The sequence below is a fragment of the Mytilus trossulus genome, chromosome 6, assembly GCF_036588685.1.
Source record: "Mytilus trossulus isolate FHL-02 chromosome 6, PNRI_Mtr1.1.1.hap1, whole genome shotgun sequence".
In the NCBI taxonomy this organism is placed as follows: Eukaryota; Metazoa; Mollusca; class Bivalvia; order Mytilida; family Mytilidae; genus Mytilus; species Mytilus trossulus.
The window spans coordinates 22,220,872-22,288,681 of NC_086378.1; the positions used below are offsets into that span (position 1 = coordinate 22,220,872).

At 32.6% G+C, this 67,810-nt stretch overlaps 1 protein-coding gene across 3 annotated transcripts; it reads right to left on the reverse strand.

The window, feature by feature from the left end:
• Positions 1 to 9,826: 9,826 nt before the first annotated feature.
• LOC134720928 (multidrug resistance-associated protein 1-like) lies at positions 9,827 to 56,993 on the reverse strand. 3 transcript variants are annotated; one of them, XM_063583501.1, is made up of 33 exons: positions 56,820 to 56,993; positions 53,548 to 53,724; positions 52,259 to 52,393; positions 50,825 to 50,953; positions 48,789 to 48,914; positions 47,979 to 48,040; positions 47,600 to 47,740; positions 45,263 to 45,289; positions 43,530 to 43,772; positions 42,060 to 42,252; positions 41,498 to 41,684; positions 40,736 to 40,869; positions 40,083 to 40,220; positions 38,027 to 38,173; positions 35,968 to 36,052; positions 35,372 to 35,438; positions 34,418 to 34,544; positions 33,580 to 33,756; positions 32,886 to 33,053; positions 32,255 to 32,459; positions 31,794 to 31,890; positions 30,824 to 30,971; positions 30,216 to 30,396; positions 30,023 to 30,073; positions 28,766 to 29,076; positions 26,509 to 26,708; positions 24,125 to 24,248; positions 20,763 to 20,864; positions 20,080 to 20,226; positions 19,631 to 19,789; positions 18,629 to 18,795; positions 15,847 to 16,041; positions 9,827 to 10,009 (listed from the first exon to the last, which is right to left on the reverse strand). In XM_063583501.1, the coding sequence occupies exons 1-33, from the start codon at positions 56,859 to 56,861 to the stop codon at positions 9,895 to 9,897; spliced, it is 4,707 nt and encodes a 1,568-aa protein (XP_063439571.1). In that variant the 5' UTR covers positions 56,862 to 56,993; the 3' UTR covers positions 9,827 to 9,894. The 3 variants fall into 3 exon arrangements, with proteins under 3 accessions (XP_063439571.1, XP_063439573.1, XP_063439574.1); XM_063583503.1 differs by lacking the exon at positions 30,023 to 30,073 and having other exon boundaries at positions 30,165 to 30,396; XM_063583504.1 differs by lacking the exons at positions 30,023 to 30,073; positions 45,263 to 45,289 and having other exon boundaries at positions 30,165 to 30,396.
• Between the last annotated feature and the right edge of the window lie 10,817 nt (positions 56,994 to 67,810).

Consider the following 67,810-nt stretch of genomic DNA (forward strand, 5'->3'; position numbering starts at 1 on the left):
ACCCGTGTCATGCCAACAACTGTTTTTAGAATAAATGTTTTTAGTTCCGACGCAAAGACCTTATCAGTGACTCAATATTAACGCCAAAATATGCAATCTTTAATGACTTGACAACAGTATCGTAATTATATCCCTTCTTAATCAGTCTATTTAAAGGTTTTGTAAGTTTCTGAGGTGAATACTGACACCTTTGTGCTTTATAAAGAATATTTCCATAAAAAATTGGATGTGAAATACCTGAACGTATAAAAAGTCTGCATGTTGAGCTATATTTACGAATGATGTCTTTATACCGATGATAAAATTTAATAAAAGTTTTGACTAGTTTGTGATATCGAAAACCCTGGTGTAATAATTTTTCAGTAATACATAAATTTCTCTCGTTAAAATCTAAAACATTGTTACAAACACGAGCGAATCGTACAAGTTGAGATATATAAACACCGTAAGATGGTGACAAGGGAACGTCACCATCTAAAAACGGATAATTAACGATAGGAAATGAAAAATCATCCCTTTTATCATAATTTTTAGTATTCAGCTTTCCGTTAGTGATATAGATATCAAGATCGAGGAAAGGGCAGTGGTCATTATTAGTATTAGCTTTATTTAAAGTAAGTTCAGCAGGATAAATTTCATTAATATACATACTGAAGTCGTCATTATTGAGAGCCAAAATATCATCCAAATATCTAAAAGTATTATTAAATTTGTTTATCAGATGATGTTTTGATGGGTCTTTGCTTATTTTTGTCATCTCGTACATCATGTACATTGTAATTTATACATTTTGTGAATGTTTGGATTTTTGAAGCAACACATATTGAAATTATTTCACTTTATGTTAATTTCGTTATTGTTAGCCTCTATAGAAAATTATACACTAAATTGTTCGAAAAATAAAGTCTTTTTTACTGGCAAAGAACTTCATCTAATAATCATCTGTTTATACATCAAATCGAAATAATAACCTTTCTGTTTGTGGCCGTATCCTTTGATTTCAATTTAAAAAAAAACCTGAACTGAACTGAACCGTCGCATGTACATTGTGTTATATATATGGATTTTTTAGTATAAAATTGAGAATGGATATACACATGTATCCCTAATTTAAACTTCGATTTCAGGAATATATAACAGAAGAACAATAAAAAGATGTTTCATTTCCAAAAAATACATTTGTTGAAAAATCTATGAGACATACCGTTAAAAACCTTATATTGATATTGTAATTTAGCAAGATTTCTCTTTCAAAGGTTATATGATCTGATTGAATCAGGGCGCGACAAGCTAAATTTGACATTTAAATGACTATTCGATTGTTCGATCTTTATAAATAAACTTCGCATTAATTATTTAAATCATTCTCTGCATATAAATTTAGCAAAGTCGTCCTTGGTCTTTTTAATAACTGCACTTGTAAATTTTTGAGTCAACAAATGTTTTTAAAAACGTAAAAAAAAATAAAAAAATTGACAACATATCTTTCATATTGTGCATTTAAAAGTGACAGTAATTAATATTTATGTATATTTATCACTGCAAAAAATACGAACAAATAACCACAGAAATGGGCTGGTGTGCCACAATCGTGATGAGAAAAATCTGTATCCTATTCTTACGTGTTATAAACCAAAACAAACAATATAGGGCCTTCTCATCTTACCAGGGACGTATATATGTTATTTAGACTAGTTCAGTATACATGCATTCTTGATCTGACATATAAATAGTAAGATAGTCTAGATAATAAAAAGAAGACGCGAAATACATGTCAATGAGACAGAAACCCAACAACTAAAAAACGATTAGGTACTGTACAGCTATATAAAGTAATAATTTCTGGTGTAACTTTTGATCAGCTGACCATATAACAACGTTTGTAAATAGGGGTAACAAATCATTAGAAAACTAAATATTACTGGTAATAACTGGGCAATTTCAGGAATTAACTAAGTGCTTTGGGATTTACATGTAATTCCAAAATTTTAAGTAATTACGTGTAATTCCTGATTTCACCTATTTACTGTAACATATCCATCATATGTGCCTCTGTCTGTATTTAGTAATTATTTTCCTGTGTAAAAGTAACAAAAAAATGTTCTTGTGAACGGATTGTTGAAGTGTTTATGTATCAAACTTTAACTTATTCATATTGTTCTCTATTTCTGTTGAAATTTTTTCCGATGCTCTGATCATGTTTTTATTTAAATTATTCTATATTCTGTGCACTTTCGAATGCCTGACTTTTATAAGCTTTTACTCAAAAGATGTTGATAAGCACTAGGCACTCATAATTCAAAAATAAGAATAAACAATCGCAGTGTGGATGATCTTGAATTACAATGAATGATACTGTCCTCAAAAAGCAACCCCCTCCCGCCACATTTTTTTAACATATGATAATCAAACATTAAGCGTTTGATAGGAATATACGGACTATAAAATTAAGGTACAGATATAGAAGAGGGACCAAAGATACCAAAGGGACAGTCAAACTTGTAAATCTAAAACAAACTGACAACGCCATGGCTAAAAATGAAAAAGACAAACAGAATAAACAATAGTACACATGACACAACATAGAAAACTAAAGAATAAACAACACGAACCCCACCAAAAACTGGGGGTGATCTCAGGTGCTCCGGAAGGGTAAGCAGATCCTGCTCCACATGCGGCACCCGTCGTGTTGCTTATGTGATTACAAATCCGGTAAAAAGTCTAATTCGGTAGGTCAAATTCATGAAAGGGAAGGGGATTGTTGTTACGACGTAAGGAACATATCCGATATCATTTGTGAAACGGTTATTCCATAACGGTCAACCAACTCGTGATGGCGTCCGTAAAATTTACGAAGGGATGATTTCAACTTCACCATTTGGAACTCTTGGTTTAATAGCTTCCTTGTGAGCAGTAACCCTCTATCAAGAAAATCATGATAGGAAATGCAAGCACGGGAATATCGTATCAATTGGGAGATATATACCCCGTGTGCAGGTGCTGCTGGAATGTTGCTACTTAGAAATGGAAAGTTCACAATTGGAAAGCTGAAATCATCTCTTTTGTCGTAAAGTTTTATATAGGTGTATAGGTGATGATCAGATCCCTGTCAAGTAATGTGACACTAAAGTTCGGCTATAGTAAACAAGCCATGAAAGTTCAGATACCATACCAACTTTAGCCAAGGTTTATACCAATAATTGGAAAGAAAAAAAGCTCTCAACGATATAGCTACTATGTGTTGAGATGGCGCTGAGAACGAAACAATTGATCAAGGAATCATTCAGAAAAGAACATGCATCGTCATGAAAAAAACGGTAAATATCTAAGTTCAATATCTCGAGAAACTTGTCAGAGAGACATGGACATTCTGACAAAATGCTTGTCATATCACGAAAACGTCATGTTGATCGAGGTAACATGATAACAAGATCAAGGTTAGGTGTTTGCTCGTACATGGATATAAGATAAAGGTCAGGTATTGTCTTATTTCCTGATATTTGGATTTGACACTCACTCAAAAACTTTCAAAAGGAACATTGTCTTAGTCATGAAAATTGTGCATCATTTTTATTAATAGTAATTGTATCATAAAAATGAGGTCGTGGACAACATGAACTGCAGATCATTTTATTTATGAACCTTTCACATAAATGTAAATCTTTATACCTGAACTGAATTACAAATCGGATTTGCATATATGATTTGTACTGCCTTCAGATAGTTGTGTTGCAACACAGGATTAAACGCCAAATTATCAATAAGAAGACGATCAATCAGAAAAATGCTGTATTTCATACCAGACATATTATATATGGCTTTGTTCATACTGACAAAAAATTAAAATTTAATAAAAATGCATGTCCTACTCTTAGGTTAATTTCGTTTTTATTACAATAAGTACGCCATGCTCCTTCCCTAAGTTTTCCATCAAGGGATGTAAATTCTCTAAGTCACTATCCTGGGATCATTTTTAAATACAATGAGCTTGCCTTTTGATCTTTTGATCTTTTGGCATCAAAAATCAAAATGCATCTTCCCATCCTGTTGATCATCTATTGGTTGTATTCCAATCAAGTAATGTAAACGCAGTTACCACTCTAAAACCATGTAAAATATCTGGTTTAAGTAAGTTACCTTGACCTTTCACCCATTGACCCCAAATACTAATCGATTCGTCCTCATCCCTATATCTTCTATCAGAACAGAACAGAACAGAACATATTTTATTTCCAATTAAGGGCCCACAAGGGGCATACAGAGCATACATGAATATTAGGAAAAAGAATATTGATTTGCAACATTTGTACATAGATACCATCTGTATAAGTTATATTAAAATCAAGCAAGGGATACTTACACCTGGAAATTATTTGTGTCAAGGAATGAAGGACAAAAGGACAGAATTTTCCGAATTTTTTTTCAACATCCACAAAAAAGTCAAATAATAGATATATAAACACATATAAATAAGCCTGGTAAAATTCCTGCAGGTTCCTGATATAGTTGTGGCACCTGTAGTACTGCATATGACATTTCAATATCAAGAAATGTGATATTTAGTTGGGCTTTGACAAATGCAGCAGTTACTGGTTAAGTGGTCAATCTTAGACAAAGATAGTCCCTTATGATTAACCAAGTCACGAGGGCATCTTTTGAGCTTTCAAAAAGAAGACTTTAATTTTTAGTTCAGTGACTTCTGTCAAGGAACCAATCTTACTCCTTTAATCTGCCATTTAGGGGAAAATCTAGGAAATTTTCTGACAAGAGAGGAGATGGCACATGCTACACCAGTAAAATTATTGTATCAAGAAAAAGATATTGATAGGAAAGTGAATTTGCACATTGTTTGATATGACTCTTCTATTTACATGTATGTAATCTTAGTATCACAAAGAGTGAATGAGGATCCAGTTCATTCTTGGATGATACATGTATTCAAAGGAAACATACACCTAGTATTGCATTCAATTTCTCTTTAGTTATTGTTGATGTAAAATATTTTTGATTTCCAAGTGATTATAAATCATGAGTAAATTTGACAACTCTGTTTATTATATTGTATTTGATATTTTCATCTCATCTTGTCATGTGTGTTTGTGTTATGTTATATGACTTTGATGAACTTCTTTGTACCATTGTATCTTTATGGTGTTTAAGAAATAAAGAATCTTGAATCTTGAATCTTGATACCATTAGAACCATACATGAAAGAAACTTGATATTGTAAATTATCAGTAATTATTTCACACAGGATATAAAGGGATATAGGAAGGTAAAATGTACAGACTTCTCAAGTCTTGCAAGTGGAAGTTGTGCATTAATTATCTTTGTTTTGTCAATGTTATGTGATGACAATCCCACTAAACTTATCTTTTGCTGTATTTCTGTCAGGTAATCATTTCAGAGATGGTTTTTTAAACATTGTCATAAAGCTGCAGGTTTAGCTAGCTATTAAACCAGGTTCAACCCACCATTTTTGTACACCTGTTCAAGTGTCCTCCTATTTGAACTTTTCTAAAAACCATGGAATTTCTACTTGAAAATATTGAACTGAAATAAAAAGGAGACTCGGGAAAGATCAAAACACTTTAAAAAAAAATTCCACAGCAACACATACATGCTTAAATGATCTTAAATCATCTGTATAGGGCTTGAGTATCCCATATATTGATAAAATTTGACAACTTCTATAATTTTTCAGTTTTATTTATAAAAATAATACATTGTTATATTCAATGAAAACAAACACAAGAATAACAATTTTTCAAATATTAAATAGATTTTACAAAGTTTAAACAACATGAAATAATTCTCAAGCAACTTATGCAATGTGGTAAATATGATGTATATCAATTTGGTGTAATTTTCTTATTGAATATTTTTTTTCTAATTAATAACATTTTTGGCAAAATAAGTGAAATTCAAAACAACCAAAAATTATTTAAAAAATGCAAAAAGAAATACCCTGAAATTGTGATATGAATTATGTATTTACAAATTACTGGCATTGAAACACAACTATATAATATATTAAGACTATGGTACTAAGATTGTCTATATATATTAAGTACTCAACACAAGGATAAGCTGTATACAGAATTTACCGTATTTTAATATAAAAAAATAGGTGATGAGAACATAATTTATTCAAGATTTATCGTCTTAGAAAACAATTAACTTGTTTATAAGTTTCATTACCTAAATTTTTGTTATGAAAACCTAAACAGAAAAATTAAGTATTGTTCTTTCTGATAACCTATCATGTACAATTAAAGACATTTCTCATGTTGGAATTGAACAGTACAATTCAATTTAGATGTTTTTTTATAATGCATTAAATGAGAGAAAAAAACATGACTGAATTTAGGGATGCAGTATTTAACAGATAAACTACTTCCCTTTTGATGGAAACAATATCAAATTATTGACATGATTCTAATCTTTATTTTTTTTTACAACAGGCCATACAAGGATTAATCAAGTGAATCAGTAACCTTTTTTCATTCAGCATACTCATACAATATATCAGTATCCTTAACATGGAAAATCTAAAAAAATTACATTGAATGAATTAAAAAAAGTGTTCTATTTCATTTTTTATGTATCTGTAAAAATATAATGGTAACATCACAGCAAATATTTGTCAGAAAATCTTTACACTACCAATCAATCATAATATGTTCTTCTAGCAGAAAATATAAATAATAGAATATATAAAAATAAAGTTTGATAAAAATTCATTTAGCACTTCAGAAAAAACTAACACATAGTTGCACCAACACAAAACTTAACTTTGTAATAATATTTACACTCAACCTAACGTAAACAATAAAAATGCACTACCTTTTATTATGTAAAGCATTCATTCATGATAAGAGATGAGTTGGATAGAAATCGGCCTAATGCAAATGAGTATCTATACATTTGTTAACTTATTTTGTGTTAAAAATCTTGATGCAAAGTTTTTATGGGGTATTTAGTTAAATATATTATCAATCAAAATAAAATCACTATCAGACATATGCATCCTGTGGGCACTGATAAAAACTCCACAACATACAAAGGTGGTGTAAGATTACAGCTGGGGCATGTCTGCCCCACAGACGTCAGTCCATATTTGGTCAAGAGACTGACTGAAACCAACTGTTTGAAAATTGAGTCAATACAAGAACCCCACAAAATAGACCAAAATTCATCTTTTATTTCATATTTGAATGTTCAAGTCTTATAAATGTGCATGTATACGTGCACTTGCATAATGTCGATTTCTATCTGATGCAGCTCATATAGTAATAACCTAGAAATTTTTCATAACTCTGATAAATTTCTGCCTGTAATATTTCGTCAACCAAACACAGTCTTAAACAAATGTAATCATACCCGTAGCCAGGAGGGTTCAGAGGACCCCCCCCCCTTGAGTACAAATAAACACTGTTAAAGTCAATGTTCTGTACCAATTGTGACTGTTTAAGTCAACTTTGTGAGTGGAACACATCCCCCCCTGGAAATTCCTGGCTACGGGCCTGGTAATTACAGAACATTCTATCATATTCACATATTTTTCATCAGATCTGCAATCCTAAAATTACTACACAAATTTATCACTTCTATTACATAATCTCCGATTAAATTATATATATAAATTATAATCACAGTATATAATGCCTAAGAAATACAAACACTTATAACACACAACTCTCTAATACATAACATTTGTACAATGTAGTGTCATAAGAACAGAATACAAATCAATTTTGATACTTTTGATGCCAAATTGCAGTTATATGGAATTGTATTGTCAGTGTCTGTTTTTCCAACCATAGTTTGAATATTTTTGAATAAGTCTACCACTTATAAAATATATAGTTCCTACCAGGGGAATTCATCTTCAGTTTTCACTGATTTTGTTTTGAAGTTTTCAATAAATGTCATGATCTTAAAGAAAAGCACTGCATGTATGTATCTTTCTATTGCAAAAGAAGAAAATATTTCCCAGAAAGAGTTAGTGTTTACCAGATCATTTAAATTTTTGCCAATTAAATTTTTATATTGAATAAATACAATATCTGGTTTTCAACAAAGTTCATTTAAAGGAAATGTTTTATTTTTCCAAACCAATCATTCACTGAAAAATTTGGCTGTAAGTACACAAAAAAATAATAAATTCAAAATAAATTCAAAATTGACCACAATGTGTACATAACACATAAAGATCTGAAACCATGGCACTGGTGTAAACTTCATAATTTTATCATACAACACTAACTTGTATAATTCAAGCCCTTACTGTCTCCGATTCTCTCCATCTTTTGTAGTGATCTATAGGGAGCATAATATATTGACTGGATTATTCAGGTTAATACAACACTTAAATTTCAAGATACTTTATCTTGGTGATCTTAAATAATACATGAAAATTGATATTTATGCAGCAAATAACTGATATTTAAAATTTTATAAAACGGTCAAGTACAAGGTATAAAAAATAATTATGTCTATAAAAAATTTAATGGCACATTTTAGTTTTGTCATTGTCTATTAACACTGTTTTAAACAGCAAATATGGTTAAACAGTCAAACTTTGGTCTCAGTCATTTTGAATCTAGTGCGATGTAGAATGCACTGAAGTACTGACAAGGAGTACAAAAATCTTACTCATACTTGTAAAACAGAAGATGGGAGAGGTAAATGTCTGTCTATCTTTTCAAAGTTTAAAGGTCAATGTCTGTTTCTTACTTTTTTTCTTTTTTTTTACAAATTATGCAATTATTCATTCATCCAAAGGTTTTAAAATATTGAAGAAATTACTTCCAAAAGTACTTTTGCTGGTCTTTTTTTATTTCTGGGAACAAGTTTTCTATTCCATGCAATATAAGCATTGGTTTGTTTTTTACAAATTCAACAAGTATACAGTTTTATATGTCAATTCAGTGCCTTTACAACTTTCATTCAAATCACAGATTTGTTTTATTTGGAAGCACAGAGGCTGAGTTTGGTTTTAACAAGATTAAGAAAGACTATCAACAACACATATCTATATGAGAATCTACATATCACATAAGTCATCACTACAGTTATTCTACAAAATAACAAAACAGTACTTCTCAACATGATAAACAACAGCAAGGATGCAGTTGTTTTACAGGCACATGAATATCATGCAGACATGGATCTATTTTATTGAACCTTGTTATCAGAAGGTCTATAGTTTAGCCAATCAAAATCAGAAGGTCCATAGGTTACCCAATCAAAATCATGATTCTACTATTGGTAATAGTTTTTTCAGTACTAACTCTTTCAATTGTAGTTCTCAAAGAAAATTAGTTACTGTGAAAGTACTTTTATTCGTGGGGTACCAATTTTCGTGGTTTTCGTGGATGACGTTATCCACGAATTTAAGTGTCCAACGAAATAAAACAACCATTGTCTAAATCCGAGAATATTTTAATAGCAGTCACAGAACTCCAACCGCATGCAGGATTGACAATTGAAGATACGTTTAAAGCATTTGTATATGTTGCTGATTTCTATAAGTGACATGTTTATGGCCTAATTAACACCTTTGATGGTCTCTAATCTGTTGATCACTTTATCATGGGTTAATTAGTGTTATCATTACGATTGACATGTGTCAATGTTTACTTTGCAATTTTCTTAAATCCAGACTTTTTGTTACCTTCGTTTCTAAAGGCTTTAATTTTTCAATTATTTTTTTTTTAATAAGAAAACTAAAATCCACGAATTTAAAAACCCACGAACATGTAAATATTGCTCAAACCACGAAAATTGATACCCACGAATTAAAGTACTTTCACAGTATCACCACAATCCAAACATTCACAACAAATCCACTTTCTGGTATTAAAAAATGATACCGATTCCCTCAATGGTTTATGAGACAATATTAGCAGCTTTGGCCATTCCATAGAATACTGTAGTTTTGTCCTTTAATAGACTGTCTGGTGAGTCATATTCTTTTATTAACCCTTGGTCTAGTACCATTACTCTGAAAACAAATACATAGATAAATTTAATACAACCTATAAAAAGATAATTATAAAATCAGTAAACTAGATGGTGTTTATAATGTTGCAAAAGTATAGATTTTACAAACAAACAAAAAATAGCAGTATCAGTGGCAGATCCAGAAATTTACATAAGTGGGGGCCCACTGACTGACCTAAGAGGGGGCCCGCTCCAGTCACGCTTCAATGCTTTCCTATATAAGCAACAAACTTTTCCCAAAAAGGGGGGGCCCTGGGCCCCCTGGCCCCCCCTAAATCCGCCTTTGAGTATCATTTGTATGCAATATTTACTGAAATTAAAAGAATAAATCTTGCATTTTTGTCCATAAGGCAACAATACCAATAATAAAATATGAGCAAAAATATATGAATATACAACATTGAATAGTTTTTTCCTTCATGAAAGATAATAAAGGGTAAAAGGGGAAAGATTGAAAAATAGAATTTATTTAAGGGGGCTCCTGGGTATAAATATTTTTTTTTTTCTAATATAGGATTTCGCTATATTTTTTCATAAATGAACTTTATCATATACTTAAAAGAAAAATGAAATAAAAAAATGGGGTCACCGTCTATTTAAGCTTAAATCTGCCTCTGGAAGAAGCATACATTTTTGTTAATGTCCTTTTTTTCTGTTGAACTAATAGGAGAAAAAGAGAAAATACCAAATAAAAAAATAACCTAATATAAGAAATCGCTTAAATTTTACAATTATTTAGTTTATGTACAGCTTATTTGAAAACAATAATAAAAAATATAGGTCACCGATGAGTTAAAAAAGATATTTCAAATTTAAGGCCAAAAAATGGCATTTTTGCACCAAAGGGAGATAATTTGGAGCTTTTTCAATTTTTAAAGTCATCTGGGGCCAAACCAAATCATTTTTTGGGGTTGTTTTTTGTACCATATCATAAAGTAACAACTAATAGTGTAATAAATAAAAAAATAAGGTTTAATTTTTTGTTAAAATTTTTGTACCCACAAGCCACCTAAATATGTCAGTTTGAACCCTATCAATGAGTACAAAGTTTTAGCATAGCTAATACATTGCACAAATACTTTATATTTTAATAACCATTTTCACAACTGTAACTTTTTTTTTTTAATAATAAATTCCTATCAATCAATTCAAGATGTGCTATTGGTCTTGAAATCACACCATTTATTGGACTATTTCAAAAATATTTGAATAATTGATAGCTTATCACATGACATTTCCTTGTAAATCCTATTATATTCATTCAAAGCATTCATTATATATATCAATTAAAACGTAATTCTTTTATTTAGGAAATAAACACAACTATTATTCACTCTTTATAAAAATTACTTCACACAAATATGTTATATACTTACAAAGGGGCAGAAAAGGTTTGCTATCATACCATATATTAGACTATATTTTAAAAATATTTGTTGGATAAATTATCACATGCCATTTCCTTGTTGATCCAATATTTTTATTTTTCAACACATTTTATATTAATTAAAGCGTAATTCATTTACACAATTGATGTAGGTAATAAACACAATTAAAACAATTATTCACTCATTTATCAAATTACTTCACACAAATATGTTATATACTTTTAAAGTGACAGAAAAAAATGTGAAATATCGATCTACATAAATCAACTAATGGCGCAGAAAACTTGTATGTATGTAGAATGATGTACAATTTATTTGACATCAAAACCTCATTACTGAGAAAAACAAACAAGAATGATGTTCCCTACTCTCATTTGATACTACATTTCAATGGATAAGTCGAGACATTAAAATTGATGATAATAATTAGGAAACAGAGCCTTTGGAACCAAATTCAAGGTGAAACCTGTCTAGTATCCAAGAATAGAGCCCCCCTTTTTTTAAATTTTATTACCATCTTTTCTAAATGGATATCCTAACAATATGGAAATCATTCTTAAATTTGTAGAAAGTTCAAAGACAATGCAGTAAAACAAACTTTCAACTTTTTTTAAATCGTGTGTGATTCCTAAATACAAACAGTGGATGATTGATTGTCTGATGGAATGGTCCATATTTCATTTTTCTTATTGTGAGTAACATGACCCTTCAAATTTTTCAACTCAGAAATGTTCTCCTCTGACTGCAGGAATTTCTCGCTACTTTGAAGACCTGTTAGTGACCTTCTGCTGTTGTTTTTTCTATGGTTGGGTTGTTGTCTCTTTGACACATTCCCCATTTCCATTCTCAATTTTATCCTAAATCATAAATGCAGGTTATATTTTCAATCTGCTAAGACATTTGGCTCCTATTCTGTAAAGACATTTGTATTAATCATACTTGCCAACTTTTAAAAGTTCCCATGGGGGTTTTAGAGCAACAATTTCAAAGGTTACAATTCTTAGTATTAATTTAATACAAAAATAATTAAGAGTCAATCATGTAGATAAGATCAATCCAATCTATATACTGACTTATCATAATACCAATGTTGTGATTGAATGTTTTACACCATAATCAAATGTGTGTCAAAATATCTTCCTTGTATTAATTCTTGTAATAGCTTCAACTTGTACCACAACCTTTAAAACATATTATGAGAAGGTTTCCTGCATAAATTGTAAAGGAGTAAGTTCGGTAAGTGCCATATTTGGCCCCAATTATAAAGTTCATGGTTACAGGACAATAATTGTTTTAAGTTGCCTTAAAGACATTTGAGAAAGTTAAACAGAGCTGTTTTTGTCAAAGTTTAATTCGAACACGTTGACCAAAAAGGTCAAGATAAGGGATTTTGGTGAAATTTGACAAAATCAGCTGGATTTCATCCAAATAAAGGACCAGGAAACATAGAGCGCAGGCGTCAACAAGCTTAAGATTTAAATAAGACATGTAAAATGTCTTTACAAACATTATTTCAAAAGATCTTTGTTGTTGACGTATGCACTCTATGTTTCCTGTCTAATAATCTTTGGAAATTTACCCATTTTCATTGATTTTTTCGTGAAAAATCAATATGAGTACAACTTCTGATGTCATAATGAAACGCAGAAACGTACAATTTTCAATAAAATGGCTTATATCCTATCTAGTCAATGTATTAGCTATGATTTATTGTGATTTTGGTCAATAAATCCGAATTTGAAATTTATGCTAAAAAAGGGGGCCATTTTAGGACCTTACCGAACATACTCCTTTAAAGTTAAGCAATTTGTAAACTGGTCTTTTTTATTATGTAAGATAATTACAGTGACATTTATTTGTAACAGCTTCTATATCAATATTAATCAACAATGTGTCCATAGTACAATGATACCCCATCCCTGCACTATCATTTTCTATGTTCAATGGACTGAAAAAAGTGGATTTTTTTTAAAATTTGGCTTTGAAATTAGAAAGATCATATCATTGGGAACATGTGTTCTAAGTTTCAAGATGATTGGACTCCAACTTTATTAAAAACTACCTCGACCAAAAACTTTCACCTGAAGTGGGACAGATGGACAAACTAACTAACGAATAGACAGATGATCGAATGGACAGACGAACGAACGCACAAACCAGAAAACGTGATGCCCATGCATAAAAAAACTTAGAATACTGTGGATTTATTATTAATCGTTCGATACCAATTTTCGTGGATTTCATCAGTACAGGTGAACCATGAAAATAAATGTTTAATGAATGAAAATTTTTCTATAGGCTTGTATGCAGATTTTAGCAAAACCACAAACATTAATACCCATGCACAAGTTTTCCTGAATCTATGAAAATAAATAAATCCACAGCAGATGAACCAATAGCATAAAAACAACCGAGGACATCCCCTTATATCCAATAAGACTGAAAAGTTCATACTAAAGGGCATGTCCTACAATCCAAGACATTCCCAGACCTAAAAAACTTAATAATCAGCATATATGTCTCTTTTGGACTTGAAAGGCTAGTGGCTTAATGTATATGTATATAAAAGTGATTTCAAAACCCTTGGAACGCATCATTTGAAAAAAGTCATTGGATACTACCAGTACTTTAACCATCAAGGCAGAAATTATCCTATCAATTTGTAAACACAATAATTTGTCTTTATTATCTAAAATCAATCAAAATAAAAGTCTAAGATAGAAATAAATCACTTAATGGCAGACAAAATAAAATCTTTTACATTCCAATTTATCTTTGAAACAAGAAATTAAGAAATTAACCAAAAGTTTAAAAAAATCCCCACTAAAAAAATAATGACCAAACCAAATAATTAATCTGTTGAGTGACTATAGAGAATTTACATGTACAGGTATAAATCACCACTTGTGTACATTGTTGACACCTGGTCTGTGACGGAACATGTAGATTATTGAGATGTAAACAAGCATTGTCAATAACACTCTGTCATACTGTGGTTCGGAAATGACTCATGTAGTTGACATGTTACTATGTATTATATTAATTATATCTCAATAAGGAAAATTGAATAAAAATAGGACTCACACAAAAAAGTCACATGATATCTATTTTTATCTCTATTAGATGTTGAAGCAGCATTACAAATGCTATGAAAATTTTAAAAAAAAGTAGTAGTTTGCCGAATAATACAGGTTAATCTACATAATTTTTATTCTATTTTTGGTTTTTTTTTTGGATACAAAGGACAATGTACAATAAGGCCTGTTTTTGGCCCCCCTATTTTCTCATTTCTCAAATTCTGTTTTGGAAAGCTACTTATTAGTTATTATGTTAAAACTTTCCCTGATGTTTGAAGTTTGTATGAATGAACTTCAAAACCACTTATTTTCACAAATGGGTGAGATGAGGGATGTTAACTTTCTGTTATTATTCAGATATTGTAATTATTATTCATTTTGCAGGTGATTTTACAACAAATTGTTATTTTTTTAGTGCCTGCACAACCGTGAACCAGGATTTTTTTTAATTCCATGTCATGAGAACTGTTTTTGCTGTCGAAATTGCCATAATTTTCTCCAGGTCATGTAGGTGCACACTATCAAATTTTAAGAAACAATGGCCAAAAATCATTATTTTTCCTTCTTTTGGTGTTTTTGATGCCCTTTAAACCCCTAACCACATCCATTTTATGAAATTAATGGTTTTGAAATTCATCCAAACAAACTTCAAACCTAAATTAATATGTTAATATGATTACATGTAGTAGCTTTCCAAAGAAAAATTTAGAAAATGAGAAAATAGGGGGGCCAAAAACAGGCCTTAAAGTACCTTGTCCTTTATTCAAATTGAAAAATTTATCTTTTCTTAATTAGTACTCATAAATATTTGGAGGAAATATTGTTCATTAGACCTAAGTTACATGAATGTTGATATGAGCCCTTTATTCAAAAAATTGTAAAAATGAGGAGAAAGATACCAAGGGGACATTCAAAACTCATAAGTCAGGAGAAACTGATAATGCTACAACAAAATTGAAAGACTATGATAACGACAAAACTACATAGAAAACTAAAGTCTGCAACATGAACCTGGACCAAAAACTTGGGTGGTCTCAGATGCACATGAAGGGTTAGCAGATCCTGCTCCATGAGCTGCTGCTGTGCTGCACATAGTAAGCACAAATTCAGTTAAATTGTAAATTGACCTACTGCATTGTACTGTGGATTTTTTAATATTGGTTGGGAACCAATTTTTTATGGACTTCTGGGGTAAAGGGACACCACTATTTTAAATGCTCAATGAATGATTTTTTTTTAAAGGATGTATGCAGACTTTGCCAAAACAACAAAACATCAATATCAAAGAAATTGCAGTTTTCCTCAATCCATGAAAATTTGAACCCCAAAAGTTAATGACTCCAGTTACTTTTCTTCTAAGATAACCAACTTACTTGTCATAATCCAGAATAGTATTGAGACGATGTGCTATAGTTAATATTGTACAATCTTTAAATTCTTCTCTAATTGTTTTTTGTATTAATTCATCTGTTTCCATGTCAACAGCAGCAGTAGCCTCATCCAAAACTAAAATCTTTGTTTTACGTAACAATGTCCTTGCTAAACAAATAAGCTGTCTTTGCCCAACACTACAAGTAAATATAGGGAAACAAGCTTCATTAAATGAACATGTTATTTGTTTAATTTTTAAATATCATTGGAGTAAACTTATTTACTGTCAACAATAGGTTTAAAATCTATCAATTATTTTTTCAATTTTTTTAACATTTGTCTTTTCATAACTGCTGAATTTATATTATTAACTGAAATTCTGAGGGTAGCTTTTCAGCATGTCTTCTTATATTTTTACATACTGAAAATGGATTGTTGTTGTTAGAATACAATGTATATCCTTCTTGATTTTGATGATATATAAAATCCAAGTTTCTTTGACGGGTACATTGTACTATTAACAAACTTGACAAGAAATTTCAATATGTGTCCATTAGACACCATGTTATACTCTGAGTCAGAACTTTTCGAAAGTTCACAGTAATTTTCTACAAACCAAACTTTAGCCAGAGCATGTACTATTACATACTATCCCACTTCCATGTTCATTGAACTGCAAAATCTTGTCCAAAAACCTTATTGGCATACATTTTTTTATATGTAAATTTACAGTATAATGTACATGTATACTAAGTTGATGTGACCAAAACTTCATGGTTATCACTTAAGGTCAAGTTACAGTAAATGGGCTATGTCACAGATTACAGTAAAATTTGGCATACAACTCTGGCGCGACGAACTTCAACTGAAAATCGATATTGCATTTATCTCAATTATCATTTGAAATATTACTGATTGAATTCTTACAAAATGGGTGAACATTTGTATAGAAAGCACATAAAATCGGCGAAAACCCTTCTAAAATTTGTCTTAAAATCGCCAAATCTCTAATTCTACTTCATAGATTTTTCTATTTAAAACAAATTTTAGAAGGTTTTTCGCCGATTTTATGTGCTTTCTATACAAATATTCACCCATATTAAAGGAAATCAATCTGCAGTTTTTCGGATAATAAAAGAGATAAATGTATTATTTTTTTGATTTGCAGTTGTAGTTCAACGAGATAAAGTTGTATGCAGATTTTTAGCAAAATCTGCGACATAGCCCATTTACTGTTCCTTGACCTTAAATCAAAACTTTAAGCTCATACGGAATGAATAAACAATCTAACAGAGTTACAGTCCAGTGGCGGATCCAGAACTTTTCAAAGAGGGGGCCTTCTGGTTGACCTAAGCTCCAGTCATGCTTTAGTGATTCCCTATATAATCAACCAAATTTCCCCCCCCCCCCCCAGGCCCCCCTAGGCATAACTAGAGGCTCTAAAGAGCCTGTGTCGCTCACCTTGGTCTATGTGAATATCAAACAAAGGAAGCAGATGGATTCATGACAAAACTGTGTTTTGGTGATGGTGATATGTTTGTACATCTTACTTTACTGAACAATCTTGCTGCTTACAATTATCACTATCTATAATGAACTTTGCCCATTAGTTTCTGTGAAAAATGTAACCGGTACTAAAAATTAACAAATTTTATGAAAATTGTTAAAAATTGACTATAAAGGACAATAACTCCTTAGAAGGTCAATTGACCATTTTGGTCATGTTGACTTATTTGTAAATCTTACTTTGCTGAACATTTTTGCTGTTTACAGTTTAACTCTATCTATAATAATATTCAAGATTATAACCAAAAACAGCAAAATTTTCTTAAAATTACCAATTCAGGGACAGCAATCCAACAACGGGTTCTTTGATTCATCTGAAAATTTTAGGGCAGATAGAATATGACCTGATGAACAATTTAACCTCATGTCAGATTTGCTCTAAATGCTTTGGTTTTTGAGTTATAAGCCAAAAACTGTGTTTTACCCCTGTTCTATTTTTAGCCATGGCAGCCATCTTGGTTGGTTTGGTGGGTCACGCCACACATTTTTTAAACTAAATACCCCAAAGATGATTGCGGCCAAGTTTGGATTAATCTGGCCCAGCAGTTTCAGGGGAGAAGATTTTTGTAAAAGATATATAAAATTTACGAAAAAAGGTTAAAAATTTACTTTAATGGGCAATAACTTCTAAAGCGGTCAACTGACCATTTCGGTCCTGTTGACTTATTTGTAAATCTTGCTTTGCTGAACATTATTGCTGTTTAAAGTTTATCTCTATCTATAATAATATGCAAGATAATAACCAAAAACAGCAAAATTTCCCTAAAATTACAGATTCAGGGGCAGCAACCCAACAACAGGTTGTCCGATTTATCTGAAAATTTCAGGGCAGGTAGATCTTGACCTGATAAACAATTTTACCCCCATGTCAGATTTGCTCTAAATGCTTTTGTTTTTGAGCTATAAGCCAAAATCTGCATTTTACCCTTATGTTCTATTTTTAGCCATGGCGGCCATCTTGTTTGGTTTGGCCGGTCACGCCACACATTTTTTAAACTAGATACCCCAATGATGATTGTGGCCAAGTTTGGTTTCATTTGGCCCAGTAGTTTCAGAGGAGAAGATTTTTGTAAAAGTTAACGACGCCGAACGCCAAGTGATGGAAAAAGCTCACTTGGCCCTTCGGGCCAGGTGAGCTAAAAATAAAGCTTAGGTATCACTTTAAAGTTGACAGAGTTATAAGCTACTGAGAAAATATTACATCCAAGTCAAACGCACCTTAAGTTTCCTCCTCCTTCCCCACATTCATGACTCAGTCTCTCTGGTAACTCAGATACAAATTTCTTTAAATGAGCATGCTCCAAGGACGTCCATATTTGGCTATCAGTATACTGATCAAAGGGGTCAAGGTTCATTCTTAGTGAACCAGAAAATAATACAGGGTCCTGTAAAAAACATGTGACTTTGTTAACAAATGCAGGAAAATATCAAATTCAAGGCATACAAATGATCTTCTATTTTTAAATAATCAAAGGGCTTGAAAGCTTGCTTTAATTAATCACTGAGAAGTAAAAATTGAATATTACATTGTATTATAAAGCGTTGTTTGTAGTTGATTCAACTACAATTCTGGACAAAGGAAGATAACTCCATTTTCTAAAGATAACTTTAACATTGATATTAATGATATTTTAAGAACATACATCAACCTGGCACAAGTTATGTAATACTCTTGATAAGTATAAAATCATTTTGTAACTTGAATATCTGAGTATATATTACATTGATATAATTCTGGAATTGTTGATGGATAGGAGGTAAATAATAATCAATGAGCAATGCACTATATTTCATGTATCTCAAAAGTAGTGATAAACCTTGGAAGACAAAGAAATCAAGTTAGTCCCATAGTGTTTAGATTCTTTACCCAAAAATATATTCATCTACTAGTAGTTTATATAAATTTTTATTAAAAAATCAATGTTATTTTTGCATTGAAAGGCATCAGGCTAATAGAGTTAAAACATATCGTTTTTCAATTTAATTTTTTAACATAATTTTTGAAATTATCTTATTGCATCAAGAGCAAATTAAGTCCTGTAAAGAGGGGGATAGGACCTTTATCGGGACCTCAGGATTTTATGTTTTTAAGTCTGGGATTTCGGGATTTCGAGTTTTTAAGCCCGGGATTTCAGGATCAGGACCCCTCCTATCCCCCCTCCTTAAATGTAGACAAAAAATGATTTTCTTTTAATTGAAAATAAGGTTATTATAATATACCTGAGGTAGGATGGTTAGTTTGCTACGAAGATCATGCAGACCCATATCTGATATCCTCTGTCCATCAATAACAATACTACCATCAGAAGCTTCTATAAGTCTGAACAATGCCATCATCAAGGAGGATTTACCTGCCCCTGTTCTCCCCACTATTCCAACCTAAAACCATTAATATATCAAATGTAGACTTCAACATAGATAATAAGTTTCCCTTATAACTTTTTAAAATTGGCTAAATAGTTTAATCATTAAATCATTAAATATAAATAATTCTTTAATACTGTTCATCTTTTTCAATTATATAATGTAATCTTGTGACATTTTAGCAGAAATATAACTGATCCTTTCCATAAAATTTAGTTAGAACTAACGCTTGATCTATCAAGAATGGCTGTGTACCATATTTTTTTTTAATCTTTCAATAATGTATTCTTGTATAGATTAGTTACCTTTTCTCCTCCTAGGATTTGACATGATATTCCTCTGATGACGAGGTCTAATCCTTCCCTGTATCTAGTTTTATAATCTATGAAGTTACAGGCTCCAGTGTTTGGCCAATCATGTGGAGGTCTTCTAAATGGTCTGATCCATTCAGCCTAATAATAAAAATATGAGTAAATTAAAATATAACTTGATAGATCAAAACAGTTTGACCCTTTTTACTGGAAATTAGACATAGTACAAGAATATAATACTGCTCTAACCAAATCTAGTATTAGTCAATTTTCTAGAGTAGTTAAGTGGTATATAATACTTGTAAAAATCATCAAGCATATATTTTTAAAAAAAATAATGTTTAAATATACTGCCTAAATTTTAGCAAAAATCTCAACAAACCGACCACTGACTGACATTGTTCAGACTTTGTATAGGAACTGTAATTAAACTGCAAGGGACCAGCAGAGCAGTTTTTAGAGTGTCCCAAAACTCTTAATAAAATTTTGTTACTGTTGTCTTTTCAAAGTCTTTCCTATGCATTTTTTTACAAATAGTTTGACTTTGTTTTATAATAATTAACCTATCTTTAATTTTCAACTACACAAATAGGTTTACTTTCTATAACTTAATTTTTAAAATATGACAAAATGAAAAAAATAAAAAGAACCAAATTAAAACCTAAATTTCAATATACCTCTGTTTCTACTTCAGCATATTCTTTCAGTCTTTCTACTGATACAACATTGGTTTCTAGATCACTGGAATTCCTCACTAACATGTTTAATGCACTTGTTACCTGCAATTATTTGGGATTCATAAATTAATGTTGGCACCAATTTCATGGATTGAGTATACAAAAAATTGATGTCAAGTAGATGGATTCCACAGTCATTGTTCCATTATACATATTTACAATCCACAACCAGATGCTTGGCAGGGCGTAGCTTTATACGACCGCAGAGGTTGAACCCTGAACGGTTGGGGCAAGTATGGACACAACATTCAAGCTGGATTCAGCTCTAAATTTGGATTGTGATTTAATAGTTGACACAGCATAGGTTTCTGACACAGAATAAATGTGTTCTAATGAACTTAAAATTTTTGTTTTCTCTTAAGAGCAATTCACTTTGCTGTTGATTATTAGTCCTCTCAAAAAAATGTTTGAAGAAATTTTCTTTTTATTTATGAAATTTCAAATGAGAAAAATTGAACCCAATTTTTTAATCACATCCCCCTTTCCCTTATTCCAAAACTAATCTCAATTAAAATATTCTAATGGAGTTTGCAACAATAACTACTCATTTAAATACATCATAAAATACATCATAAAATATTGAGATGTAAAAAAAACTGCTTGTTATCACTGAATGGTAAAAATTATTTAAATTTTTCAGTTGGTAGTAAAAAGTGAATATACATTGTATATTGTATATAACAAAGATTTAAGTTGATTCTGGACAAAGAAAGATAACTCCAATTAAAAAAAAATCTTGCAAAAAGATATTTCTTGCTTACTATTCTGGACAAAGAAAGATAACTCTAATTTAAAAAAAATTTGCTATTTCACAATATTGTGAAATTAGATATTTCTTGCCATTGCACAATACTGTGCAATTAAAAAGACTTGCTATTGCACAATACTTAATATAATAATTTTAGATCCTGATTTGGACCAACTTGAAAACTGGGCCCATAATCAAAAATCTAAGTACATGTTTGGATTTAGCATATCAAAGAGGCCCAAGAATTTAATTTTTGTTAATATCAAACTTAGTTTAATTTTGGACCTTAATGTAGGCCAATTTGAAAACGGGACAAAAAATGAAGAATCTACATACACAGTTAGATTTGGCATATCAAAGAACCCCATTTATTAAATTTTTGATGAAATCAAATAAAGTTTAATTTTGGACCCAGATTTGGACCAACTTGAAAACTGGGCCAATAATCAAGAATCTAAGTACATTTTTAGATTCAAATATCAAAGAACCGAACCGATTCATTTTTTGTCAAAATCAAACTAAGTTTAATTTTGGACCCTTTGGACCATAATGTAGACCAATTTGAAAACATGACCAAAAGTTAAAAATCTACATACACAGTTAGATTCGGCATATCAAAGAACCCCAATTATTCAATTTTGATGAAATCAAACAAAGTTTAATTTTGGACCCTTTGGGCCCCTTTTTCTTAACTGTTGGGACCAAAACTTCCAAAATCAATACCAACCTTTCTTTTGTGGTCATAAACATTGTGTTTAAATTTCATGGATTTCTATTTACTTAAACTAAAGTTATTGTGCAAAAACCAAGAATAATGCTTATTTGTGCCCTTTTTTGGCCCCTAATTCCTAAACTGTTGAAACCAAAACTCCCAAAATCAATCCCAACCTTTTTTTTGTGGTCATAAACATTGTGTTTAAATTTCATTGATTTCTATTTACTTAAACTAAAGTTATTGTGCAAAAACCAAGAATAATGCTTATTTGTGCCCTTTTTTTGGCCCCTAATTCCTAAACTGTTGAAACCAAAACTCCCAAAATCAATCCCAACCTTTCTTTTGTGGTCATAAACCTTGTGTCAAAATTTCATAGATTTCTATAAACTTAAACTAAAGTTATAGTGCGAAAACCAAGAAAATGCTTAATTGGGCCCTTTTTGGCCCCTAATTCCTAAAATGTTGGGAACAAAACTCCCAAAATCAATACCAACCTTCCTTTTATGGTCATAAACCTTGTGTTAAAATTTCATAGATTTCTATTCACTTTTACTAAAGTTAGAGTGCGAAAACTAAAAGTATTCGGACGACGACGACGACGACACCAACATGATAGCAATATTCGACGAAAATTTTTTCAAAATTTGCAGTCGTATAAAAACTATTATTGTATAGCAATATAATATTTACCACAGAAAGTAACCAAAAGTTAGCGTGCAATAAATTCCATTATTCCATATTTATAAACTATTAGTAGGTTTTTCTATATGAATGGGATTTTGAATAAATAAGCATATTCACCTGCGGAAAAGTATATTCACCGTGCAAAATGACACGTGCTTTTTCGTGTACAAATTTTTTTAAAAACGTTTGATTTACAATTGGTTTTTCGGAAAAATTTTCTATTACATTCATTTCTCTCGGAATATGGAATAAAAAATTTACTGTCTTTTGTTTCGGTAAATTAGTGGTTTTATTGACTTTTATATCAGTTTTTCAAAAGTCAATAAAACCACACATTTACCTCATCAAAAGACAGTAATTGTATAATATTGCACTAGTGCAATAAATCTTCAAAATTCATGACGTCATCACTGACAAAATCTTAGTTTAAAGCAATTTTTACTTTCAATATTATATTGCAATACAGTAAAAGGGTTATTGCATGAATATTGGGAAATATTGTCCCTTGTAGAACATATTTTGCACTCGCAGGCTTGTGCAATATAAAATTCTACTCGGTACAATATTCCCCAATATTCATGCAATAACCCTATATTATTCCACTAACTATCAGAAAATAACATCATTATAGAGTTTTTGTCCACACATAAAATTTGTACGTAATTTATGGAAATAATTGTTTGCTTATATTTTATGATCACAGCTCTATACACAGTGACATGAAATACGAAAATAAAATTGAGAATGAGGAATGTGTCCAAGGGACAACAAATGACCAAAGAGCAGAAGGACTAGTATCCAATAAATAATAATAAACTAACATTATCAAAGATATTTTTTGTCCCTACATAAAATGTGTGTGTTCTTTAAGGAAATATTATTTCTTGCTATATTACATAAGCACATGAAAAATTATTTGTTAATTTTTAGGGTAAGTAAGGGGTCAGAGTATAGTCCAACAACATTAATTTTATTTGGATATCACATTAAAACTCTGAAACATTAAAATATTTCAATTCAAGGTCTCTATTTCTTAGTAATATGTGCCATTGCCATTAATTTTGATGTCATGAAACATTAATAGAATTTGACAGATCCTAAAAATCAATTCTTTTTAAATTTTAGCAGCAGTGTCAACATTCTCAATAAGTTTACCTGTAATGCATATGACACTGACAAACCAACCAATCCTCCAGAGATATTATCTGATACAACAGCAAACAGGGCAGCTGAAAATACGATTAAGTTCCCTATAAACTCTAATCTCCAACCTAACCATCTGAAATACACAATATGAAATTTTAAAGTAATGTCAATTATTCAAAGAACAATTAAACCCATATCTCTGACAAAATTTATCCAATATTAAACCTTTTAAAAAATCTTTTACATTTGAGCTGTGACATCAGAGACTAACAAATCTCTGGAGTTCAACTCCTTTTGATATATTAGCAACATGGATTTTCAATACCTTACAAACAAAACTGAAAGAGAATTGTCAATAATACCAAAGGTACTGGATGTATAAACAACAATAAAACCCCTTTCTTCAAAAGTTTGGGTAAAGTTAAATATGTGAACTCAAAACTTTAGTCATTCAAAAAATAATATATAATTTTTTGCAGAATTTATTGGGAGTGTTTACAAGACTTAGGCCGTGTTCACATTGACCTAAATTCGGTGTTGTGTTAGTGTAACTCACACGTAAACTAAACACAATTGCGTTCCCATTGATAAAACTCAATGTTTACATGTAGTTTAAATCATGTTTTACCTACACACAGTCGATAGTCAATGTAGGCCTTGTGTAGGTTAAGTGTACACAAAACTAGGCATTTAGGATATTAGTTTTATCGTGTTTATATTTAAGGAGGAAACTACTTTTGGGTAAAATTGATATTTTTGATAGTTATTAGTTGTCTAAATTTTACAGATTGTTTTTGGTTAAAAAAAATTCACGTACTTTATTAACCCCTAATCAAGACTCAAAGCAGCATTATTGCCGAACCCATAAGGCAGCAACCAATTGATTTTCGGGGGGGGGGGGGGGGGCTATTATAGTTGAGTATAAAACATGAAGGCAAGGGGGTGGGGTGGTGAGCTATGGATTTTGTTTTGGAAACAAAAAATGTTTCTAGTTTTTGGCCCTGAAAAAAAAAGTTGTTTGTTTCACCCTCAGCTGCCACTTTATATAATGCTAAAATTGATTTCGACTTGTCACCAAAATTTGTCCTGAAAAAAATCAATAGCTGACTCCCCTCCCCTCCACAAAAAAATGAAGAAATTAGTTGCTGCCTTATTCATTTGAAAAGGTCTTCCCGAATCGACTTGGCGTACACAGAAATATTCGCCACTGGTCTTTACTCAAAAAACGATTCACGCATAAATGCATGACTAAAAAAAGTGTGAGGTAAATGATATATTTGTCTAGTTTCTCAGATCCGTTAAATAACACGTAAAATAAATTTAAAAAAAACGTTACCCTATTCCTTTACCAAATACTCCTTGGAGAAGAAATACCATTTGAAACGAACAGAAAAGATAAAAATGCAGTGATCCCATATAACTCGATCTTTTTTTCGGCTGTAAGCAAGCTGTTGCAGCTAACGTTTTCTAATGCGTTATCGAGACATCTCTAGTATATTCAAACTACTACACATTATAAAAATGGCTTTCATAAAGTAGCAACCACTTAACTTAAAAAAAGGGGGAGGGTTATTTTTTTTATCTGAGTCAGATTTTTTTTCGCGCGTACGTTTTTATTCCTTTTTTCGATGCTGGTAAACAAATACTTTTTTTTCAATATTTAACACTATAATGTATTGGGAAACTCTTGATTCAGAATATTTTTTTTATCACCTGTATGACCATTTTTTTTTTAATTCAGTTCTACGTAATGAACATTTAAATGACATATAGTTTACAAGTGGGAACAAATCTTATGTACAGGTAGCTAAACAATGTGTATAGATGTGAACAAATGTAATGTGAAACCAGTGTACACTACATTAAACTAATTGTAAACATGTTTACTCTACACGGCGTTTGGTGTGAACACGGCCTAAGAGTGATCAAAGTTTTCTGTTAGTTATATTGTTTACCCATAATCCTCTCCTTTTATCTGTAAACATTTTTTTGTCAAGCTTTCAATTCCAGTTGTTATTCTCTCTGTATCAGATCAAGATGTTTTGTTTTTTGTACTCATCTAAGATTGATCTGACTATTTTTAGATCCTTTTTGATCATTAATCCTTCAACAGTTTCGATTCTTATCTTTCAAAAAATTGGCTTTGAGGGCTCCTGATGAAGGTAAATCCAGAAAAGAGTTTTTTTTTTTTAAATTTCTCTATTCACAATTAAAAATCCCTAAAGTTCAATCAAATATTTGGCTACTTTCTATCACATTATCATATCATTTAGCCAATATGGGTTTTTTTAACCAAGGAAGTGAAATATTCACCTGTTAGATGCTATTTTAGTAAAGTAAAAGCTGATATTTTTGTCCACTCTATCTAGTGACCAAGGAAGAGAAATATTTACCTGTTAGATGCTATTTTAGTAAAGTAAAAGCTGATATTTTTGTCCACTCTGTCTAGTGACTCCTGTATAAATCTTTGTTGTTCTTTGTAGGCCCTAAGTGTAGAGGCTCCATTGATAGTCTCACTAAAGTGATTAAATATTGGAGACTTTGTTGTGGATTCCAACCTTTGTAACTGTCTAGAGGTAGGAATATAAAATTTCTGTAATAAAAAATTAGAAACAATTATACTGTGGCATCATTATTCATTGTTTGATACCAATGTTGTGGTATTTTGTGGATACAGGGTAATCACAAATGTAAATGTTCTACCAGTATGCAGACTTTAACAAAACCTTAAAATTAAATACTAGTATCCACGAAAACGAAAGTTTTCCACAATCCACAAAATATTGGTAACCATGGAAATAAATGAATCCACAGTATGAATAATTTTGTGGATTGTGAGTTCTTTTAATGCCAATACTTAATGTTGTTTATAACTCTCAATTATGATATATAATTTTCTTTCAGTGTCTTCATCTGTATTAATTCAAGGTATCTCTTTCTCAATACCTCATTTCAAATAAATCAATGTTTTCAAGAAATAAATCTTACATTTGTTTATATTATATGTAGTAGATCTCATTCTTATGTGAAGAGGCATAACTCTTTGAGTTTTACAAATAGATACAAGTATATGATACCTAAAATTCAACGAATCCAATACATCCAATCCAGAAGGGACAAGTAAAAAAAGAGTTTAGAGTTACAGCAATTCTAGTCAACAAACTAAAATCAGTTCCCTATAGATTGTATAGTAAGAGTGCACACCCTGAAATTTCTTGCTTGTTTTACCTATCATTGAGTTTATGTAGAAAGTCTGTTATATGAAATTTTACAAAAATTATCACATAAACTTAACATTATAATGTGTTCTACGAAAATGAGGTCATGGTGAGATTAACCATGCCAGACAGACATGTACACCTCACAGTCATTCCATACACTTAATATAGTGAACTACATGTTCTTGACATAGGTCAGCTAAGTCAGGAACATACAAAATGTTGTAGGGTTAAACCATGATTGTGAGCACTAAACCCTTTCCTAACCTCTCCTTAACTTCAAACAAATGATAATGGAATAGAAAAAATTGTAAGGGTTCCGCGGAACCCAGTGTCTCGCCTATTTTGGCTGTAAATCGCAGGCTCAACAACAATGAGGAAAAAAATCAATAAAAGTATTCCTCTTGTTACTATTTTATGATTGTAAGAAAATCTAAGTCCATTTAAAAGTAAATTACAGAAAAAAACGGAGTTATCTTTTTACAAACTTTACTTCTGGATACAATCTTATGATCATAAATAAGCTTCTGTCCAAGTTTGGTACAAACCCAGGATAGTTTAAGAAAGTTATTAAAATTTTAAAAACTTTAACCACAGAGTGAATGTAATGGTTCCCTTCAGATGACGGAATGTAGGATTGCTTAGTCTAGCTTTTTCGACTAAAGTCGAAGGCTCGACTAAAACACTTTTCAATTAAGAGAAAATGGTTTGAGATAAACATTGAAAATTTAACAATATGATATCGTTTGACTTTAATTAGCAAATACAGACAAACATCATTTAAAACAAAGTAAATAAAAAAATGTAAAATTTATAAAAATCTAGATCTAGGATTGCATCATGTATAAATGTCATATTTCAAGTTGCCCATGAATGAATGTAAAGTTTATTTCTGACATCTTAGCAATAATATTATAATTGTAGCCTTTGAATATCAATATGGTGGTGTTTTTGACATATATATCCTCAGTTTACACTTGCAGGTTGATATATCCTCATATGGACTTAATCCAAAATTATATGATATACTGTGAAAGTACTTTTATTCGTGGGGTACCAATTTTCGATGTTTTCGTGGATGACTTTATCCACGAATTTAAGTGTCCAACGAAATAAAATATGTTACTGTTTTCTTTAGGTGACATATGTGTATGGCCTAAATAACACCTTCAATGGTCTTTAATCAGTTGATCACTTTATCATGGGTCAATTAGTGTTATAACTACGATTTACACGGATCAATGTTTACTTTGCAATTTCCTAAATCATGTAAATCCAGACTGTTTGTAGCCTGGCTTTAATTTAATTTTTTTTTATTTTTAGAAAAGAAAAATCCACGAATTTAAAATCCCACGAACATGTAAATTTTCCTCAAACCACGAAAATTGATACCCACGAATTAAAGTACTTTCACAGTAACACCTTTACCTACCTGCATGAGGTAATATACAATAGCCAGTGGTAAAACAACAGCCAGAAATATAGGTGTACTGTAGGTTATGACTACCAATGTACTCAATGTGCCGATCACTGTGCCTAGAAACATCCTAAAGTTCATAGGTAACATGCTGTCTATGGTGGCAACATCACTGGAAAATCTGTTAACAATTCTACCCACTGGTGTTGTATCAAAGAAGGCCATCGGAGCTTTCATTATATTGTTTAACATGTCGAAATGGAGTTGTCCTGAAGCTCTGACCTGTCTTAGTATGGCAACAATGGAGTAAATCAGAACCATTATACCTAAAAAGGAAAACATAAAACATGATGGTAAGATGGAATAAACTGCTTTGCTGAGCACAGCTGGATACGCACCATAGGTCCAACCCTGAAAAGTTAGGGCAAAAATGGACACAATAATCAAGCTTGATACAGGTCTGAATTGGGATTGTAAATAAATATTTGACATATTATAGGTTTCTGAATAAATATTGTGAAAGAACTTGAAATTAATAATATGAATTGAATTTATATTCCATTAAAGATTTCTTGCAGTTGTACAATACACTGTACATGTGCTGTTGCACAATACTTAGTAAATCAGTTGTCAGACTATAAACAAATAAAGTTCAATTAATTCTCAATATCATATTACAAATCTATGAAAATCAAAAGGGAACTTAGATATAAACAACTCACCAAAGTTTCATGAGAATTGCTGACAACATTTTTGAGATATTGTCCAAAACTGGAAAATCCCCCCTTTTTAAGGAATAAAAACCCCTAACTCAGAAATGTAAAAGTTTATAAAATTCTAAAGGGAGCTTACATCATAAATATAAACAATTCACCAAAGTTTCATAGGAACTGATGAAAGCAGTTTTTGACCGAAAACTGGAAAATCCCCCTTTTTTATGAATAAAAACCTAAAACTCAGCAACTCACGCTTTTAAACATTTACTCACCCTGAACTATTCCAAGACCACCATAAACCCCAAGGAACATCATATTTCCGTCTCTGTACTCAATTACTCACCCTGAATTATTCCAAGACCACCATAAACCCCAAGGAACATCATATTTCTATCTCTGTACTCAATTACTCACCCTGAACTATTCCAAGACCACCATAAACCCAAAGGAACATCATATTTCTATTTCTGTAAACATTGACTCACCCTAAATTATTCCAAGGCAACCATAAACCCCAAGGAACATCATATTTTTATCTCTGTACTCAATTACTCACCCTGAACTATTCCAAGACCACCATAAACCCCAAGGAACATCATATTTCTATCTCTGTTCTCAATTACTCATGCTGAATTATTCCAAGGCCACCATAAACCCAAAGGAACATCATATTTCTATATCTGTACTCAATTACTCACCCTGAACTATTCCAAGACCACCATAAACGCCAAGGAACATCATATTTCTACTTTTGTACTCAGTTGTATTAGCTTTGCTCCTGTCCTGAAGCTCCTTATCGTCAGTCCACTGACTTAACCAGATATTAGAGGCTATAGACGCCCCTTGGTACAACAGGTAGAGTATAAAAATCCAGAATGCAGCCCCTAGTCCTATAGCTCTCAGATACATCATAAATACTTTCCATGCAACCTTAAAGAAAAATATACAGTTAAACCAAGATATACTAAGCTGGTTGTTAGTCAGATTATCTGACAATCAATTATTGTAAATTCAGAAACTTTTGAATGCATTTATTATTGTTATTATCAGAAATGTTCGAAAATGTGAGGTTTAATCATTATGATTTTCAGAAAATGCTATATCAAATAATGCCACACAAAATTATCTGCAAGTTTTATTTGTGGCATAACATTTTCTAAATAAAGTGTATTGTGTGATCATTGAATAAAAAATCTACAGTGTGTTTCAATGCTTTTTATATAAAAAAAAAATCCATACTATAAATTATTGTACAAGTTATATGCAAAATTTAGTTTATTTTTTGGTACAAATTACAATTTGTACAAAATGATAACTTTCACATAACATATAAATATAATATGACAATTCAAATCACCTTTCCCTTTTCCCTTTTTTCATCTTCTATCAGTTTTTCTACTTCTTTCTTGTCTTTTATGGGAGTAGGCAGTGGTTTACATTCTAGAGCATCAAATGTTGATATTCCACGGCTCAATGCAGTCTTCTTTGAATGACCCTTTGAACTTCTACAAATATGATGCATTGAAAGTCAGTGGTTTTAAAGAACAGAAAAAGAGCATCCAAATTTGTTATTTTTCTAATCCTTCTGATGCTAGATGTAGTCATTCTGAAGTCTTTTGTCAGCAAAAGGGGGTGGTGTAAATGAAAATGAAGGAAAATTGTTAAGAAGAGGGTAAAAATTTCAATATTGACAGAGCTAGCAAGACTGGACAGAGGGACGCCCATTATTTCTATTTTGCCCACAATGTGTTGCGCTGGGGACAACAATATTTATTATTATACCTTACATATATTAAAAACGATTCTATAGAGCAATACTTAATCACATGACATGGAATAATATAGTTAATTTTCATTCAATTGCAAGGAAGGATGAAAAATTTACACCAGCGTTGAAAAACCCTATTATTTACCGGCAAATAACCTTTTTAGTTTCTTGATTTGTACAGGAGTTATCTCTAATGATAATGACGCCACAGATGTAATTAAACAAAATTGGAACGTTCACATTACATCACATCGAAAGATGAGGAAATTAGACTTTTGACATGCATCCCTTCCACTGTTAGTTTGATATATTAAAACAATTGTGGCCCCTTAGAAGTGATGAATATCCAAAATTGTCAACCCTTAAAAGTTATTTCACTTCAGGCTGCGTCTCAATGAAATAAATTTCTAGTGTTGACAATTTTGGATATTCACCTTTTCTTAGGGCCATACTTCTATATTATTATGCTGCCAATAGCTAATGTGATGCATTTTAACACAGATTTGATCTTGAAATCCATGCCAGAAGTACCAGTATTTGATAACACCAAATTACTAACCTTTTCCTGACTTTACTTTCATCTCCTGAAGTAGCAGTACCAGTATCTGAGGTAACAGATTCTAATCTCTCTAAAATCTTACTCTTCATCTGTTGTACTGAAAACAAATAATGTAAGAAGACTTTCTAAATATATGGTTTTCTTCTAAAAGTAATTTCAATATGACTTTATGTTTCCAAAAATAAATTAAATAATCTGAACATCATAGCCCTTTTTTGAGTCTGAAATTTGTGTTCTTAGCAATTTTTAAAGCATAACATATGCATTTCAAAGCCAATTTTAGGCTTCGAGTCATCCTGATTATAATCCAGAAAAGAACTACTAATGCATAAGATTTATAAAGTGCTATTTTCATTTTTTACCTAGAATGTCAGAAAAGGCAATGGCTCAATAACTCTACAATGCTTAGCTTGTATATTCAAATCATAATAATGATTAAAATAAACCACTTCTTGACCTACTTTCTGGGTCCTCCTCTTCCTCTTCTTCATCGTCCTCAGTCTCTGCTTTCTGGGTGAGGTAAGCCTTTAAGAACTGTGCAAATGGTCCTTCATGGCTCATTAACTCCTCATAGGAACCCATCTCTGATATAACACCATCAGACATAACAACAACAGTGTCAACCATTGGTAACCAATGGATACCATGTGTCACCAAAACTCTTGTCTGAAAAAGAACCCCCAAAAAACATTGTACTTAGAATAAAACAGATGTGGTTTGTATGTTTAATACCACGTAAAATGTGCTGGAATGCTATAGATAATGAATACCATTACTTAATCGTATGCAATTCCATCTTAGAAAAAACTATTAGAAATCAACACATTAGGGAGTACTATGTAAAATATCCAAGCTTAGCAAAAAAAAGATTACTATCATTGGGATTTATAAAGGTACTAAAATTCAAAGCCAGTTAAAGTATTCTACAGTAATTATTGATTGTATATTCCGTTTTTGAGGGTTATTTCATTTCTTTCTATAATCGTAAGTGATTGTATTTGTTGTTTGTGAAAGTACATCAATATATAAGGTTTTGCTCATTTTCCATTTAAGCCTTCAAGAACTACAACTACACCATAAAATCTTATTCACCTTATTCTGTAGTAATCCTTCTCGACCAACCACATTCTTGAAGATATGTTTCCCTACATGTGAATCTACAGCACTAAGTGGATCATCTAACATATAAACATCAGCATTATTGTATAAAGCTCTCGCCAAACTTACTCGCTGCTTCTGTCCACCACTCAAATTAATTCCCTGTAAAACACATGTAATATACAACAAATTCCAAGCTAACATGTTGATTTGGTAAACATACAATCCACTCCATCCAATCAACAATGTATAAAAAAGCAGCCCTATATACTCTCGACAAGATAGTTCTTTCTTATAAGACTTTAAACATGGGTTGAAAATTGACATGTAGAAAGGTGATACATGTTTAATTCATGATATATCTGGTTTGCAAAACAATTTGGTTTCCTTGGTTATGGAAACAATATACAATGCCATATGATAATGTAGTATTGATATTTCATGTCACCATATAGTCATTGAAGTACCAAGCTAATTTGAAAAACTGTTTTCTTTACATTTATATGATCATCATTGCATTTTTTCAGAATAAATTTTGTTTACAAAGTTTGCTTTATATATAATAATTCAATAAAAAAACAATTTATGTTTTTATAAATAAGGTTATCTTAAAAAAAAATAATCTCAAAACAAATTGGGACTTTTTATCCTGTGATATTCTGGCCTACATTCATTCTATTACTAAAACCTTTTCTCCAATCTCTGTTAGATCTCCACCTGTCAGTATTTCAAAGTCTGACTTCAGAGCACATGCCTCCACAACATTGTTATATTTACACTCATCCATCTCTTTACCAAATAATATATTATCTCTAACAGTGGCATTCTGTATCCATGCTTGCTGTGGCACATAGGCTATGGAACCCTGGCAATAAATTACAAAATACAGTTATAATATGTCTCCTATTTAATAAGTTTTTGAAAAGTGGTTGTCTGAATATTTTAATAATAGAAATAAAGTATCTGCAGAAATAAGTAGGTTTACAGTACCTGATCCAAGGATAGAAAAATTAGACGCAATGATTTTGTTTCCCTCCAAATATTGTTTTTAGTTGAGGAACTAACTATGTTAGCTTGCATTGATGTTTTCTTAGTTTTCCTCTCCAGACCCCACTAACCTTTATATTAACATTGCCATTGAGTTTCCCTCCCAATGCCTCATTACTAACCTTTATATTAACATTGCCATTAAGTTTCCCTCCCCAGGCCTCATTACTAACCTTTATATTAACATTGCCATTAAGTTTCCCTCCCCAGGCCTCATTACTAACTTTTATATTAACATTGCCATTAAGTTTCCCTCCCCAGGCCTCATTACTAACCTTTATATTAACATTGCCATTGAGTTTCCCTCCCCAGGCCTCATTACTAACCTTTATATTAACATTGCCATTAAGTTTCCCTCCCCAGGCCTCATTACTAACCTTTATATTAACATTGCCATTAAGTTTCTCTCCCCAGATCTCAGTACTAACCTTTATATTAACATTGCCATTAAGTTTCACTCCCCAGGCCTCATTACTAACCTTTATATTAACATTGCCATTAAGTTTCTCCATTTCTCCCAGAAAGGCTGATATAAGAGATGATTTCCCTGCTCCTACTGTTCCCACAACTGCTACAAGTGTACCATCCTTAATCTCTAAATCTATGCTGAAATATACACAAAGTTCCACTCAAATAAATTAAATTTCCAAACCAACTAATTTTTCTAAGCAATTTATTTTTGAAACTTTCACGAGTAGAAAAATAGAACTTTCTTAATATTACTACATTGTTGTGCAGATAGTTGTTTTACACTAACATTGGAAACATAAAAACAAGTAATCCTTTTTCATATTTTATACGACACTTGAACATCAACATATGTATCAAGAATAATACAATGATAATTTGAAATTGATTTTATAGTCAAATATAAACGGCAGTTGCATGAAATTCACATGAAGTGCCTGATAATTTACAAAGGACGGAGAAAATATCTAAAGACAATTAGCGGAGTAAAATACTGTTTAGCGGAGATTAATAAATCCATAAAGTCCATAAATTTGAATAATAAAGTTTTCGCTTTCGCGACATACATCAAGTAAATTGAAAATCACAAAAAAAAATGTCACCTAAATGAGCAAAAAAATATCTGTGAAAAGAAGTTGGTTTAAAGAAAATTGGACATCAAATTTTGTTTGAAACAATAATATTGCCCCTTACAAGAGTTTAGAATTTTCAATTAGAAAAAAATACTTATAGGCAATTATTTGGTAAAATATGGTCCTCTAACTATCAGAAGCATACTCCAGAACATAAAATCATTAATTTAGCATCAGTAAATAAAAGGGTACTATGTTTTGGTTACCAATAGTTTTGTTTTACTTTATATTTTGTTAACTTTGCATATGCTTTAAATGTAGATACAAACAAAATTAGAAAACAAAATAAATAAGATCTTTTATAATACAGACTATAACGTTATCAAATCTTACTCTTTCAAGGCTGGTTGAAGTTCTTTGTCCCAGCTGAATGTTCCGCCTTCTACTTTAATTGCTACACCTATTAACGAATAAATATACATCTGTGTTATAACCATCATAATTATAATATCCTTAACCCATGGGTTGAAAAACACATTCACAATTACATTTATGGTACATATAGACATATCATTCAACAAGGAATGAGCTGTCAAAATGACAGCAAACTATATTTTTTGTTGTATTTTGAACTTCTGAATTGAAGAAGCCTCCATTTTGTCACTACAAATGTAGTATCAACATATTGAAATTTGAAAAGCTTTGGTTGAAAGATCCATAATTCATTGCCTTGAAACTGTTTGCAGCAGTCTGCCAGGAGCTCCCTGTCAACAGTACTACACCAATTCAAAAACTATTTTTTTCCCTTAGAAAAACCAAAAACCAAACAAAAATTATAAAAAGAACAGATTCTGATGATATTTTGGAAATTCAAAATTTTAAACAATTACAAAGTTTTATAAAAACAAAGAGAGATCTACATAAAGCACAATTGAAAAAATTTATACTCCAAAGTATGCATACAAAAAGTACTATGGTATCAAATTTACCTTCTAATGGTCTGTGCTGGACACTATCAGGGTCAAGGTCACCATTCTTCAAAAACTTGCTTAATCTTGTAATAGATACATTCAGCTGAGAACATAAAGAAAATATATTTGTTGTAAGTGCTATATGAAAATATGTTAGAAGTTTTTCTGTATGATTGAATGATGAAATATCTTTGTAACTTGTCGAATTAGACCAATATAATAACAGACTGTTGGAACAGAAATTCATTTTGTCTTTGTTAACTGGTCACAGAGGTACTTACATCCAAAATAGCTTTTTCTTGACCTTCTTGTATTTTGTTGATTTATAACTGGAGGCTCTAAAGAGCCTGTGTCGCTCACCTTGGTCTAATGTGAATATTAAACAAAGGAAGCAGATGGATTCTTGACAAAATTATGTTTTGGTGATGGTGATGTGTTTGTACATCTTACTTTACTGAACATTCTAGCTGCTTACAGTTATCTTAATCTACAACGAACTTGGCCCAGTAGTTTCAGTGGAAAATAGAATTAAAAATTTACAAATTTTAAGAAAATTGTTAAAAGTTGACTATAAAGGACAATAACTTCTAAAGGGGTCAACTGACCATCTCAGTCATGTTGACTTATTTGTATATCTTACTTTGCTGCACATTATTGCTGTTTACAGTTTATCTCTATTTATAATGATATTCAAGATAATAACCAAAAACAGTAAAATTTCTTTAAAATTACCAATTCAGGGGCAGCAACCCAACATCCGGTTGTCCCATTCATCTGAAAATTTCAAGGCAGACAGATCTAGACCTAATAAACAAGATTTGCTCTAAATGCTTTTGTTTTTGAGTTATAAGCCAAAAACTGCATTTTACCCGTATGTTGTATTTTTAGCCATGGTGGCTGTCTTGGTTGGTTGGCCGGGTTATCGGACACATTTTTAAAACTAGATACTCCAATGATGATTGTGGCCAAGTTTTGTTAAATTTGGCCCAGTAGTTTTAGAGGAGAAGATTTTTGTAAAAGTTAACGACGAGGACGACACCGGACGCCAAGTGATGACAAAAGCTCACTAAAAGGCCAGGTGAGCTAAAAACAATCTACTGATATTTAATTCTGAATTTATTTTACAAGTGTGAAGTGTTAAATTCTGGGTTTCCAAATATGATTTTTTCAAAGGGTTTACTTTGGTAGAAATATGGTTGTTACTATTCTCCCGTTTGGATGAAAAACACTTGGTAAAGTGTGGGCATGTGTTTAGCTGGGCAGGATGCATACATTCACAGCACTATATTCAAACTGAGGATGTTAAATCTGATGCCTCTGGTGGTTTGAGCGCCACTCTTTCTGCATATTAAAGAACCATTGTAACAGCTCTGTATGATTGGCTACAAATGCCTATTGCATGGTATAATTTTTGCCTCTATCCAACATTACAGTAAAATGTCTTGTTTTTTTCTATAGACAGTCTGCTTCCCACCAACAACCTAAAATCCTTGACTAACATTATAAATAAAAGCAAATGAGGTTCATAATTTAATAAAGGCTATTGTAAACCTGAGTATATAATTTACCTGTATAACATATTTACCTGTATATATTATTTACCTGTATAACATATTAACCTGTATATATTATTTACCTGTATAACATAAGATATCATCATGAGTAGTAGATTGATGGGGAACCTGAGTATATAATTTACCTGTATAACATATTTACCTGTATATTTTATTTACCTGTATATATATTATTTACCTGTATATATTATTTACCTGTATAACATAAGATATCATCATTGGTAGAAGATTGATTGGGAACCTGAATATATAATTTACCTGTATAACATATTTACCTGTATATATTATTTACCTGTATAACATATGATATCATCATGGGTAGAAGATTGAAGGGGAACCTGAGTATATAATTGACCTGTATAACATATTTACCTGCATATATAATTTACCTGTATAACATATTTGCCTGTATAACATATTTACCTGTATATATTATTTACCTGTATAACATAAGATATCATCATGGGTAGAAGATGGATTTGGAACCTGAGTATATTATTTACCTGTATAACATAAGATATCATCATGGGTAGTAGATTGATGGGGAACCTTAGTATATTAAACAGAGACAATGACACAAAAGCTTTCTGTGCATCTAAGTAATTCTCATCTGATATCAGTACATAGGTGGCAAACGAGGCAAGTGTTACCTGAAAAATAATGTTCAAAATATTGTCATTCATACATTATATCGTTTCATAATAGACGTATTACAATTTGGATGTTGAGCTGAACTTTGTTTCTGATTGACCCAAGATAGGTTTCTGAATAACCTTCTGACCTATTAATAATTATGACATTCATTTTTTTAAATTCTGAGTCAATATTTTCTGGGAACTTGTGTGGTTTTATGTAATGGTGGACAAACTTGCATACAATTGTAATTAATATATACTGTTCATTCAGAAATTATTGTGTGCATTTATTATAGTGATTTTGTCATTTTAAACTTAAATACAATTTTTATTTTTATAATTTTGAGAAAGATCCTGTTTCATTCATACCAAATATTTTAAAATGCGAGTTCAAATTATTGCATTAACAACTCTGTCACATTTTGTGCAATAATAAAAATCTCACCATAATTTCAAAATTTACAGTACATGTATATAAAAACCAGAATGTGTCCAAAGTACACGGATGCCCCACTGGCACTATCATTTTCCATGTTCCATGGACCGTGAAATTGGGGTCAAAAGTCTAATTTGGCTTTAAAATTAGAAATATCATATCATAAGCATCAAGAGTATTAAGTTTCAATTTGATTGGACTTCAGCTTCATCATAAACTACCTTGACCAAAAACTTTAACCTGAAAATCCCACTTTCATTTTATATGTTCAGTTGACCGTGAAATTGGGGTCAAAAGTCTAATTTGGCTTTAAAATTAGAAGATCATACCATAGGCAACAAGTGTACTAAGTTTCAAGTTGATTGGACCTCATCTTCATCACAAACTACCTTGACCAAAAACTTTAACCTGTGGACGAACGAACAAACGGGCGGACAGACGGACGGACGGACTAACAAATGAACAGAGCCACAGACCAGAAAACATAATGCCCCTCTACTATCAAAAGTGGGGCATAAAAATCACTTGTATTGCAACAAGATAAGTCCAGTCCAGTCATGTCCAAAATTATCTCATGCAAATCATCATTTTGGCTGTAAATATACTGGGGGAGGGGGTTGGCACAACACCAACAAACAAATCTAACCTACACATTCTGTATGAGCCAGTCCCAACTCGGTACTCCCAAGTCAGGAGCCTGTAAATATACTGGGGGAGGGGGTTGTCACAACACCAACAAACAAATCTAACCTACACATTCTGTATGAGCCAGTCCCAATCGGTACTCCCGAGTCAGGAGCCTGTAAATATACTGGGGGAGGGGGTTGGCACAACACCAACAAACAAATCTAACCTACACATTCTGTATGAGCCAGTCCCAACTCGGTACTCCCAAGTCAGGAGCCTGTAAATATACTGAGGGAGGGGGTTGGCACAACACCAAAAAACAAATCTAACCTACACATTCTGTATGAGCTAGCCCCAACTCGGTACTCCCAAGTCAGGAGCCTGTTAATTAGTTGTTCATATGTTCATGTCACTACATTATAACTGTCTCAATGAAGCTACAGGAATCAAGAGGTGCTAGTCAATCTAATATAAAAATCTTACCAGAAAAGGAGCACAAGTGAAAGAGAAAGTACTAAATCTTACCAGAAAAGGAGCACAAGTGAAGGAGAAAGTACTAAATCTTACCAGAAAAGGAGCACAAGTGAAGGAGAAGGTACTAAATCTTACCAGAAAAGGAGCACAAGTGAAGGAGAAGGTACTAAATCTTACCAGAAAAGGAGCACAAGTGAAGGAGAAAGTACTAAATCTTACCAGAAAAGGAGCACAAGTGAAAGAGAAGGTACTAAATCTTACCAGAAAAGGAGCACAAGTGAAGGAGAAGGTACTAAATCTTACCAGAAAAGGAGCACAAGTGAAGGAGAAAGTACTAAATCTTACCAGAAAAGGAGCACAAGTGAAGGAGAAGGTACTAAATCTTACCAGAAAAGGAGCACAAGTGAAGGAGAAGGTACTAAATGCCTGGAGGTATCCATATCTCTTGAGAATATCCAATTCTTTATTTCTGATGTCTAAAATTTTCTTCTGGAATGATTTCTCCCAAGCATACAGTTTCAATACCTACAAAGATACAAGACTATAAGTTTGCCATCCCATTAGTGTTTCACTTTAACCACAGACAGTAAATGTAAATATATGTACAGTCCCATTTTTCTTCAATGATCTGAAAATTAAACTTTGTATACATCAAATTGTATTTTCTTATAGCAAAATACATAAACAAACCATTTTCTTCATAAGCCTGGTTCAAGTCAGAAGCCTGTAGTGCAATGGTTGTCTGTCATATATTTTTTTTATATAAATTAGGCTTTTATTTTTTTCGTTGAATTGATTCACCTTTATTAAGCCCGGGATTTAAATTTTTATAGCTGACTGTACACTGTGGTTTTTATTTTTCATTGTTGAATGCCATAATTATGGTGACCTATAATTGCTTATATCTACTCATCTAAACGTAAGCTGATAGTTCTCTCAATGGCAATCATATCACATCTTCACTTTTTTATATATCTAACCCATGCATATCTAAAACAAGAGGAGTTCGTAATTTCTGTGATAAACTCTCTCGTCCATACCTTAATACCACTGAGAACTTCATTCATTAACTTCAGTCTAGCATCTTTGTATCTCATCAGAGCTGTCTGCATGTTACGTTGTTTCACAGAGATAGCACCATTTATAGGAATTAACAATATCATAACTGCAAGTCCTGTTGACAAACAAAAAAAAGTCTTAGCATCAATCTTTCTACATTGAAAAAATATCAATTGTCTCTAAAAAAAAATTATGTTTGAATTGAATATTTAAGCAAAAGTGAACAACCTAAAGCCCCTAGTCACTGCAGTCAGCTTCAAAACATTTTAACATATTAGAAAAATTAAATGAATTGTTTAGATTTTTCTATGTTCAAAGGGACATAACTGTAGAAAACTACCTAAAGTGAAAAGAAAAGAGTTTGACACCTTGACCGGGCCTCTTGAAATACACAATTTTGTTTTTTGTTAATAAAGTTGTCATGAAAAAGAATAACATGATAATATCTTGACATTTTTACTGAGAAATGCCATAAATAAGGATCTTTAAACAAATTGTTAATACACAATTATTGAGAGAAGTCAAATATTTTTATGAAGAAAGCACATCTTCAAATTTAAATTCCACCAGCACAGAATTTTTGTGTATATCTTGGATCATTATTCTACTATGTATGATTACATTTTAGTAAATCAGGACAGAGAGATGGACATTAGTTATTACAATATGACTCACAAGTAAACCTCAGTGGTGATATTTTAAGTCAGAAAAGTTCCATACCATAATTAAGGTTCTACACATACCTGCCAACACAGATGGTCCTAACTGTTGCCATAGTAACAATGTAGCCACTACAATCTGGAACGGTGCAGACCACAACATCCACAGATATCCTGACATATCCTGAAGTCTCTGACAATCCACTCCCATCAGATTTACAATCTCTCCCACGGTTGATGTCTTCCGCGCTTCATTGTTCATTGTAAGGGACTGTTTAAAAGATTAAATAACTACATCATTTGCTACTTAAAGGGAGTTAACTCTATAGATTTTGATAATATGGACTACAGTTATAACCGAATGATACAAGAAACATGTCCTGTGGATTAATTTATATCACTTGATTTTAATTTTCTTAGATTGAGAAAAGAGGGGTGGTAGGAGAGAGTGTCATAAAAAAAACCAATTCAAGAATAACTGTTTTATATTTTCTATATGCAACAAAATCATTGGAATTTTTTTTCTTCTTCAAAATTGTAAACTCTATGTTAAGCCTATTAGTTACTCTTCTTTAATAGCATTATCATCAATACATATTTTGAAGTTTGTGTTAAAGAGTGCTAAAAGTATTTACATCATACAAACCTTTTTGTATACGGCAGCAATCATTGCAGATCGAGCCCTCATTCCTGTACTCATACCGATGTGAAAATTCTGATGGAAAAATGTTGACTGTAGAAATGAGACAATAAAGAAAGCTCCAGCTAATGTATAACCATGCCATTCTGGTTCTGCAGTTGATTTTAATTGTTTTTTAGTTGTATAACTGATCAAAGCACTGAAATGTACAATTATATCTATTTCTATTGACATTTTCTAATTTTTTCAGAGTTAAATTTCTATATTCAAATCAAATACTTAACTTATATTTGCAATCCTGAGGCAGCCATTTTGCTATTTTTCCTTCATTTGTGGGGAAAGTCTATAAATACTTAATGAAACCCCAAAAAAAGTTCGCCACCAAACCAAAATAGAAGGGGAGGAATGACAGTACATGTATATGATTAAGTTATATGGAGAACACTTAACAACAAATCCATTACACATTACTGACGTAACATCTAAATATTATTGCTATTGCCCTTTGTTGAGATTGAAGCTGAAAAAAAACTCTCTCCTTTAGAAAAAACATATATGAAAATCCTCGAATACAAAATATTAACTTTATATTTTGATCTCACTTTAGATGTACAAGTCAAGTTTACAATGTCTTTGATCTCACTTTAGATGTACAAGTCAAGTTTACAATGACATTGATCTCACTTTATGTGTAGTTTACAATGACATTGATCTCACTTTAGATGTACAATTCAAGTTAACAATGTCTTTAATCTCACTTTAGATGTACAAGTCAAGTTTTCAATGACATTGATCTCACTTTAGATGTACAAGTCAAGTTTACAATGTATTTGATCTCACTTTAGATGTACAAGTCAAATTAACAATGTCATTGATCACACTTTAGATGTTCAAGACAAGTTTAAAATGTCTTTGATCTCACCTTAGATGTACAAGTCAAGTTTACAATGTCTTTGATCTCACTTTAGGTGTACAAGTCAAGTTTACAATGACATTTTCACAACATTTGCATATGGGTCAATATCCTTAAATGTACCTCAAAGTACTAAATAAATTATAAGTAGACAAAAAAAAACTGTATGCAATGGTATTGGACATAATTCCAAATAATTTAACTGTTTGAAAATGTTTACTTTTCACTTTCTGAAGTGGCATCTATTGGGGCCTTTCAGGGTTGCACAATTTTTGAAAAAATGAATCACACTTCTTGCCCCGAAAATTTAATCATATCTGTAAAATGTCTCAGGTTCTAAGCCATCATATATATTCCCAAATTTATGATATGAACTGAGGAAAGGAGGAAAATTAAAATCACAAAAATTGCGAACTCTGAGGAAAATTCAAAACAGAAAGTCCCTAATCAAATGGCAAAACGCTACCATTGTCACCAATGAGAAATGAATTGCACATCATGACCCTTTTCAATTTTTAATATTATAATGACATGCAAAATGAAAACTATTATTTTGTATATACCTTAAAAGTATAGGTGAGGTAAACTGCATCAAATCATACATGAATTTACAGAACCATGCTCTCAAAAAAGATGGTCCATATATTTTACACAGTACTTTAAATAGGGAGCCTTTATTTTCTTTCTTTGCTGGCTTTCCTGTTTTAAACGTAACAGATGGTTGTCTTGACAACAATGGTGTTTTCTCTGACGATCGATGTTCTCGATTAATGGATTGTGCAGGCTGACTATATTCAACACTTTTTCTACAAAATAAAGGTTCCAAATTCATAAAACTAAAACATAATTCATCAAAATAATGAGGACAGCATTTCATCCAACATAATTCCCTTGTTTTAATACTTTATTTAAGATTCTCTTCAAAGTGAAAAAGATGCCTTCTTTTAAATGGTAAAAGTTCTGTTAACCATATTTCAGCTGTATTTCTACCATACATGTCAAAATTATCAAAAGCATTCAAATTTCCATTATTTTTCTACTCCCTACAAATTTGTAATTAGCAGCTCTCCCTTTTCCTGAAACAATCTTTAAAAAGTAAAAGATAACAAAACTTCAATGAAAATATGTCTTTATCTTTTTCTTCGGAATGCAATACACAAAATATATAATGCTTACCAAAATTTAACCAACTTTTCAATGTTTGATTATAAATCAAAGATCAATGTTTTTATTTGATAAATTAAATGTACAATTGTCTTTAAAATTTGGCACAAAGCAAAAACTTTTAAAGTAAAAAAAATGTTAAAGTAAGAAAGAGGTTAATTTCTAAAAAAATAAAGTTGCAAACAATATTTGGTAGTTGGGTTATTTATAGTCCTAACATAAAGAAAACTTTATTCCCATTCTCAAAACAAAACAATGTAATTGAGAATAGTGACTAACTTTTTCATAGGGTTTGTGTGGGGAATAAAAACAATTGTTCTATTGTATAGGACTTTCTAGAAACTCACTTAAGAATGTACTAAGGTAAGCTTTTGGAATTAGTGTTAAATGTTTGGACTCCTTAGTTTTTTTTCCATAAAATACAAACACAATGTAAAATATTTTCCCCCATGACACCCATTTATCTATTTATATTTGACAAGTCTGAGTAAGCTTTTACCAGCCATATTTCAAAAATTAAATATCTCGAAAAAGATCTCTTTGACCTTATGAATATTTTTAGCTTACTTTGTTTCTTAACTTATGCACTTCTAACTTAAAGTATCAATTTTATATTCTTGTGGTTTTTTTTTAATTTCATCAACCCTCACTTAAGTACATCATTAAGCCAGAATCTGATTTAAAATTACAATAAAATATTATTATTTCCCTTGTTGGGAAGTATTCTAGTATACATAATTGTTCGCTGCAGTTCAAAAAAACAGTGAAAAGTAAAATAGATACAAAGATTTCAAGCCTTATTATCAAGTTCAAATATAAATTGGATGAAAAAATACCATTAAGCATTTTTAAATTTATATATAAACTATAAATATTATCTTAAAATCAACAGGGATTTAAAATCCTTTATCATTGACTCTTCATTGAGATTCATTGAAAGGGATATGTTCTGTATCCTGACAATTTAGATACCCAACTTCAAATTATAATTTAAGAGTAAAATTTGTGATTCTGGAAATAAGTTTTTGGAAAGAGTTATACAAGGATGTGAACAGTGAGGGATAGGAATTAATAATGTGTACAGTCTATGGGATTAATTAAGTGCACAGGAAAGCCTGTTGATATTGCTTACTTATCTATAGAAAGTTCTTCTTCAATTCTACAAAGTGACATTGATAATGATATTTCAATTCATGGGTTAAAGTCTCTAAGTATGTTTTATATGTAATATGTGCATTTGTTTGCACCCGTCCTTAGTCAGGATATCTGATTTACAGTTATTGTCGTTTGTTGATGTTGTTCATAAGTTCATCATTATTCGTTTTTTATATATATTAAAGCATTGGTTTTCCTGTTTGGTTTTACACTAGTAATTGTTAGGGCCTTTATAGCTTACTGTTTGGTGTGAGCCAAGGCTCTGAGTTGAAGATTGTACTTTGACCAACAACTGTTTACTTTTACAACATATGGCTTGGATGGAGAGTTGTCTCAATGGCACTCATACCACATCTTCTAATATCTATCTTCATATTTTTATGCATTTAAGTAGTGTTATATGAGGTTTTTTTTAATAAAATGTACATTTATATTCTGGTAATAACTTTCATGAATTATTGTATGTACAATCTGCTAATCAATAATTTTATCTAAAATGATCATTTATATGACCATCTAGGTTATTTTCTTATGCAGTTTCGAATTGAGATAAAAAAAAGTCTGCTAATGGTTTAGTCAATTATTTTAGTTTATCTATATATATTAAATTTTTAAAGAAAAAACATAAAGTCATCTATTTGTATGAGTTATACATGTATAATGTATATGATACTGATACATGTACTGCATAATGTAAATGTTAATCTGCAGTCAAATTGTAAAGGTGCTTATCCTGTTCTTGCACTTTACATGTTGTGTAAATTTTTAAATGGCTTGCTCCTCTTACATGGGAGGAAATTAGCCTAGGCTAATAATAAATGATTTGGGGCTTTTTTCCTTACTATCTAGAAAGTTTTCTATAGTGTTCAAAGGAAATAATTCATACAATATCAATGGATTGTCTCCCTTTTTTACATTTTTCTCTCTCTCATGAAAATGTACTGACTAGTCATTTTTGCTAGTCCTTGTTCTATAATTTGATATCTTATTATTTTATCGTTTTATAAAAATCATTGAATTTATTGTATGTAATATCTAAATCCCAATAGGGTCCATGGTTGGTCAAATAAAGAATTTCTATTTTTATACAACATCACCTTTTTTATAAACTTTTAGTTTATACACATAAACAGTTTATTTTTGTGGTTTTTTTTTTAAAGAAGCATAAATAACATGGAATACATGCTGAACAAGTAAACTGCGAGCTACTGCTCACTGATGATACCCCGCTGCAAGTGGATAATATTAATAGTGTAAAAATATCCAAGTGTTCGGTAAACAGGAAGTTGTCGAGTGATGAATCTGAAAACGCATCACACAGTATAGCTGACTTATATAAATCCTGAAACCAAATTTCAGAAATCCTTGTATTGTAGTTCCTGAGAAAAATGTGACGAAAATTTTCAACTTGGCTATCATGTGTAAAATCGTACAAGTGTTCGGTAAACAGGGAGTTGTCAAGTGATCAATCTGAAAACGCATCACACAGTATAGCTGACTTATATAAATCCTGAAACCAAATTTCAGAAATCCTTGTATTGTAGTTCCTGAGAAAAATGTGCCGAAAATTTTCAACTTGGCTATCATGTGTAAAATCATACAAGTGTTCGGTTAACAGGAAGTTGTCAAGAGATCAATCTGAAAACGCATCACACGGTATAGCTGACTTAGATAAACCCTGAAACCAAATTTCAGAAATCCTTGTATTGTAGTTCCTGAGAAAAATGGGACGAAAATTTTCAACTTGGCTATCATGTGTAAAATCTTTCAAGTGTTCGGTAAACAGGAAGTTGTCAAGTGATCAATCTGAAAACGCATCACACGGTATAGCTGACTTAGTTAAACCCTGAAACCAAATTTCAGAAATCCATGTATTGTAGTTCCTGAGAAAAATGTGACGAAAGTTTCATGGGACGGACTGACTGACGGACTGACGGACGGACGGACAGACAGAGGTAAAACAGTATACCCCCCTTTTTTAAAGCGGGGGTATAATCAAATTTTAGAAAAATTAAATTTTAAGAAACTGAAAAAAAAAATCATAAAAACATTGAATACCCCTTTCTTGGCAAAACAGAAACAAGATTCAGAAACAAAAGACCTCTCCACATTAACTTCAACATGAACTCTAAGATTCTAACAACATAGATATCAGTGATCATTTAATTGAATGATTGTTGGTGTTTAATGCCACTTTCAGCTCTAGCCTATTTTGAAGCAGTCCATTTCTATTCATGGAGGAAGCATGAGTACTATGAGAAAACCCCTAAAAGTTATTTTAATGGAGATTATATAAGCAAATAACTATACAAACTCTCTGATCTTTTCATGTTTAGCATATTCTTTTTTCCAAGCTTCATCAAAGGCTGGTATAACAACATCACTTTTGTCTCTCGGGTGAAGATCTGAAATATCCGCCTCTTCTAATGGTTTCTTGTAACCTATTACAATCAGTCTGAAAAGACATTTAAAAAGGTAAATTTCATCTTAGCAAATATTTAAATATATTGCAGTATTAATTTAACTTTAACACAGATTCTGATTTAATCAATATTATGTATTTCATTCATATCATCCATTTCAATAGTTTTAACAATTGACATTTGGTACAAAAAAAAGAACTTAAAGTCTATGGTGCTATAAATTTTAATATGCAATGCTGACCACAAGTTAGGTTGACAACATGTACTCACCCAGTCATCCACCAAAATGTCAAACGAGATAAGAATGAAGATTCTACTTCCAAACACTGTTTCTGAAAAGTGAATGGAAAACTAAATGATATTTTTGTTCTTCTAGTATTGCATCACAGTCAACAGTACAGTAGACAATCAAAGTTTTGTGTTCATTTGAAACAATATCCAATGTTTTAGAAAACCCATACATTTTAAGCAGGAGTAAAAGAAACAGTTGATGCGAATGGTTGTGACTTGTGGGTAAAATGTCAATGAGACAGCAATCCACAAATATAAATAACAAACAAAATCTGAATACTGCTCTTCATTGAAGGCTGTACAGCCTCCTGCTGTTTGCTCTTCATTGAAGGCTGTACATGCTTCTGTTGTTTTGAACTTCTATACTATTTGGTGTCTGGTGGAGAGTTGTATCATTTGCAACCATACCACATCTTCTTATTTATATATCTTAAGGTTTATCTGGTAAGGATGACTTTGTTTGAATAACATGTTTCTTAGTCTGAAATATAAGTGGTCTATCTGCCATGGTGTGAGAAGGATTCTATTCCTCATCCACGATTTCTCAATTTACAGCACTGCTCTGTGTTACATATGACATGAGCTGCATCAGATAGAATTATATCTTATGCAAGTGCACAAAAACTTGAACATGTATATGACTTTGATTGATTTTTGAAGATTAATTTTGGTCTGTTAAGTAAAGATTTACAGACTTTGCATACAGATTTTTGCAACCCGGACAAAGTTACCAAATATTCATTTGTTCAAAGTCCATTTCTATCTGACTGACACTGCTCACATACTTACTGTATTTAATTCATAATATCCTCTTCTTGTTATCTTCTCAGCAAAACAATGGAGTACAAACTGGACCAATAGCAGGAAGAAATACACGTAAAATATACTGAATCTGAAGAAATCCTTGTGGTATACCTGTAAGATATAAATCTTATTTAACTATAGCCTACATATTCCAGATAGGTCAGTTAAATATATGAACAACACTGCAAAAGGTTATTTTTTTTTTGCTTTCAGCTGTATAATAATAGCTTAACACAGTGTAGCTTAAGCAATTTATGGATTACACATTATTTCTACAATTTTTGTGTATCAATTTTAATTTTCAATTCTAAAACCTTTTTTGTTAAAAAAAAAAAAGAGGCCCAAAAGCCTCTTTGAATCACCTCTTATTATTCCCACATGCATAATTTAAAAGAACTGTATAAATATGTATATCATCAATGTTATACACCTCTTATTTGTTTAGGGCCAAACTATCTAATACTGAAGTTGTTTAAGGTCGTGTTCACACCAAACTAGATGTACAGTAAACATGCATGTTTACAATTGTTTAGTGTAATGTACACTGGTTTCACATTTAATTTGTTCACATTTATACACCTGGTTTAGTTACCAGTGCATAAGTTTTGTTCAAACTTATAAACTATATGTTATTTAAATGTTCATTACATTGAATCGAATTGAAATTTCTTGGACAACTTTTCTAGCAGTGATGAAAGCCATTTTGATGAGTTGCACCTATTTTATAAAGATACTAAAGATGTATCAATTACCAGGCGGATAAACCATTTTTAAAAGCATGGCGTTCCAAACATTGATCGTCCAAAAGAGGGTGTTCCAACCTCTGAACCCCGCCCTCATCTATATCTGCCACTAATTAAGTAGGCTAATTCTGTGTCAAACATAAAAACCACTCCCTTTCCGTTTGTATTTAAATTGTTTCCCCCTTATGAGGATACATAAAAGTTTTTTTATATAACAAACCAATTAATATATCCATTTTAGACAAATAATTAGGTATCAGAAACAACATTAATAATTGTTATCAATATCAATTTTATTAAATAAAACGTTTTTTCTTTAGAAATACATGGTAAAATGCATGTACTAAATACCTTGTTTTGTGTATGCTGAACCACACAAATTCTACATTGATGATCGACTGCATGTAGACAAAACATGATTTAAACTACATGTAAACATTGAGTTTTATCAATGGAACGTAATTGTGTTTAGTTTACGTGTGAATTACACTGACACAACACATAGTTTAGGTCAATGAGAACACAGACATAGTTGCAGCAATGTTAGATTGAGGTCAAAAGTATAAAGTTTCAAACAAAGCTTAATGAATTTTTTGTGACCTTGGGCTGTTTTCTGATCTTTTTCTTGGTTCTTTTCTCTTTGACACATTCACTATTTCCCTTCTCTTTTCAATTGTTGAACATTAGCCTTGTGGTTTTGATGAAAAGCTTCTCATTTTTATGTGTTGCTAGTACAGAAAATATCAACAATCAATAAGAACAAGCCAAGGTTCAAAGCAGACATTGATAGTGAAGAAATTAGCTCTTTTCACAAAAATCTTAAGGTGGTACCTAACACTACAGGGAGATAACTCTGTAAAATCAGCAGAACGTTTTAACGACATTGTGTTGTAAAGGGAATATAAAGCTTTTCAATGATCAAAATAAGTTTTTGTCAAACTGCTATATAACCAGTGTAATTTTTCTGATTAAACGGTTGGTTCAAATTTTTTGAAATTTTTATATTTTTGTCAAACGGTCAAAGTAAATACTTTGTCAAAATTTTAAGAAAATTAAACGAGCCAAATTAATTTTAGTTTAGGTGTTGGTAACCACCTTAAGATAAAATTTATCGTAAGTTTAAATTATTCCTTAACAATTCAACTAAATATTTTTTATCGTAAGATTAATTTCACACTTAGGATTTTTATGAAAAGGACTGCAGGTATGTCTATAGGGAAAGACAGACAAGAGATATCATTGGATGAAATTCAGGTCACATGATCATGTATTACTTACATCTTGTTCAATCAATGTGTAGAAAGGTATTATTGAAACTACTAACGTCAAAAACCAGAAAATAAATAGAACTCCTGACGTAATAAATCCTTTGATTCTCTCAAGGTATATCAATACTACTGTCAACAACTGAAATAGAATTAAAGCCAATGTTTTACATGTCAATATATTAGAACATTCATAATCAAGAATTCAAAATGGAAAAAAAAACTGGTTACTTAAAATTACATATATTAAAAAAAACATATAGTTATTATAATTTGAAAAATGCTGCTTTAATTCTGTTGAAATAGACAACTTTCGAGTTCTATGTATTTCCGTCAAAACTTTGGTTTAAGTGAACGTCACTCTTGCATTTAGGTGCTTCGTCACTTCCGTTTTCATGTTGTGCAAGTGGTTGAAAAACTATAAAAGCTATATTGCACGAATAATTCGGCAAATTGAATTCTCATAATTGACGATCTGCACAGCTGTTATTAGGAAATTATGATTTAGTACCTACTGAACAAACTTTATTCTAGTTTATCCTGCACAATGACGATCACTAACACGCTTGATGAACGTTTATAGTGCAGGGATACCGCTGAGCCCTTTTAACTAGTAAATGACATCATAAAGGTGAGTATAATTGGCGAATTTTTTTCCCGTGACGTATGAACTCCAAAGTGGTCTATTGACTGCAAATAGTGAAATATACTTTTTTGCCAGTTGTTACAGTTGCAATATTTATCTTTCTATTCACGACAGAGTTATTGCTATATTACAATCTCCACAATCTTATTCTAATTCGAGAATTATTTTTATAATTCTCTATCTCTTTTACACACATACAGAATGGCTAATATAATCATTGTGTATATATACTAACAAATAAGGTACCTGCTATACATACCAGATGTGTGATCTTTATCATAAGACAGCAACCATTTATTAAATAAAAAAAATTCTAATAAAAATTTTTAGTCTTCAATGACAGAAGAGAAGCACAAACCCTGTTTTTTTTGTCTTTTTACAGAATATAGAAATAACTCACATACAGTGTACAATACATTACTGGCTTATCACATACTATGAGCATTGTCATATAGAAATCGACCTTATGCATAAGCACGTATACATGTACATGTATTATACTTTTATTCATTTTGGAAAAAAGTAAAATTACAAAAATATTAAACTATGAGGAAAGTTCATAAAGGAAAGTCCCTAATCAAATGGCAAAATCAAAAGCTGAAACACATCAAATGAATGGATAACAACTGTCATATTCCTGACTTGTTACATTCATATAAAGAAATAAAAGACGAATTTTGGTTTGTTTAAAAAAAAAATTATAGAAATTCCATAGAGATTTTTCAACCAGGTAAAAACCTGATATTCATTTAATTTGCACATGGTCGAGTTCTAAACGATGTGGCTCATATATCTACTTACATAGGTAGCAGCCTTAAGTGAATGAGCTACAAACAGGGAATTGTGAGTTCTTTTATTGGCCTCTTCATCATCTTTATTGTTAGCATCTCGTAATAATTCAACAATGGACAGGAAAAATAATACACCACTAATAAACTGAAACAATATAATACATTGTAATTTAATCAATTTTCATTAGCAATAAAAATTCAACAGTGAACTTATAAAAATTGAAACATGGTCATTTAAGGCAGAATAATTTATAGATTTCATCCCAAATAAAAGATTTAATAAAGATTGTTGATGATGGAAGCGTTAGACCTTGACTGACCCTTGAACAGTCAGTTAATGTTTTTTAGGGGTAGTCCCCTACCGGTATCTTGAAAATATACAATCACAGTAAATAATCAGTCTAGTTCTTTTCCCAAATCTGCAAATTCAGAGACAGATTAGCAATTTTAAAAAAGTTAAAAGGGACACAACTTTAGAACAGTAAGAAACTCATCGATGATATTCAACCTCAGTCAGTGAGATTTGGTTCTTAGCATGGTGAATGAGTTTCATAAAATTAAGGTGAAAAAAACTTAGTGAGACAGTGGAAACAAAAATGGGACAGACAGAAATATTCTCTTGCCTATGCCATAAAAATTGGGTATTTTCATTGTTCTTTCCCTAAAATGAACATAATGTCATATCATTGGATGAAATCTATGTTTAAAATGAATTTAACCAATCACAAGGTTTTGGGTATGCTGTCGATATCTAACCCAAAATGCATTAGCTTCTGAAACAGCATATAAGACAACACTAAACAGTCCTAAAATCTACATCAAATGATGTCTACTCTGAGATCAACATATGGTCTTCAATTAATAAACAGGGGTTTATACTTATACTTATGATGAGAGGGAGTAGGAGGGGTACAGATCCCGAAATCCGGGCTAAAAAACACCTAATCCCGAAATCCCAGGCTTAAAAACATGAAATCCTGAGGTCCCGAAATTTCGAAAAAAGAATTGCCAGATCCCGAAATCCCGAGCTTAAAAACACCCGATCCCGGAGTCCTGATAAAGGTCCTATACCCCTTCTATGATTCAATCTCTAAATTGCCCTGTTGTAAACATTCTTAAAAGACATGAAAGAGATTGATGATAATCTCCCACCAACAACAAATTCTTTAATAAAATAAAATAGAACAAAGATATGAAAAAAAGACAGAACTGACTATACTTGTTAGTTGGAAGGGGCACTAGTTCATGCAGCATGATTTAACTTGTTGACATTACAAAAAATATTACACATGTACTGACCGTTTTGGCCACACTCAGAAATGAGTGAGGACGAGTAACTCCATCAACATTCAGAAGGTGATAAAGGTAGAACGGTGCACTGAGCCACAGGAAACCACATGGCACCCAAACAAGTAACGTCTGCTGGAAACAGTCTGTGAACTCTGGGTAGCTACCATTCAGTAATCTGGTCTCATCCTGTTTAAAAGAAGAAGTTAACCTCATATTTAAATGAATAAGCAAATCTAGTACCTCAAACATACAAATATCTCTTCTGCGTAGAATATTACTTTGATATCTTCTGCCTCCATTTCTTATGATGAAATTTCCTGTAAATGGGGACGAAGTCTGTATGAATTATTTTTTACTGTAACTTAAAACATGTAAAAATATTTGTTAAAAAAGAAAGAAACGGAAATACTGTAACGTTTCCGATTTTGGTTCTTTTGTTAGGAGTTGTAACGTTATTTAAGTTATGACGTCATATGCAATGTAAACAAAGAAACACTATCATCAGGTTACATCTATTTTTCATATCAAGGAATTATTAAAAATGAAATTAGTATTGCGTTCCTTCCCATTTTATACTAGTCTGATAAATATATATTTTACTCAGTTTCATGCAAACAATACCGGAAAAAGGAAGTACATTGTAGATTTCTGCGCAGATGCAGGAATTCAAAACATACCCTGCCACGTCCACTTGTATTTTTTGTCTATCTGAGGTTATTCATGAGAATATTTGACTTGAATTTCATTGATGAAATATTCGTTTTAACAATGCATTTTTAAAATACTTCAAACCTGATGATTTTTTTTTATTGAAAAAATCCTATGCGAATCAAGTGTGTTAAAAAATAATTTCCATGGAGTAAAGGGTTAAGTCTTTTTCAACTGATTTTTATAGTTCGTTCTTATGTTGTACTGTTATACCACTGTCCCAGGTTAAGGGGAGGGTTGGGATCCCGCTAACATGTTTAACCCCGCCACATTATTTATGTATGTGCCTGTCCCAAGTCAGGAGCCTGTAATTCAGTGGTTGTCGTTTGTTTATGTGTTACATAATTTGTTTTTCGTTCATATTTATTTACTTAAATAAGGCTGTTAGTTTTCTCGTCTGAATTGTTTTACATTGTCTTATCAGGGCCTTTTATAGCTGACTATATGCAGTATGGGCTTTGCTCATTGTTGAAGGCCGTACAGATTGAAAATATATTAAAGATATATTGAATAAATACAATATTGCATACAGTTTATGTGAGTTTATGGAAGTATTTCAATAAAAAAAAAGATATTTTTTTGGTCAGGTTAATTTTAAAAACAATGAGTGATAGATTTCTCTTGGAAGAGATTTAAAGGTCCCATCAAATAAACTAAACAAAGAACAATATCTGTTGTATTTGTTAGATGGGACAATAGAACTACCAAAAGTTTAAATGGACAGGTGAATCTATGGTAAACTATCATAGGGTTTCGCAACAATAGTATATGTAACTTCTAAAAAAAAAGGACAAGCACGATAAGCTAATCATCTAAAGACAATTATCATTTCTACAGAATTTACAACCAGAGTAAGGGAGGTAAGCAAACATATATACAACAGTATTCTTTAAATGAATTGGACTACCTCCCTTACACTGCTTTTAAATTGTCTAAATTGTCCTTTAACCAGAAAACCCCTAGTTTTCCCCCTTTTTTGCCCTAAATTACTAAATTGAGCCATAAACCCCAATAACCATCCCTTTGTAGTATGGAAACTTGTGGTATTATTTTAGAGAGATTCATACACTTGAACACAAGTTATTGTCTGGAAACTACAAAAGTGCTTATTTGGGCACCTTTTTTTGGCCCCCTAATTCCTACACCTTTGGGATCATAACCCTCCTCCCAAATCAATCCCAACCTTTTTGTGGTTATAAACCTTACAGAGTTAAAATTTTATTGAATTTTATTTACTTGCACTAAAATTATTATCCAGATATATATCATCATCTGTCTTCGGACGACGCTGATGACGCATACGACTTGGCATGTAACTGTGTTTAAATCATAAATATGAAATGCATTTTCTAACCATAAATGCATGAAATTTTGTGAATGCTTTTCTTTGTATGCATGGAATATATTTCATGGGATCAAATTACATAATTATAATATACAATCAAAAAATTTACATGATTTACCTTCACTCCATTCAAAGTAAAGACAGAAAAGTAACGGTCCATAGATTTACAGCAGGGGGCATAATAAAAGGAGAGAGTGTTTGAGGATCTAAATGCAACAACTTGAGCTATTTTTTCAGACGAAAATTGGAAACACTCACTGCCTGCTATGCCAGGAAGGGACATATAAATATCACAAATGTATGTAAGAATTACCCATGAGGCCAAATAAAAAAAGAGTTATGTGTCCTACTACCCATGTTACCTTCCCTCCCTAGTCCCTACTTTTTAAGCTCAAAATATAAGCCTACCCTAATGTTTTGTTGTCATTTTCAGTAAGAATTGTAAAAGTCAGATTGTCCCTATCTCAATGTGAAAAAATGGTAAATAAAAAAAAATCCCTATCAAGTTCCTACTTTTTTCAAAAATTTAATAGGAAACACAAATATTATTTTGTTGGGCCTGATGTGAATTCAACTCTTATTAATAGGCATGTTTTAAAAAAATCCTGTTTAGGGGGCATTTTGGGATGTTGGCAAACTCTATAGATCACAATAATTACCCTGGACCTGGCCATTAGAAGAGTATTGGATGTAGCATTGCCTAATATAATCTAACAGTATGTCAAAGTAACAAAATACAAATGGCAAGAATATATATCATGTTTGAAGAACTGTTGCATCTCAAAGATATGCAAATGGAATATCTATCAAATTTATCTTTTCTTTGTAATATTTAGATGCATTGTGTGTTTGTTATATGTTCCATATCTAGTCCTACATATTGGTTATTTAATGTTATATTTTAGGTCATAAACTAGAACTTTGTTGCATTTTTAGCCATTACATAATACAATTGTTCTTTGAACGTCAGCTATTATATTTTTGGAGGGAGGGGATCCTTTTAACATCCGACTATGAAACGCCAAATTCTTTAAACTGGTTCAACATTTAATAAAACAATGCTTCATTGAAACTAAGTCTGATTCTTGATAACAAACACTTCAAATTGTGTATGTTCAAGTAAACAAGTTCGTTTTTTTGTCGTTGTCCGATAAAAACGTACAGTCGCAACACAGATGCAATCAAAAAATTAAGGCAAGCATAAAATCATGTTTTCTACAGTACAAACCCATAGAGTTCCACCACAAAATTCTTCGAACGACTGAACCATTTCTTCTGTCTTTACTTCATGACAAGCTAAAAGTTAGAGTAACTTCCCTTTTATAACCACAAAACTGTTCCTTGACTTAATCGACACCGACAGAGGTAAACTTTTCATCGCTGGGAACCAGGGCATAGGATCACAAAATCGAACTACGAAAATACGATACGTAAAACGTACGAACAGATTGTATTATACATGTCTCTGGCGAATATAAACGCAAGATTAAATTACCGGTAGAGCGTTATGATCGTTATCATTTGGGATATACTTCCATTTCTCTCTAGTCTTAAGAATTGTAAAATTTAGTCATACGCGTATGCATTCATAATTTGTGAGGGCCCTCATGGGGTTTTTGATTATGTGATTACTTGGTCGTTTTTTTAATGATTATTTGATTATTAAGCCAAATATTTCATGATATTTGATTACCTAGGACTGTATTTTTAGTTTATGATTATTTGATTACTAAAGATAAGCAAATATTGAATGATTATGTGATTATATTGGCAAAAAAATGGTGATTATGTGATTACTAGGACCCCCCCCCCCCCATGAGGGGCCTCATTTGTAAATCAAGGATTTGTATAGTTAGATCTAACTATACAAATCCTTGTGTAAACTGAGACTACTATAACACATAGTGTAGTGTTATAGTAGTCCACATAGTGTTATAATAACGTTATAGTAGTCTCAGGTCCAAACGATATGTATAGTAATCCTTGATTTGACCAGGGACGTATATATAAGTCCTTGATTTGACCAGAGACACATATGTCTCTGATTTGACCTAAGATTTCATCAAGATTTGTATTTCGCTGCGAATGTGGAGGTCGTAAACGTAATTAAGGGTGCTTTCTTACAGGGCCGCGTTACATTTTTTGTGTTTTTTTTTGTAATCTAGTTTAAATCTACTCTGTATTTTCTCTCCTTTATTTAGTGTGTGTGTGTGTGTCGGGGGGGGGGGGGGGGGGGGGGGGGGGGGGTCGTTGTTTTATCATTAATAATTTTCACCGAGAGTCAGGCTTTTTTGTCAGCTTTTTGTTCAGTCTCGATCCGTTTAAAAGAAATCGGGAACAACTTTAAATGACTCAAATTCTTTTAAAGCTCAATTATAGTTTTAATTGAGGATAGGTATGCATGATAAGAGTAGAGACATACTATAATACAATATGTGTAGAAACTATATATGTCTCTGTTTATAATAAGAGCTGCCAGTTATTTCTTCCAAGAAATCATGTACAGATACTGTATCATTGAGTCCGTGAAATTCTTCAGTGATATTTCAAAACTGTATGTAAATTGAAAGGATGTGAGATCTAGACATTTAGATGCATCAAGGTTTTGTCGAACTATACATGCCGTGACATGCATGACATAGGCGGATCCAGTCCCCCCCCCCCCCCCCCATTTTTCTGAAAAAAAATGATTACATACAGAAATAACTGAAGCATGACTGGAGCGGGCCACCTCTTTTGGCAGTCAGTACCCCTCTCCCGAGGTCCTTTTTCTGGACCAATAAATGTCTTAATCCCATGTGGTAAGTCATTACCCGTATACATATAATAAACTTTATGTATATATTATATACACTGATAATTATAGGGGCTTGGCGCTGGAACACACGGTAGCAATGTTTATTTTACAATAAAACAGGGGGCTGTCTTGTGTAAAGGTAAAAGATCTACGGAGAGCATATGTTTACAGCCGATTGCATTGAGCGTGAAGTTAAAGGATCTTAAAGGTAATATCTTTGGTTAGCTTGCTAAGCCAGCATTACTATTAGGTAAACAGTTAAATGAGAATTGAGTTGATATATGGTTATACCTTTTCTATACCTAAAAACGTTGTAGTTTCATGTGATTCGTCCAGAGGTCATTTGTTCCGAAATAATAATAAGCATCTCTAGTAAAAATATTTTGGGTATATGATCGTATATTGCATGAGACAGAAACTCAATGACACAATCAACGAAGTATTTATACAGTATCATACGTCAATCGTCAGATCTAGAAGGGCTTACATCCCGAATTACCGGAAAAAAACATGTTTTCCCCGAACCCGAAAAAATATCCATTGATTCAAATGTCCCGATAAGTGTATTAAAATCCCGAAATCCCGCTAAAATAAGGATCAACCCCGACGTCCTAAAAACATTACATTATGCCCTACAGTTTCTGATCAGGCAATATCTTAATTGACCAGAGTATATGAAAACTATGAATACATTAAACAAAACAAAAACAATCTATAAAATTTGAAAATACTTTGTACGTTATTGATTTAAGGTGTATCTACTTTTCAATCTCATATAGCAAGTTATTTGACATCTTTAACACCAACGGTGCTAGTGAATAAGGGTGAAGTTGGTTTTCTGTCGCTACCCTATCATTAGTGCATATTTAAACACTTGTTGAACACCCAATCACCTGTTTGATATTGTGATTAATGGTGCTGAGGGGTTTCTATCACTATCCTATCACATGGGCATTTGAACTCTCATACAAAAATGGTAACTGGGTCGTTATTTCAGGCGTACTTTATTTTTCAATATCCCTTTACATGGGCATTGAACCCTCACACACCTACATAAAACGGACCAGTGGTGATAACCTATTGATTTGTATCGGTTGCGGATTATCTATCCAATATAAACAGACTATTGCTGACAAGGTAGTGATTTGTATAGGGAGCTGAGCACCAATCCTACTATACTGACAGACCCGTGGTGGTTGGCGAATGATTTGTATAGGGAGCTGACCACCAATCCTACTATACTGACAGACCCGTCGTGGTTAACTAATGATTTGTATAGGGGGCTGACCACCAATCCTACTATACTGACAGACCCGTCGTGGTTAACTAATGATTTGTATAGGGAGCTGACCACCAATCCTACTTTACTGACAGACCCGTGGTGGTTGGCGAATGATTTGTATAGGGAGCTGACCACCAATCCTACTATACTGACAGACCCGTCGTGGTTAACTAATGATTTGTACAGGGGGCTGACCACCAATCCTACTATACTGACAGACCCGTCGTGGTTAACTAATGATTTGTATAGGGAGCTGACCACCAATCCTACTATACTGACAGACCCGTCGTGGTTAACTAATGATTTGTATAGGGAGCTGACCACCAATCCTACTATACTGACAGACCCGTGGTGGTTGGCGAATGATTTGTATAGGGAGCTGACCACCAATCCTACTATACTGACAGACCCGTCGTGGTTAACTAATGATTTGTATAGGGAGCTGACCACCAATCCTACTATACTGACAGACCCGTCGTGGTTAACTAATGATTTGTATAGGGAGCTGACCACCAATCCTACTATACTGACAGACCCGTGGGGGTTGGCGAATGATTTGTATAGGGAGCTGACCACCAATCCTACTATACTGACAGACCCGTCGTGGTTAACTAATGATTTGTATAGGGAGCTGACCACCAATCCTACTATACTGACAGACCCGTCGTGGTTAACTAATGATTTGTATAGGGAGCTGACCACCAATCCTACTATACTGACAGACCCGTCGTGGTTAACTAATGATTTGTATAGGGATCGGACCACCAATCCTACTTTACTGACAGACCCGTGGTGGTTGGCGAATGATTTGTATAGGGAGCTGACCACCAATCCTACTTTACTGACAGACCCGTGGTGGTTGGCGAATGATTTGTATAGGGGGCTGACCACCAATCCTACTATACTGACAGACCCGTCGTGGTTAACTAATGATTTGTATAGGGAGCTGACCACCAATCCTACTATACTGACAGACCCGTCGTGGTTAACTAATGATTTGTATAGGGAGCTGACCACCAATCCTACTATACTGACAGACCCGTGGGGGTTGGCGAATGATTTGTATAGGGAGCTGACCACCAATCCTACTATACTGACAGACCCGTCGTGGTTAACTAATGATTTGTATAGGGAGCTGACCACCAATCCTACTATACTGACAGACCCGTGGGGGTTGGCGAATGATTTGTATAGGGAGCTGACCACCAATCCTACTATACTGACAGACCCGTCGTGGTTAACTAATGATTTGTATAGGGAGCTGACCACCAATCCTACTATACTGACAGACCCGTCGTGGTTAACTAATGATTTGTATAGGGAGCTGACCACCAATCCTACTATACTGACAGACCCGTCGTGGTTAACTAATGATTTGTATAGGGATCGGACCACCAATCCTACTTTACTGACAGACCCGTGGTGGTTGGCGAATGATTTGTATAGGGAGCTGACCACCAATCCTACTTTACTGACAGACCCGTGGTGGTTGGCGAATGATTTGTATAGGGGGCTGACCACCAATCCTACTATACTGACAGACCCGTCGTGGTTAACTAATGATTTGTATAGGGAGCTGACCACCAATCCTACTATACTGACAGACCCGTCGTGGTTAACTAATGATTTGTATAGGGAGCTGACCACCAATCCTACTATACTGACAGACCCGTGGGGGTTGGCGAATGATTTGTATAGGGAGCTGACCACCAATCCTACTATACTGACAGACCCGTCGTGGTTAACTAATGATTTGTATAGGGAGCTGACCACCAATCCTACTATACTGACAGACCCGTCGTGGTTAACTAATGATTTGTATAGGGAGCTGACCACCAATCCTACTATACTGACAGACCCGTCGTGGTTAACTAATGATTTGTATAGGGATCGGACCACCAATCCTACTTTACTGACAGACCCGTGGTGGTTGGCGAATGATTTGTATAGGGAGCTGACCACCAATCCTACTTTACTGACAGACCCGTGGTGGTTGGCGAATGATTTGTATAGGGGGCTGACCACCAATCCTACTATACTGACAGACCCGTCGTGGTTAACTAATGATTTGTATAGGGAGCTGACCACCAATCCTACTATACTGACAGACCCGTCGTGGTTAACTAATGATTTGTATAGGGAGCTGACCACCAATCCTACTTTACTGACAGACCCGTGGTGGTTGGCGAATGATTTGTATAGGGAGCTGACCACCAATCCTACTATACTGACAGACCCGTGGTGGTTGGCGAATGATTTGTATAGGGAGCTGACCACCAATCCTACTATACTGACAGACCCGTCGTGGTTAACTAATGATTTGTATAGGGAGCTGACCACCAATCCTACTATACTGACAGACCCGTCGTGGTTAACTAATGATTTGTATAGGGAGCTGACCACCAATCCTACTATACTGACAGACCCGTGGGGGTTGGCGAATGATTTGTATAGGGAGCTGACCACCAATCCTACTATACTGACAGACCCGTCGTGGTTAACTAATGATTTGTATAGGGAGCTGACCACCAATCCTACTATACTGACAGACCCGTCGTGGTTAACTAATGATTTGTATAGGGAGCTGACCACCAATCCTACTTTACTGACAGACCCGTGGTGGTTGGCGAATGATTTGTATAGGGAGCTGACCACCAATCCTACTATACTGACAGACCCGTCGTGGTTAACTAATGACTTGTATAGGGGGCTGACCACCAATCCTACTATACTGACAGACCCGTCGTGGTTAACTAATGATTTGTATAGGGAGCTGACCACCAATCCTACTATACTGACAGACCCGTCGTGGTTAACTAATGATTTGTATAGGGAGCTGACCACCAATCCTACTATACTGACAGACCCGTGGTGGTTGGCGAATGATTTGTATAGGGAGCTGACCACCAATCCTACTATACTGACAGACCCGTCGTGGTTAACTAATGATTTGTATAGGGAGCTGACCACCAATCCTACTATACTGACAGACCCGTCGTGGTTAACTAATGATTTGTATAGGGAGCTGACCACCAATCCTACTATACTGACAGACCCGTGGGGGTTGGCGAATGATTTGTATAGGGAGCTGACCACCAATCCTACTATACTGACAGACCCGTCGTGGTTAACTAATGATTTGTATAGGGAGCTGACCACCAATCCTACTATACTGACAGACCCGTCGTGGTTAACTAATGATTTGTATAGGGAGCTGACCACCAATCCTACTATACTGACAGACCCGTCGTGGTTAACTAATGATTTGTATAGGGATCGGACCACCAATCCTACTTTACTGACAGACCCGTGGTGGTTGGCGAATGATTTGTATAGGGAGATGACCACCAATCCTACTATACTGACAGACCCGTGGTGGTTGGCGAATGATTTGTATAGGGAGCTGACCACCAATCCTACTTTACTGACAGACCCGTGGTGGTTGGCGAATGATTTGTATAGGGGGCTGACCACCAATCCTACTATACTGACAGACCCGTCGTGGTTAACTAATGATTTGTATAGGGAGCTGACCACCAATCCTACTATACTGACAGACCCGTCGTGGTTAACTAATGATTTGTATAGGGAGCTGACCACCAATCCTACTTTACTGACAGACCCGTGGTGGTTGGCGAATGATTTGTATAGGGAGCTGACCACCAATCCTACTATACTGACAGACCCGTGGTGGTTGGCGAATGATTTGTATAGGGAGCTGACCACCAATCCTACTATACTGACAGACCCGTCGTGGTTAACTAATGATTTGTATAGGGAGCTGACCACCAATCCTACTATACTGACAGACCCGTCGTGGTTAACTAATGATTTGTATAGGGAGCTGACCACCAATCCTACTTTACTGACATACTAAATAAATGGTGATTGGCAAGTGATTTTTTCTAGGTGAGTGATCATCTATCCTATATTAAACTGAAACACCAGTGGTGATTGTAGAGTGATTTGTATAGGTAGCTAACCATCTTGCATATATAAAACTGACCGACCAGCGATGATTGGTTAATGATTTGTATAGGTAGCTGACCATCTGTCCTATATCATACTGACAGACCAGTGATGATGGACTATTAATTTGTATAGGTAGCTGAAAAGCTATCATATATCATACTGATAGACCAGTGGTGATTGGTTAGTGATTTGTTTAGGTAGCCGACCATCTATCCTATATCATACTGAAAGACCAGTGGTGATGGACTAGTAATTTGTATAGGCAGCTGACAATCGATCTTATATTATACTGACATAGCAGTGGTGATATGCTAGTGATGTGTACAGGTAGCTGAACATCTATCCTATGTCATACTGACAGACCAGTGGTGATTGGTTAGTGAATTGTTTAGGTAGCTGAACATCTATCCTATATCATACTGACAGACCAGTGTTGATTGGTTAGTGGTTGTATATGCAGCTGACAATCTACTCTATAATACCGACAGACCAGTGGTGATTGGTTAGCGATTTGTTTAGGTAGCTGAACATCTATCCTAACTCAAACTGACAGACCAGTGGTGATTGGTTTAATGATTTGTTTAGGTAGCTGAACTTTTATCCTATATCATACTGACAGACCAGTAACGATTGGTTAGTGATTTGTATAGACAGCTGACAATCTATCCTCTAATACTGACAGACCAGTGGTGATTGGTTAGTGAATTGTATAGGCAGCTGACAATATATCCTATAAAACTGACAGACCAGTGGTGATTGGTTAGTGAATTGTTTAGGTTGCTGACCTTTTATCCTATATTATACTGACATAGCAGTGGTGATATGCTAGTGATGTGTATATGTAGCTGAACATCTATCCTTTATCATACTGACAGACCAGTGGTGGTTGGTTAGTGATTTGTATAGGCAGCTGACAATCTATCCTATAATACTGACAGACCAGTGGTGATTGCTTAGTGAATTGTTTAGGTAGCTGAACATCTATCCTATATCATACTGACAGACAAGTGGTGATTGGTTAGTGATTTGTATGGGCAGCTGACAATCTATCCTATAATACTGACAGACCAGTGGTGATTGGTTAGTGATTTGTATAGATAGCTGACCATCTATCCTATATCCTACCAACAGACCAGTGGTGATGGAGTAGTGATTTGTAAAGGCAGCTGACAATCTATCCTATACTTTACTGACAGACCAGTGTTGCTTGGTTAGTGATTTGTTTTGGTAGCTGACCATTTATCCTATATTATACTGACAGGCCATTGGTGATTGGTAAGTGATTTGAATAGGCAGCTGACAATCTATTCATTAATACTGACAGACCAGTGGTGATTGGTTAGTGAATTCTTTAGGGAGCTGAACATCTATCCTATATCATACTAACAGACCAGTGGTGATGGAGAAGTGATTTGTAAAGGCAGCTGACAATCATTATCTATCCTATATTATACTGACAGACCAGTGGTGATTGGTAAGTGATTTGTATAGGTAGTTGACTATCTATCCTATATCATACTGACAAACCAGAGTTGATTGGTTAGTGATTTGTTTTGGTAGCTGACCATTTATCCTATATTATACTGACAGACCAGTGGTGATTGGTTAGTGATTTGTTTCGGTAGCTGACCATTTATCCTATATTATACTGACATAGCAGTGGTGATATGCTAGTGATGTGTATAGGTAGCTGAACAATCTGTCCTATATTATACTGAAAGACCAGTGGTGATTGGTTAGTGAATTTAGGGAGCTGAACATCTATCCTATAATTCTGACAGACCAGTGGTGATTGGTTAGTGATTTGTATATGCAGCTGACAATCTATCCTCTAATACTGACAAGACCAGTTGTGATTGGTTGGGGATTTGTATAGGCAGCTGACAATCTATCCTATAATACCGACAAGACCAGTGGTGATTGGTTAGTGAATAGTATAGGCAGCTGACAGTCTATCTTATAATATTGACAGACCAGTGGTGATTGACTAAGCGATTTATATGGTTAGCCGACCATTTTTTCTATTACATTCTGACAGACCAGTGGTGATTTGTATAGGTTGGTCTATGTAGCTTTGAAGCCACATCATTCTTGGCAGTATATTATGGATTTGTGCTGACAATTGACCATAAACAAGAACCATCTGAGCATAATGAAATCACAGAATACTGGTAATGCTTCTAATAGGTACTGTGGATTCATCATTATTCTTTGTTTACCATTTTTCATATTTGGTGGGTTAGGTAAACCACAATTTTCATTGTTCTATAAAGTATATGTTCTCTATAAGCTTGTATGAAGATATTGGCAAAACCATGAAAACAAGTATCCAGGAAAAAAACAAGTTTTGCTCAATCCACGAAAATTAGTGCTCCTGAAATTAATGAACATATATATTTGTTTTTCGTCATCATAAATCAGGCTGTTAGTTCTCTTTTGAATTGCTTTACATTTATCATTTGGGAGAGTTTTGTAACTGACTATGTATTATTGGTTTTGCTCATTAATGAAGATGGTACAGTGACCTGCATTTGCTAATTTCTACATCATTGGTCTCTTGTGGAGAGTTGTCTCATTGGCAACCACATAACATCTTCTTATTTTTATAGTGGCTGTGTTATAACACTGATCAGTTTGGTGAAATAAATTTAAACAAAACTGGAAGTACCTTGACCTGTGATGGTTTACTTTTACAAATTGTGACTTGGATGGTGAGTTTTCTCATTAGCATTCATACCACACCCCTTATATCTATTAACATCACAACATGGAGCACACCAGGGTGGGATCTCCCGCCACTTTGAAATGCCAGTTAATAGAATAATTGGATATGGTAATAATTTTTTCAACCTTCTTCTCTCCTCCTTAATGAAGATGTGCAAGTAATAAATAAAAGGAACTATATGACAATACTTTAGATTTATTTCTGTAATATTTACAGTTGCCATAATGTATAATATTTGACTGCACAAATTTTGTGCATAGATACAATAGTAATGTTTCAACAATTCATATATCTGTAAGGAACATATTTAACAAAAATATCATTTTTTATCATTACAACTATGTTCATATCATGACAGTTTACTGAAGGCGTAGTAATTTGTATGTATACCATACATTAAATCTTGAAAAAAAATGTGTAATTATTTTCTATTTAATTAAAATTTTGGCAATCTAAAAATTTTAAAATGTGCAATTTCTACTAAATGCAATTAGAAATAAACTTGTAAAGCAAAATCAAAATTCTATCTAAGATTCTCTTCTTAGCTTGTGAAAATAAAAGGAGTATTCTAAAATGCAAAATAATAAAATATTCAATATTTCAGTACATGTTATAAGAATTTAGCCATTTCATTTTTTGTTCATATTTTATAGAATATAAATTTGATTTTTGCTATATTTGAAAAGAGAGTAAGTAGGTGTTCGGTGTATATAAGACAACAATCTCATAAAATACATAGAAATATTCAAGATATAAAAAGGATGGAAAAATTATTGCTGATTTCATTATTGCTGAACTTAAACTGCTGTTTCCAAATGAAAAGAGTAACCTCTAGCAGGACACACAGACAGATTAGAAAAGACCACCTTTTTTTTAAAACCTCAAATACAAAATAAATGGCAACTTAAATAATAAATAGTTTAAATATCTAAATGTTCAAATCTAAAAATCTTCCCCAATTAAAACTATAAGAAAATGTTTTTCTCTGGTCATTCTTGCCCAAGAAAACTGTTACAGAAAAGAACTAAGTCATAACAGAGAGATCACTCAATCTTGCTCATGAATATTCAAATATATTCAAATCTTGACAATGGCAAGATATAACAAATGAGAAAAATAAAATTCAACAAAAAAATGAACACAACTATTTCATAAATGCAAGGAGTTACAGCCCTTTAATAATAAGAGTTATAACCCCTGGATAATACTAGAGTATTGCAGAAAAGCAAATAAAACAAAAAAATAAAATAACTAGAACACAAGCGGTTTTGTTCTTATTAACTATTAAAAAAGCTGGATATGAAGTATACATAGCACGTTTCACTACAGTATATACCCTTTTATTGCTTTTATCTTTAATCAGCAGTATTTAAATTTGTTTTCATAATAAAAAATTTCAATGAACACAATATTTCAAGAATGAGACAATTTTAGACTAGTAAA

Coding starts and splice junctions, on each gene's coding strand:
- LOC134720928 (XM_063583501.1), bottom strand. CDS start 56,861: ATGGTTCAGTCGTTCGAAGAATTTTGTGGTGGAACTCTATGG. Junction 36,053..38,026: donor TGATATCTTATGTTATACAG/GTAAATAATATA, acceptor TTATGTTCTCAG/CTGAATGTATCTATTACAAG. Junction 20,865..24,124: donor CAGTGTCATATGCATTACAG/GTAAACTTATTG, acceptor AAATAATTGCAG/GTAACAAGTGCATTAAACAT.